General features: G+C 38.2%; 1 protein-coding gene and 1 long non-coding RNA gene across 4 annotated transcripts; one reads left to right on the forward strand and one right to left on the reverse strand.

The window, feature by feature from the left end:
• Nucleotides 1-11,472: 11,472 nt before the first annotated feature.
• LOC149785718 (uncharacterized) lies at nucleotides 11,473-34,352 on the reverse strand. 3 transcript variants are annotated; one of them, XM_089979588.1, is made up of 3 exons: nucleotides 32,927-34,352; nucleotides 20,334-20,597; nucleotides 11,473-16,238 (listed from the first exon to the last, which is right to left on the reverse strand). In XM_089979588.1, the coding sequence occupies exons 1-3, from the start codon at nucleotides 33,701-33,703 to the stop codon at nucleotides 16,221-16,223; spliced, it is 1,059 nt and encodes a 352-aa protein (XP_089835714.1). In that variant the 5' UTR covers nucleotides 33,704-34,352; the 3' UTR covers nucleotides 11,473-16,220. The 3 variants fall into 3 exon arrangements, with proteins under 3 accessions (XP_089835714.1, XP_089835713.1, XP_089835715.1); XM_089979587.1 differs by lacking the exon at nucleotides 11,473-16,238 and having other exon boundaries at nucleotides 16,984-20,597; nucleotides 32,927-34,348; XM_089979589.1 differs by lacking the exons at nucleotides 11,473-16,238; nucleotides 32,927-34,352 and adding an exon at nucleotides 25,815-27,039 and having other exon boundaries at nucleotides 16,984-20,597.
• LOC149785719 (uncharacterized) lies at nucleotides 20,606-52,149 on the forward strand. Its single transcript, XR_016425443.1, has 3 exons — nucleotides 20,606-23,599; nucleotides 34,400-34,515; nucleotides 47,132-52,149. It is a non-coding gene; the product is annotated as an uncharacterized LOC149785719 (long non-coding RNA).
• Nucleotides 52,150-72,089: the final 19,940 nt, after the last annotated feature.

Genomic DNA, 72,089 nt, shown 5'->3' on the forward strand with positions numbered 1-72,089 from the left:
GTGTCAACCAAACATAGACTGGCCAAGAATTACAGTTGTTAGCTGTAATGAATTCTAACTTTTCCACCATGCGTAATTCTAATATGCAGGTTCATACAGTGCCCAGAACGATTAAACTAAAACCGAGTGCATAAATGGAGGTCGACAAGGATCAAATGATGTTCGCAACAAACGATGTCAATGCTCTCATTTCGGGGCCGTGAATAGTTCTTGAGCTATCCTTTCAGAAGTAATATCTTTCAATATCTGAAGGCACACGTGTACCCGTTTACACTCCAAAGTAGACAAGCCTAGTCTTTTTATTTTCGCTATTTTATCAGAGTGAACTGATAACCTATTACACAACAGTATCGTTCATGACTGACATTCTGTTTAAATTGGGTTTGATTGTGCCTGTAGTGCTTTGTTCAAATACGAGGCAGCGGGATTTATTGCAACAACAAAAATAATGTAGTTCTCGTTTTATAACGCGGAGATTCTCATTGTCTCTTATTCAGCTTTTTGAAGATTATCTACCTAAAATTCTCATAATTCGGTCACATTTTCACAAGAAAAGCTCTAATATGCTCGTTTTCAGTTTCTGTCTTTAGTTATGAAAAATCGCCTCCCTTATCGTGAATGCTAGGTGGCGCGCGCAAGGCACGACTTTTATCGGTGATTTATGTTCGGTCATAATATAGTATTGCTTGTCCTGTCTGCTTTCATTTGAGATTCCGATTCTGTGAATTTCAAAAACCAGACGAAATACCACTGTTAGATATATTTAGCTTGCATTATTGTTGACTTTTCTTAATGTTTGTGCGTTATAAACATTTGTATTAAGTGCCGGACCTTGTTCAAAATCAAGTTTACTGTGTACCTGACTAGGGACATTTATTTTTTAAACACATAATACATATCTAATATTTCTCAGTGAGAGTGGATTAAATATTCGGATCATTAATAATATAAACATGTTTACCTGAATTTGAGTTAAAAGATACAGTCTTGATTCTGACCTCAGAATCTTCTAGAATGTAAAATTCCATTAAGTGACAAACTATTTTTAGAAAAAGGAATTTGCGACCTAGTTCAAGTAGACGGTTATATTACCATGTTTATCACTACTCATTCTTGCATTAACATCTGAAGCACAGTTATTCTTATTGTTATGTTCAGTTTTTCATTTGGGTGGCTATATTTATTCAAAATATTATTCACTGGAAATACAAAGTGCTCATCAATAATATTCTTGGACTGGAACATTAATTTGGAATTATAGTGAATTCAGATAAGAACATTTTGGATTATGTTATTACGCTACATCAAAAGACTCTAAGCACATCACCACAATCCAGGCCACTGGCACGTTAGCATGTTTGAGACTACAGGCTCATCAACACTTTTAATATCGGAACTTATTTGGAATACCACTGCAATTCAGTTGGAACTTTATATATTTGGACATTTAGAACTATTTGGGATTTAATGAACAATAATGTAAGTACTTAAATTTTCACCTTCTATTATAGGGAAATAAACTATTTGTCGCACATTTTTCTCTTTTCTGTTACTTGGTGAAAGATCATAGAGTCGTAACAGCAAGGAAAGAAACTGGCTTTGTAATATATGTACAGATCATACAAGATGTGTAGCAATCGTTTCAACTGGAACTACTTCAAAATAACTGTTGAATAGGTACGAAACAAGTTTTTTTTACATAAGCGTTTTGATAGAATAGAATTTGACCACAGTTAGGTGGTTCGTATATTGTCCAGTTTTAATAAATATGGTTTTTGTTTTATTAGAGGTCAGCCTAAACAGTAACTAAACGAAATGTACTTTAATGCATTTTATAATTCCTGGGGATCCTTTTCTTCAGATTCATTCTGACAAATGATATACTATGGAGCAGACGTTAAGGTTCAGATGAAGAGACGTTGATAGCCTTTCATTTGATCAGTTAACATAATAATAATATACGTTTTAGTCGATGTTGTTACCCTTGAGAGCCTTTGTTTTGATGTGTCGTCAAAACGATATGCAACTGAGTAGACGTTGTTACCGTTTACATGGAGAAACGTTGATGACCGTTCATCTGACGTGCCGTCATAATGATGTACTACTCAGTAGACGTTGTTATGTTTGAGATGAAGAGTCGGGGTGATATTAACGCCGCGGTGTTTGTTGTTATTATACTCCGATACGAGCCCAGGTAATACGTCTATGTATCTCGTTGTTTCACTCGATCTACAATGTGTCCACATTTTAGTATTTAAAGTTCAGCTGAATCTCTTTACAAACTCAAATTTACCCTGATTATGTGTCGAGTATTTATGTAATCAGCGAGAGGATAACCAGTCCTCGAATGTTTATTGTAAAATTCTCCACCGTTATCCACCCATAATTAAATGTTTAATCCCTACTGACTCAGACGAGTCTCTGAGGGCCACCTCGGTTCTATTCTTGAGAGGAATGCTCAACACGAACTTGCTGTCCACGTCTATAATGTTTAGCAGATATTTATATCCGTCCTCGTCCTTTGAAAACTTACTAATGACCACAAGATCAGCAGCGTGAATATCATTCACCGGTAAATGATCCTTGGAAAATACGCCATCCATTCCTGGCATGTCCGACAACGCTTTATCGATACCAAAATTAATTAGAGGAGCACCATCACAGGAAGAAATAATATTCTGCCTCTTCCCCTGTCCCTGCTTTGTTTCCTCCCCGGGAGCCCCGGCAAAAACCTTATCCTAGTAACCCTGGTAGCATCGTTCCAGCCGTACCAGAAAACAAAAGCAAAAAAACAAATACCCTGTGTTTTTCTTCTGATTCACCGCCATTTTCAACGTGACGACAGTACCAGACGCACATTGTTTCATAATTGTATTATTCTGCTGTGAAGACATCATGACGGTGTAATTTCCATCTAACTGCGTTTTGGCTAATTGTATCGTGATTGGGCAGCAGCAGCCACGTTGAAGCATTGAGGTTTGCTCAGAGCAAGTTAAATCTGCTGATATGACATTCTCGCTATATAACAACAGGTTACTTACAACTGTCCGCTCTGATGCGTTTGCAAGAGAGTTTACTCCTGTTAAACATTTTTCTCATGCCTCGTAAAATCCTGTCCTCTCTACTACCGTATCCTCTGGTTGAAGTGATAATGGTTCTGTGTATTCTACCGAGGCCGTGGCTCCCGCTGTCGCACGATGAGCCGGTCCTGATATTGTCCCGGCGGCTGCGGCTAGTCCTAACCAACCAAGTATGGGTATTATTTTCAGAGCCAACGAGGCACGTAGTGGTCCAATGGCGCCAAGAAACCCTCCTTGTTTGATACTTGAGACTGAGACATTTTATTGATTAACCCCGTGCGTGCCGCCCATGCCGTCAATAACGTCTTATGTTGTTTCCCTGTGAACATGATTTTGTGAGGTCCTTCTACCGCTCTTAACACGCAGATAACACCAAGGTGACTATAGTGCCTCGTTGAACCGGAGCGCTATCGCTCGCTGTTGAGACTCTGTCAAAATTAAATTTGCTGGTGAGTACGACGAGCTTTATGATATTAGTTCATGTTAAAAATTACCAAGGGTGTTAGCACACCGAGTTGCCGTTTACTAGGTCACCACCGTCATCTTACCCGATATTGCGTCGAGCATGAAAACTTATCAGAGCTCAGCAACCCGTAAACGTGATATTACCTATCAGCCGCTATCACGTTACCAGGTTTAACCGGATTGTCGCCACTCGCCACGGGAGCCACTGTCAATTTTACCTCGATGTCCGACATCTAGAGCTCCTTCATCTGCGGTTCGTGTTTGGAAACGTCAAATGATAAATCGGGAAAAAAAATTCTGAACTCTTTCAGGAACAATTGCGTACCTGTATCAGTGTCCTGATACGTTTCCATCGCATGTGTATAATTTCAATTTTGATTGGCGTAATAACACTCGAAATCCCGCTTTGGATACTGTCTGCTATAAATTCTAACGAGGAGTCTTGATAAGTTTAAATGATTGGAAATCATATTATTCAACTGTTCATTTATTACCCCGCATAGTGTTTTGAAAGACTATAAACAAATGACGTGGTCGCTCCGTCCCTGCTTTTGCCGTTATCATTATCCACGTGATACTGGACTGATCAAATGCGCAAGGGACGCCGCTAAGTTCTTGTTGTTGTTGTTCAAAATACACCCGCTTGATAGTGCTCGACAGAAGATTCTCAAACTTGTTCTCAAGCGCCAACTACGATTTGATTTTCGTTATCCAGAATGAAAATCCTGTTATCACAAACTGTCCAGCAAGCACACCATGCGCCGAATGGAGATAATTTGCGTGGTCGTTACGTTAAGCTAGATAGTGTATTTGACTCCGCGAAATACAGTACGAACTCAATAGAAGAAACATAAATATGATGTCCACCAGTGGTTAAATTTTCTCGTGTGACAAATATGTGGTTGTAATCATCGTTTCTGTACCGGGTAATCGCGGATCTGATTGCATCTCGAACAAGTATGCGTAAACCGGTAATTCTCGCGTTGGAGTTCACGATAATATCAGCACCATTAGCTCCGGAAACATAATCCACGGGAAACATTGGATCAGCATCTGGTAATATGGTCTCTGATGCATTTATTTCGCTGATATATCGGCGTCAGTGGCTTGGTCTTGGAACCACCATATGTTGATAATGGTGTTACGACTAAAATCATCGCTGGCATCACCATAAAGTGACCTCGGGGAATTCGTTGATTTCCTCTATGACTTGGATTTTGAGCTTGTAAGTGGCTGATTCGAATAAACTCGAACCGTTATTGCTATGTCAGTGTTCTTGGGTGGAATAAAATTCGTTGGTGGCACCGCTAGCGCTTGAAGGTTTACCCCTGATCTCAATAAAATCCCTTACGCGGCAGCAAAGACACATCTTCGTCAAAAACTCGCAGACTCTGTCTATTTATTTCATGGGAATCTTGGTCGTGGTACTCGATAAACTCATATTCCATCGTGGACTCATTGATGAGATCCTCATGGAAAAGCCTGAAATAATCCGGAATGTACTGGGGTAACGTTATTATACAACACGGTTACGTGAAAAGACTCGGGTGTAAACATACTAACGCATAAACAGTTGACATACACGTGCTAATCCTGCCACCGTCATCAATGACGTCATTCTGAGTCTGGTCGGCGCGGTGGCTTTACTATTGAGCTCGAGATCAAGCATGATTTACTGCCCACGTCGAGACAATATTCGGTTTGCAGTAGTGGTCATTACATTGTGAGTTGACCGATCCGGTGGCCTTGTGGTCAGAGAGTCCGCCTCGGAAGCAGGAGATCGTGGGTTCGATCCCCGGCCTAGTCATACCAAACACTTACAAAAATGGTAATAATAGCTGTCTCGCTTGGCGCTCAGCATTAAGAGGTTAGTGTTATGACTGGTCGGCTTGGTGTCAGGATAATGTGACTGGGTGGGACATCATGCTACATGCCTGCAGCATGATGCCCCAGTGCTAGACATCACTATAAACTGTCACACTGCAGACATTGTAGCGATATGACTGAAAAATTGTTAAAGCTACGTTAAAAATTCAAACTACACACACAAAGAGTTTGTATAGAATAGATCATCAAATGTATCCATATCATTAAATAGTAATTTAGAGTGCAAATTTTTTAAAAGATTACAAAACGAAAGTAACATTTCATATAATCATTGTTAATACTACGAGGTATCTTACAGCTGGGACAGATGCCATTATTATTTTAATCTAAATACGTTTATTAGAAACTTAAAACTGTATCAACAAAATCTCGCGACGCGAAATATTGAACTTTAACTGTTTGCGCGCGTTTAGAAACTACAAATTTTTGTCAATTGGTAATTTTGACACACGCACACACACACACACATACATACATACATACATTCATACATACATACATACATACATACATACATACATACATACATACATACATACATACATACATACATACATACAGAAAGTTGTTTTTGTTGTTGTAGGGTTTAACGCCATTTTTCAGCATACGATAGGCTATACATGGCGGACAGTATTAATGGCGGGGGAAGAACCCAGGAAAACCCCGGAAAGGACCACCAACCCACGAGAAGCTACTGGCAAGCTTTCTCAAATACCCACATTAGCCGAATTCGAGACTCGAACCCACGCAGACAGAGATAAGATGGCAGTGATCCGTAACGGAGAGCGCTTGAGACCACTTGGCCACTCGGGGGCCCCTGAGAGAGAGAGAGAGAGAGAGAAGGCTATACATGTTCTGCTCCTTTCATCCTCAAGAAATTCTGAAATAGATAAATAGACCCTTTTCACTTTTGTCACCTTAAACCTACCCCCACTCCACAACTTTTCACTTTCAATATCTTTCAACAGTAATGGATTTTGGTCTCCATCTTGAGGTGAAGAATTTACATGGATTGTATGCATATCAATTCATTGATTGACAGTATAATCTTGTTTTGAGAAGATGGTGTTTCGAATGCGTGTAACACGAGGTTCAGATCTTTTGCAATAAATATGTTGTCTCACATCGTTTGTAGGTATCATATTGCCATGTACATACGTGGGAATTCTATAACTTTTCCGTTTTCGCAGGATTTATATCTACTTCAGATACGCCAGTGTAATCATATCATTTCGGAGTATGGCTTGACGGAACCATCTTGAAAATCAACCATGTTACTTTATTTGCATTGTGTATGCATCTAATGCTGTACTAGGATCAACTCACAAATGAATATATTGTTATCTGCTTCAAAGATATTCTAACCGGGCTTCATAAATCAATGAAAACTGGGGGTGGGCGTCTAAATGACGTTCTCCAGTATGACCGCCCATTATGTCCGCAAATATATAATATTAATAAAATCTATATGATGTTCTTCAGCATGACCGTCCATGATGTCTGCAAAGGTTTCCCTCTAATTGAGACAAAAAATGGCATTATCTACACGCAGCACGTATCTAGGTCTCATTTGATTATATATATATATATATATATATATATATATATATATATATATATATATATATATATATATATATATATATATATATATATATATATATATATATAAATATATATATTGTTTCGTGTCTAGGCTCGAATAAACAGTAACACAGAAACAGTGAAACATCAAGCTTTTTAAAATTTAACCGGTGTTGGAAATCCAAAATAAATTTGCAAGCAAAGTCTTTCCAAAATTTCTGTGTGAGCACTCCTCGAAATATTTCCAGAGAAAAAAGAATTAATCCTTTTGAAATCAACTGATCTGAAGAAAAGTAGAACTCAAAATCTGGATTCAACAAAATAACTTGACACCGGTATAAAAAGCCCCAAAACTGAGAAATCTCTCTCAAAGCATCTCTCTTAAAACTAACGAATGCGCGTAATGGAAAAACCGGAGATTGCGAAATCGAGGGAGGGGGTATCACGTGGTCGTGTTTATGTCACTTGCACCAAAAAAATGACCTGATGACAACCAATCATTTTACTCCAAGAAATAAAAAAATTAAAAAAAAGTTTACATCTTAAATCATGTAGGCCCATCATGACCTTGGAAACAACCAATCATTTTAAACTAAAAAAGAACTTGTTTACAAAGGTAGCCACAAGTTCTGAAACAAGGTCAGAATTTAGACCAACATCTGGTGTTTATAAACTAACAAAGTCAAACAATTTTCTGAAAAAGTATTATCTCTAGTGAATAAATTTACATTATAATATCATATTATAGAATAAAAAATTTAAAACTGACAAACAATTAAATTAAATATGAATTAAGTCAGATATACGTGTGTGTGTGTGTGTATAAATATATATATGGGTACGTTAAAAATCCAAATCACACACACACACTCAACATGTAAGACTGGTTAGACGGATATATAGGACATATAAGTAGTCTTGGAAAATGCTGGTTGAAATCTGTCTATTTATCTAATTAAATAATTGCTGTTGTTCAATGGATAGTATGTCAGACACTCGACCAGAAAGAGGCTTGTTATAATCCTGTCATTGGGTAAGTCCAGGTCGGCTTCCCTGGGCAAAACACTTTACTTTCCTCCTCTCTCTCTCTCTCTCTCTCTCTCACACACACACACACACACACGCGCACACGCATGCACACACACACAAACACACACTCACAACAAAAACAACAACAACAAAAGACCAATTCCTCTATGGATTCGCTTTGACTTGATTGCATGTACCTTCACATAGCAACTTTTCCTCATCCCAGAGTTCTATTAATTTTTATCTAATTACTTTTGATCGAGGAGTGCAGTTGATTTGCATTTGTTATTCAGTGGCCGCTACAGACAACGAGGTGGTTCTCAAGACATGTTCTTCTCTAACAAAATCCAAGCTAGATATCTTTATTTAGATCAGTGATTTAGCACGATCCGTTAAGACCAAGCTGGCACAGTTACGAACAGAGTACAAGTAATTTGTAAAAGCTGTACATTATACCGGCATTCAGATATCACGATAATAAACTGCCGTATTGATTTTATATTGTGCCTTCTGCATAATTACATAACATAATCGTTCTCTTAAATCAGTCAGACTTTATGAATTTCAACCCCACAATTGTAACATCTTTTACATCTCCCAATTAGTTAAGTAGAAGATCTACACCATTTGCCTCACTCTCCTAAATTTACTAAGTGCTGTATATTTTGACCTAGGCGATACAAGCATTAACACATAATACAAAATATAGGTGGTGTCTGCAATTAATTTTTTTTTTACGCATTTCAATTTAAACTGACTAACAAGTGCGTGTTAATTAGTGCAGGCCAAATCGCGAATATAGAGTTTTGTAAAATAATAAACTTTACTTCTGCAGTGCATACTGATTTAAAGAAAATGATAGCATCGCCTCGTATAACTGCGCTAGAACAGTTGACAAAGAATTGGAATTTCAGTAAAATTAAATGTTTCACTATGGTCTAATTTTATTTTTAAATTTTAAATTGTAATTATTATTTGTCCCACACATAAATATATGAGTGGTATAGCAATTTTTTTATTATCTTCTAAACACCTGCAAGTCTTTCCGTGAGTGCGTTAAAAAGATAAATCCATTTATTTGATTGCAAGCACATTTTGCCGAAAGCATAGTGGGTCGGTTGTGTTATACGAGGTTTTCCCGGGTTTCTCCTCCACCATTTATACTGGCCGACGTGTATAGCCTATCTTGTGCTGAAAAATGGCGTTAAACTCCATAATAACAACCACAACAACAACAACAACATAAGGCATACGTGAGGATATTGTATGTGCACATAGATCTGATCATACATTGCTGTTGATGCTCCCCAGTAAGGTCGCTAGCAGACGATATTCTACTCATTTTACCTGGATGATGTGCAACCTGGCAGTTTCTCTTATAAGCGACCACCAAAACTGACCATTTTGAACAAAGCACACTGAAGCAAAATCAACTAATAAATTACAAATATAGATGCTAATAGAAAGCATGATTTGTGTTCTGTTTATGTATGTATGTTTTGTAACAGTATCTTGAGATTCAATGATTTTATTTCAACTTTCAATTACCATATACACTCACCGGTAAATCTGCATGCAAAAAAAACAAGTATGGCTGCTCCTGACGTAATTCGGGAACTATCTATACAACATTGACAACTCCATGTGCTTGTTAACAGGGGACCAAGCCTAATCATCTATGTTAACACTAAATGGACTGATCCTCAAAAAGGGTAGATTGCTTTTCTGCATGCGTAGCAAATGCCAAATGTTCTGTGCAAAATGCACCCACGTATCTAAGAGTCGCTCACATTTGTAACAAGAATTCCTTCATGTAACATTACAAACTCGGTTGTCCCGTAACTACACCATAACTAAGTAACGTGTAGAATAGCATACACATTGGAATAATAGTGTCTTGTCACTCAAAAATGTGCACGACTCTGAGATACGTTTCTGCATTTGCACGGGACATTTGGCATTCGCTACGTGAGAAGAAAAGCAATCCACCCTTATTAATGATTATTCCATGTAGTGTTGACATACATAATTATATAGCCGTTTTGTTTTTTGCTGAACCCGTGCGTTTCTTCAGATCTGTGTAGTCGTATACATGTAAGACATCTTTGAAATAGCACATATTATTGTGCAGAACATTACCAGAAGACATTTTCAGACAATTTTCAGTTTTAAATTTTTTGTTTTGCAGGCGGACTTTGTAATTATATGCATCTCCCCTAAGTATTTGAAGGACATACAAGCACCGGTAAAAGGCAGTCCTGAGACAGACTCCAATGCCGATATCACAAGGTACATCTACGACCGGCTCAGAGCCGAGTATTACATCAACAGATGTCATCATCAGAAAGTTATTCCTGTGCGCTTCCGTGAATCATATGTACCCAACAAAAAAATCCCGTCATTTATGAAAACAATTATTGTGTACTCGTATCACAATGATCTCAATTATCTTATAAGTTTTTTTTTAATATGAGCCACAATAGACGGTGATCATTAATGTAATGATACTTGCTTATCTGCAACTGTTCTGTTTAGGAAACAAATAGCAACATTTACAAAGCAAAATGCAGGGAAATGTTTAAGCAAACAATGGTTTATTTGCACATAAAAAAGAAATGAAATATATATATATATAAACTTGAGAAATCGCTTTAGGCTTTTGAAAGTGTATTATTTGTGCTAAGGTAATTTTGTACATGAATTTCATCTTGACCAAATTCCTGCATGTGATGCAGTTTGCTGGTAGAGATAGTGTAGGGATAAATTAGTTTTTCTTGTAACACAAGGCTACAAATAGGTACTCTTTTACTGTGAATTTTATCATACCATTACAGGTTAACCCCGTTTTATTTCTATCAGAAAAGTAGTTGCTGTACAATTCATTCAATAACAGAGCAAGTAGTTGTGTCTTCTTTTATTTTTTTTAAATTATAAAAAGTCTTTCTTTAGATTCAAATAAATATTTTCATATCAAGTTTGAATTTTTTCATGGGGATTTATGTATTGTCAAATAACGTGAATGAATTTTATCATAAAAAACGTACGGATATGCAAATTAGCCTACTGGTTTAGCAATGGTCAATACAGACTGGACACATGTCTATTAGCCCAGTAATTCAGCAATAATCAAACAAGACTGAAAATACGCCATTAAACCCAGTGGTTCAACGTTGGTAAACCGGGATTGCAATTTAATACGTTTCTGTTTTAATACATTAGTTATGTGGTAAAGATGGCCGAACATTGGTTTCGAGAGTATTTGTTCTCGTGGAACACATATACAGCTTTCTGCACGATTACACTTCAAGCGACCTACATCACTCAGTGAAGGCATACTTTTCTAAGCTTTATTTATTTAAGTCAATTGTGTTACGACTCATGGTCTTAAACTATGTAGCGGAAACAAAGTGAAGCCAAACCTTTTAAGTAAATTCAACAAACAATTTATTTTCTACAATACAAAAATACAAATTTACAAAAGACTTACAGTTTTGTGAATTAAATTCCAAATAATCCTAAATTTCCTATCACAAGTCCTAAAAATAGAATGTTCTGAAATTATAGTATGTTCCGAATGAATTCCAGGAGTGTTGAATGTCCTGATGTAACACAATGATGCAGTCGAGAATGGCTTTAAATGAGTTCACAATAAAGTAGTGTATATAAATCCAAACGTTAATGATAGAAATTCCAGTGAATATTTGAAATAAAATAATATTCCTCTCGAATTATATATGACAGACTGATGTAAAATTCGAATTAATTATTTATCAAATCCCTACATTTGCACATTTTCACTTGACCTATAAGGTAATAAAATGTGGATTTCCAACGGAAGAACCTTGTCTAACTGTAAGCAAGACTGACATAAAACTCTTGCTACAACTTACAACTATGCAGAAACATTAGCAATGTAAACATTTGTCTATAGCTTACAATCATGGGCAAACGTAAGCAATGTAAACATATTGTCTATAGCTTACAATCATGGGCTAACGTTAGCAATGTAAACATATTGTCTATAGCTTACAATCATGGGCAAACGTTAACTATGTAAACATTTGTCTATAGCTTACAATCATGGGCAAACGTTAGCAATGTAAACATATTGTCTATAGCTTACAATCATGGGCAAACGTTAACTATGTAAACATTTGTCTATAGCTTACAATCATGGGCAAACTTTAACTATGTAAACATTTGTCTATAGCTTACAATCATGGGCAAACGTTAACTATGTAAACATATTATCTATAGCTTACAATCGTGGGCAAACGTTAACTATGTAAACATTTGTCTATAGCTTACAATCATGGGCAAACGTTAACTATGTAAACATTTGTCTATAGCTTACAATCATTTTTAAGTTTTCCAACACTGAGCATATCCTATCAAACAGTCTTACCAAGTTAGAAATTTGGTCAGCTGTTTTAGAGAAGAAATAGGTTTTTGGTATGGTCGATATGGAAGCCATATCTTTGCTAGGAGAGCCACCCTAAACACAATTTTGAGAGAACATGTCATACATTGAAAATCAGTTATCCATATGGATGCTAAAGAAGCCACACCATTGTTAGCGGATACACCCTGGACACAAAAAAATAAAATAAAAAATGCTCTAATAAATATTTATACCGAGTATGTGTATATAGTTTAATGGCTTGTCAGCACAGTCATGACTATATAGTATCGGTGACAAGTTTCAAACTCATTCTGAGATTAATAGAAACTGGCTCAGCCGTTTTGGAAAACGCTATTTAATGTTTGCTTACTCTTCCTATGGTATCCAACGTGAGCCACTACGGACATAATTTTAATAGCGCATGTAATATGAAACTTGACCACCAAGTTGTATAGAAGCTGGCCTAGCCGCTCTGGAGAAGGAGCCGAAAATAGGTTTTCGACATGGTGATTTTTGGTTGATATGGAATCCACATAATTTACTAAGAAACACTTCTATCATCTTTTGTCGAAATTGGCTTAGGCGTTTTTAGGTCTGTTTGGTAAGGAAGCCATCCCGCTACAAGCACCCGGCACAATTTTGATAGCATGTTTAACAGAAAATGTCAAAGCTTTCTGGAGTCAAAGTTAAACATAGTTTTTCCTATGCTGTCTGCAGAGGCCACAGCGTTGTTGGGTGGGTCACCACAGACACAGTTTTGATGAAGCGCTATGAAACATTCTTTCTGCGTTTTATTAAAATTGTCTTAACCGTTCTAAAGATGAAGTTAAAGCAGAATTGTTGATGGACAACAATTATTGGAAGTGGACCTGTCACGGAATTCTGTGCAATTGTATTGCATTTTAATGTAAAAATAGTACGGGTCACAGTTGCTGAGTACAGCATTATCCATGGTGTATGTTTTGGTTATGTCGGACGATCATGACATGTTTAGTTCACTCACTTTGTCGACCTATTTACTATGGCACGTGCAGATTATTACCAGTAGGAACTCGTATGCCTCTTGGTTCTGCGTTCGTGATTCCCGCCTAATACTGTTATATGGCGTTCCAATGTTTCGATATAATTGCAATGATGCCCTGTCAAGACGCTGTCTTCTTTACTACAGCGTTCTGTCAGAGGTCTGTGATAGTATTATACGTTCTTATTTTCTTTCTATCGTTTATGTTTAGTAGTAGATAGAGTAGTTCGTGACGTTAGACTATTCAGAATTTTACCCAACTTTCCATTAGGCAACACAAACTTCACGTAACTCATTGCTACAATTGAATAGGGTATGCTGAGGTTACAGTTGCAATTTTATCTCAATTTACACCTTCGGTTGAATAATCTTGCATATAGTAAACGACGTTGACTAGGTATAAACGTTTATAACACCGTGTTTTATTCTTGCGGAAGACAGATCCATGCATTAACTTGGTTATAATGCAGTTGCATGTACATGCAGTGGTTCTTATGGAAGACGGTTTTATTCTTGCGGAAGACAGATCCATGCATTAACTTGGTTATAATGCAGTTGCATGTACATGCAGTGATTCTTATGGAAGACGGTTTTATTATCTACCCCAGTCTTTTCTTCATATGTATAGTGGTTTTTAAGGCACAACACGCTAGAAGTTTCTGTCTCGTGTATTATCCTGTTCATTTGTTTATTTCCATTTGATTTCCGGTAAATACTGGTTGAAAAAGAGGTGTTCACTTGGAGTCTGTGTGTCCAAGGTACCGTGCTACTGACAATGTCTTTACGAATTGATCTTTCAGGCGGGTTCTTAGATTATATGCTCATTACATGAATGACGTGGTAATATAGCTTCATGCTCCTTATATGGATGACATAGCATCATAATTTCATGTTCATTATTTAAACGACGTGGTATCATAGCTTCATTTCCGTTTTGGACAGGTTTAATTTCATACATTCATACATCTTTTTGCGAAATGTACATTAACATACTTTCATGTCTTATACGTGAAGAACATAACTTCATAATTTCATGACGTTAGGATAGACTCACAAATTTCTCTCCATTAAAAGGACAGAAAAGTTCCATATATGTCAAATTGGATACAATGGTTGCATATATCGGCTTAGGTGACCGATGTATATGCCCAGAAAATATCAAATCCATGACGCCCAAATAACAGATAAGATGAATATAATAAAAGCAAATTGCAATTATTTTCGTTTTAGATCATGTATTTTGTTTTACAGCTGCTGCTTTGCACCGATCCCAACTCCAACTTCGGGCCATGCCCCCACCCACTACCTATTCTCAGCTATGCATAAACTGGAAGCGTAAGGGAACAAGACATCTTCTATATAAAACGATTCTTGCCGTGTACACTTCTTTCATTACATCGTGAGTGCCGGCTGCATCGTTCTGCGGTATTTATTTAACTTTATCTTGACTAAAGGTGGGAAAGACAGGTCAATAATGTCATGCATACTTTTCTATTTACAAATTTTACATCGTGCGCGACGGGTTCACAGTCTATTATTGTGATAAATCATTCTTGTATGAAGCTGCGATAGATGATGCAAGAAGGATGTACTCTCCTGCTTCAGGAAATGAAAACAACTCCCAAATACCCGTATGTAACAAACCAAATATAATAAGTGGTATGTTCTTGCGTCCTCGAAGAACTGTTGGTTTTGTTTTGTTATTTATTTAAGTCACAATAACTAGTATACTCTGTATTCATGATTTGTAAAGGCAGAAGACCATAAAAGTCGGATCATATGAAGAAAAATATTGCGCTGACATGTCAAAAGCTTGTTCGAAAAAGGATGACGATTCTGGGTAGTAGAGGTTTCCGAAACATAACCAAACAGTGCCAAGAACAAGGAACAAGCTGACACAAAAAATTGGCTATGAAGAAAAACTGTCGAAGAAATAAGGGCACAGAAAATAATGAATAAAAGACATTGTTGGAGTTGTGGTCATATATACCCATCCCCGGAAATCGCTATTTTCAAACAATATTATTCATTTCTACAATATATTTAACTCAGTGTCTATGGACAATTATCAATAAATTATCAAACTTTCGCTGTTTATTGCTGGGATACTTTTGGGACTGTTAAATACGACACTCCAAATGAGAGGGCTTTGCTTAATACAAATGCTACCTTTTCCAAACGGAACTTAAATTGTCATTTATTCATTGTCCAATTATCGAACAGCCAACTAATAATGTTATACAGAAGTTTTTCACGTCTTTCTGTGAAGATAATAATTCATAAATACATACAATGTCATTTTTTGTGACGATTCTTACAAGATTTTGACACGCAAGTCAGTGCTAAACATAAACATAAGTAAAATTTTCGAGTGAAAATAAAAATAAATATTAGAGGTAGTCAACTGTATTTAATGGAAACATACACTTCATTTAAACAATGTCGCAAAGAAAAATCAAGTTTTTTTGTACTGTCGTTGACTCTCACTGCCGTAAGCCATGTTGCTAGTCAACTATGGTTAATCTTGCAACGTCATACGCTTGTACGTGCGTATCAGACTGTTTACAAAGAGTGGCTCAGCTGTTTCATCTGTGATGGTACTTTAGATTCAAATATAATTTTATTAGGACTTGGACACACTGGAAGGTTCAGTACTGACAAATAGACGTAAGTACATGTGGGGCAAATAAACGTGACGTGCTTATCTCAGTCCGGTAATAATGTCTCTTCGGGTCAGCATTCTTTCAGGTCGTCAGTTGTAAACAGAAGACTATAACGTAAAATAATAATAATAATAATAATAATAATAATAATAATAAACCCCGTACATTGGTAAATGTGGTGTTGGGTACCACCCCACGGACTACCTTACAGAGAATTTGGCACAATCACATGTTTAGTTAATACATTAAATATCCATTTGGGTTATTAATATAACTTTCTAGTCGTTTCTAAGAAGAAAAAAAAAACAACAGTATAATAGTACAGGAAGAAGTAAATAGTAAATTCATGAGAGAGAGAGAGAGCATTCATGTTAAACAGTCAATATGACCATTGGTGTCTTCTGTCATTCCCTTATTCTCGTCAGTCATGTGAGTCCTTGAAAGATATCAGCCAAAATTGAATAGATTCCTTCACACATCTTATATGATCAGGGCCGAGGACAGGGTTTATGGGCGGACAGGGTTTATGGGCCCCAGGAAAAATTTTCCAGTAGGCTCCTATGAATGAACAAACAAAAATTTTTCTCTTCGGCGGCGGGCCCCCTGGTCATTATGGGACCCCGGAATTGTGTCCTAGTTGTCAAACCCTGTCCGAGGCTGTATTTGATAACACATGCAAAATGTTATGCACACTATAGTTTGCAAGTGATTCCTAAGAAAAATTATGCATTATGCATCGGTTATACTTTCATAAGCTTCCCATCTCTGACGGAACTTCTCCTAATCAGATTTTGTTGGCTGTATATTTTTCTCATTTGTAAAGATATGATTCAAATCAATTGTAAAACTTCATCGTTTTGTTTATTTATTCCTAATATTGAATATACTGCCGTGAAATTAAAATGTACAGTCATCGTTTTGTTTATTTATTCCTAATATTGAATATACTGCCGTGAAATTAAAATGTACAAAGTATATGCGATTATCATTAGTCACCTGAACAATTATATAAAAATAAATGTAACTGTGGAGAAATCATAGAACAAATGAAAACGTGATTCTTCTATTTCTCTACAAATAGAACTTCTCTAATTCTCATTTTATGCAAAAGAATATTTGAAGGTTGAATTCTATGGAAACGTTTTTGTTGAAACTATTTAAGATAAGTATCCTCTGTACACTTGTATGTCAATAAATACTTGTTTTCCAAGTCAGGACACTTATCTTAGTTAAAATCAATTATCCATTTATCTTCTTCCTTTCGATATAAATTATTTTTTAACAAAAATGTATACACACTTCGATAAACTTTTGTGGAGAGAGTTAGAGTAGCAGAAATGGCAAGCTGGTCAATACAAGATATTTCTGAAGCTCTGCTTTTTGTAGTATGTACATTCTTTGATAGCACGTATAATACATACCCTCGTGTTGTAATAGGATTATTCCACATGGATAAATTATTCATAAAAGAATGCAAACCAATAAATTGATTGTTGCATATGAGATCCCCGATTATATTTACTCCATAACTGAAAAGATATTTACAGGAAATTTTGTTACATACTTTCAGATGTGGGCACTCATTCGACCTTACATTTTACTCCTGTTGTCATTTTTTAACGACACACCGTCTGGAAACAACCGTTTAACTTGTTACTTACGAGAGACAGAGAGAGAGAGATCAACAGCTTTTGGAATTACATATAAAGTTGTTTTTTCTTGCCACTTTACTATCAATAAACTAATTCTAGCTAGATCAACTCCACACTCAGTAAGACTCTTTAATATTTTTTAATCACAGTGTGTTGAAAAAAGAACAGTTTCCCAGTAGGGATGGAGGTGGCAGTGTGTAAGGTCTTGAGCGCTTCTGTCCCCTCCCCCACGCGTCCTACAATTGACAGCAAGATCCCGACCAGGGTGAGGGCGTTGGCTATGCACCGTCTAATGTAAACACTAAACTCTTAATCAAAATTATCATTCATCGTCCATGTCATTTGCACGTAACTGCTTTACTTAATCATTTTACTATAGTTAAAATGTTCAGATGGGAAGTAACGCTTTATGAATAAAAGCGAAATAAATGTTCTATTCGATCTAATAATATAACACTATTGTAATGTGCAATTGTTTATCCTCTTGTGTTTTTCATTTGTTGGTGCATTTATATATTTCATAATTACCCTTTTTCCATGTACGTTTATTTTTTCGTTCCAATAATTACTCTCCTACTTCCATCCCACGTCAGTTTGTTCATCGAAAAAAAAACACAAATACATTAGCGTGCATGGAAAAAATTTCACGCACAAATTTAAGTTGCATACACATGCCTAATATAAAAATTCATATAAACAAATATACGAGTGATGTCAAAAAGGTCCATATGTCCAGTCAGTGGAACGTCATAAAATAAAACGTTAAAATTCATGAAATAAAAAGTTAATGTACCCCATCCCAAATTTATGCATGCATTTTTAATGTCCGAAGGCCATTTTTGAGAAAACGTGTTACAATTTCTTAAATTTTAAGTATGAAGTGTGGTTCTTACTCAGTTTTTCAACTGAATAAATCTTGACAACTGAGCAAACTAGAACAATCCATCAGTATGAAAACGAAACGACCTGCATTAATTACGTACCACTGATATATAATTTCGTAATAGTTTTCCACCATAGGAGCTTTTTGTGTAGAAAAGCTAATATGGTCTACTGCATGAACAGTCTTGTTTAAGCATACTTTCACTTGACTTCAAGAGATATAAGCTAACCGTGAGTTTGACCAAGCACAATTATTTGTTGCTTATTGTTTTTCTTGTCCGAAAGAAATGACACTGCGCCCGCCATTAAAATGTTCCTTTTTACGCATAGAAGGGCTCCAAATGTTAGAGGTTATTCGGAGTAAAGCGGTCTTCGTCTAGAAAGAATTTTAACAATTATATGCCAAAATAAGGAAAAGTTCTTATGGAAACGTTTATCCTTCCTGTAAATTAAGACCAAATTCTTGCATTTTTGCGCTTTAGCAATTTTACGACGACTCTCAATGAACATCTCAGCGAGCACAGCGTACTATTTATTTAACGTCAACTGACCTCTGACCTTATCCAAAAGGGATGTCACTCGCACATTTGTAGAAATGTCGATTAGTCTACATAAACAATCAATACTGTGAAGTCCATCATTCGTAATATTTGCACCTAAAGGTAAGCCTATTTATTATGTACCCGACATATGTTAGAATGTATTGGAATCAAGATGGGCAATTTGTGTCCCATTTTTGCTCTCGGCGTGAAAGTGACATTTTGTAATTTGACAAGAAACAATAAATAAAATAGATTTTGTACCATAACTGTTATCGTGTAAGATTGTGTTGGTGTTTATATTTCCCCTTTTAACAATTTTTTTTTAATATAGAACTTTTGCATTCTTTGCATCCGTATATTACCTTAATATCAATTTGAAAGTTAATACAATGACTTAATTTCCCTTATATTAGACCTGTCGAGTGTAATCGTCTGCAATAAATGATTTTGCCTCTCTACAAAGGCACAATATTTTGCAACTTAGGTGTTGCTAAAACTTGACAGTCCCGAAAATATATACACAGAATATATCTTCATACAGTATTATTACACCCTCATCAGGACAGTAAAATATATGGGAACAGCAAAAGCTTTAAAACTTCACTGCAAAATGCGGGAAAGTATAATTACCATAAATATTTACAAATAGTTCACGGTTGGACACTTTCCATTGAACAGTAAAATATGAATTAATCTGTCTACAACATTTTGCGGGTATGTTACAAGTCAACCAGTCGACACATAATTTCTTGGCAAAATGATGATTTCTTACATGTCTCTGTTTAAACATCTTAAGTGAACTGGCTTGTTTTGACACAAGTTCCCTTAAATCAAAGTACCTGCCTGCTTAAAGTCAGCTTTTGTGAATTTCTTGTAACTGAGATATCAAAACAACAATAAAACGCCAGTTTGCAATGTACCTTAACACAGTCAGATTAACCATCAGAACCCTACATCAAATTCTTAAACGTTTAAGATGTTTTTGTTAAGTAAGCCAGTGTTTACTTTCACATTTCCCGACAATATGCTTTGTACATGTTAATATAGAACAGTTGCAGATAAGCAATTATCATCACATTACTGGTTGCAGTCGACTTCGATTATTGTTCATATTCAAAAAACTTACAAGATCATCGAGATCGTTGGGATACGTATACACAATAGTTGTTTTCATAAATGACGGCACTTTTGTGTTAGGCACATATGGATCATGGAAGCGCACTGGAATAACTTTCTGATGACGACATCTGTTGATGTAATACTCGGCTCTGAGCTGGTCGTAGATGTACCTCGTGAAAAGAGCACTAGCGTCTGCCTCAGGAACGTCATCGGCAGGTGCTTTTATGTCCACCAAATACTTCGGAGAGATACATACAATAACAAAGTCAGCCTGTAAAGTAACAAATAATAAAATTACAAATTGTATGAAAATTAATATTCTGCACAATAATACTTACAGAAACATGTGCTGAATTTTTTACATGACAATGTTAAAAAAGCAGCCATTTCCAACCAATAATGATTCAGCAGGGCGAGAGTAACCCTGTCCGACCAGACAAAAACAGCAATGTTTTGACATTTTCTGGCTCTTATCTTTTTATGGCTGTTACACACAAACTGTGGAATAGCTTCTTGACTAGGACATTTATTTCTTCAAATAAAATGACAGATTATTGAAACGTGTCACTGTAAACGCAAATACGATTAAGAAATCGAGAATTGTGTGTAATATTGCATTTTCTCACGTACCTTACATTAAATGTTATAAATGTATCAAATGGATTATGCATTAGAAGGCTCTGAAACCCCGGTGTCTCTACATCTAATGTTTTAAAGATTTTTTTAGCAATTTAAATATTATGATTGCGTTCAGTATCTGTGTCTGTAAGGAATGCTACAGTTATACCCCGTTTCTCTTTAAATTTCAAGTGTGTGTGTGTGTGTGTGTTGTTGTTGTTGTGTTTAACTCCATTTTTCAGCACACGATAGGCTATACATGGCGACCAGTATTAATGGTGGAGGAAGAACCCGGGAAAACCCCAGAAAGAACCACCGACCCACGAGAAGCTACTGGCAAGCTTTCTCACATACCGACATTGGCTGGCTGAATGTGTGTGTGTGTGTGTGTGTGTGTGTGTGTGTGGGACAAAACCTCATTAAAGTCATATCCATATTCGCCAAGGTTCCTATATGTCAGCCCAATCTACACATTGGGAGTTGACCAAATATTTCAGTAATTTTGTCGTAGCCACGTCTATTGACTGACATGAGTTGTCTCCCTTAATATGTAATCTAAACAATAGCGTGTAGCAGGAATACTACATTTATACTCTCTTTCTCTCTTATGGGTTGGTAAATGTTCTGTGGTGAGCTTGCAAACAAATCTATATACGTTAACAATTCATAAGCTAGAATTGCGGTGGGCTATTGCGTAATGCCATTAGAAACCACAGAGTTTGACAAATATAGTATTGTAATAGAATTCACATCTGCCCTCATGCAGGAATTAAATTACTATACCCGTGTCGTGTTTCTTACCTGACAAAAAATGTAATTGCTGTTTATCTCAAATGCGTTAGATGGATTTGTTAAAGAGGTCCCACAACGCCACAAAAGTTTTCAAATACGTTTTCGGAATATCTCGATAAATTAATCGGATTAGGAATTCAGTTTGTGCGAGCACGACGAAAACTTTGCTAAGTATATAATAAAAGGAGAGTATAATCAATGTATAATTTGTACAAGGAAACTTTAAATCGTTGACATTAACCGAGTCGCAGATTCGAGTGAGTTTAATCACTTACGACCTTGAAGATAGTGATCTATTTAAGGAAGGCAGTAATTCTAGTGTGATGTACCATGGTCTTTCACGGATTGATTCACAGTCGGCATAACTTATTGTAAAGAAAAAGTATCGCTTGAAACATAATTGCCTTTTTCTTTGACATATATTCAGATGAAGTTGAGTAAACCCATCTGCTTCGGCGCGTCCTTGTTGGCTTTATCAAAGCTGTTGATACACGAGTTTTATTACGATGATATCAAACTGGGGTACGGTGATAACATCAATATACTGTACACACATACTGACTCGATGATGCATGTCGTCTACCAGTGACGCAGAAATTGGCAAGACACAGCATGTAAACGAGTTTGATACCAGCGAGTATCTAAATGACCATCGACTGTCTAGCAACGCCAACAAGAAAATCGTGTGGAAATTCAAGGAAGAATGCGTAGGCAAACCTTTCGAGGAATATGTGGGACCGAGACCTAAACTATACTCGATCATGGCTAGAACTGGTAAAAACATCAAGAAAGCCAAAAGAGTCCAAGCATGGCTGTGCAAAAGGATCACAAGTATACCATGTATGTAGATTGTCTTCGCCAGTACGTGAATTTGCAAAAGCGACAAATCTTATTCGACCAAAGAAACATCGCATGGGTGCATATTGTTGCACGAAAGAAAGTTTGTTCCCGCTGAATACCAAGCGTTTGTTGATTTTACATTGTCGCTAGAAAGCTACGCTTGAAATATATTCGAAACACCTTTTGACATATATGGATGAACAAACGCAGCGACCAGCAACCGAGTTGTTGTTGACGTCGACCAAAACGAGCTTGTGATTTTTCATGATCTTTACTAGAAAACTCCACACATCCAACGGGGATATCTACGATATTATTTTGAAGCGACGAGGCGCAATCGTGCCGAAATCGGGCATACTTTAATGGTAACGAGGGAATCAGAGACGCCAACGTGTCGTGAAATTCATTATAAAATGCGTTGACGATACTTATACTGTGACCAAGTAATATGTAGACACAAGGGCAGCCTATGTGATATCAGCCCAAGCCCCACCAATACGCCTAGTAACTTCATGCAACGTAAGTAGAGAAATATTAACCAGCGAAATAGCGATAAAAATCTAGGGCTTAGCAATTGGCCTACTAATATGTATTGGTGCGGTGGATGGCGTTGAGAGCATAACCCTCACACCTTTGAAGTGCGCGAGTCCGGATCAATACTCTTTCATCTTGACCAGAAATAAACGTGGGTGGGGTACACTTAGTTCAATAAATCAACCCCACAAATCTGTGTTGATAGTGATGGACGCTGTTGTGGGTCTGATGTCACCTGTTCATTAAAATATGCAATTTTGTTGCAGGAAAATCATTCTGGAACAAACCCGCGTACACTTTAGACACATACCGGTAATTGGTAACAGCCATATCAAGCGCGAAATTCAAAATGGCTACAGGATAGATGGTTGTGCTATTCCAGGTGGATTTACAAGTCACCAAACATATGATTTGCTCAGGAAATATAATCTACCTGTCACCAAAAGGACCCTTCAGCCGACGGTAGCTGCACAACCACGAGAAATACCGGTAAGTGTATAAAACATACATCTATGTGTGCAGCCAAATGTGACGCAGATACTTGCAGCTTTTAAAGAATAGGCGATTTCAGCCCCTCACCCAATAATCAATATCATCACGGGTGAAAGGTTGATTTATCGGCCTAGGGTACAACAACACAATTGTGAAATTATGACTTGGCTTATAGTATTCCAATATTACGATTTTGTTCCGTTTGTCAACCAATATCTACATCAAACGGTGTTATCAGACACTCGTCAGAATAAGAATGCTCTACTCAGTAATTTAGGCCACTGGCTCATATTGCAAAATACAAGTACATATCAATACAGTGTGTGGGTGTGGTCTTACAGTGTGTGGGTGTGGTCTAAAGAAAGTGGTGCACAACATGCGTATGCATTCACAGGTTTCTATAAAGAATCAATATAAGATAGTTCGTAATACCTACTACTTCTTTCAATCCTACCATGCCTACACGTCTCCACTTTCATCACGTGTGCTGGGCACCTTAATTTGGCATGTTAACTTCAGAAATAAATAATGATAATCCACACATTCAATGCGTCGTTTTTTGGAAAACCAGACCGTTTTTGCTAATGATATTCCCCATTTCTGAAAACAATGATTTTAGTTTTAACGAGATTCACAATCATGCCAGTTTTATCACAGAAACTTTAAATTACATTTGTTTGCTGTTGCGAGAGCCCTAGTGTATCAGCACAGTTAGCAACATCATCAGCGTAAAGTAATGCAAACATATCAAGAGTATCTTCCGAGATAAATACCAACCCTCTTAAAGTTCAAATAGAATTTTGTCAATGGCCAAAAAGAAATCGACCGTTGAACTTGATGGACAGTATCAACTCAAAGTCAGACTGCAATCATTGTATTAGCACCCGAAAACGTCCGGTTACATTTTATACTGCTGGCGTGAAAACACCCAGATAATGTTTCTACAATTGCGAATTGGAATTCACCGACAAATGCACTTCGATAAAAGTCTTCGTTGATTATATGAACCAATACTAACTCAACTAAAGAGTTAAAGATCTCGATTATTATTGAACAACGATGCATTATTATTGAACAACGACGCATTATTATTGAACAACGACGCATTATTATTGAACAACGATGCATTATTATTGAACAACGACGCATTATTATTGAACAACGACGCATTATTATTGAACAAGGACGCATTATTATTGAACAACGATGCATTATTATTGAACAACGACGCATTATTATTGAACAACGACGCATTATTATTGAACAACGACGCACTTATACGTATAGCAGTTCTTGAAGGAAAACGGGAACGACGTTAAAGACACCAAGCAAGAGCGCAATCTTTGTGTTGTTATATTTATTTAATTTGCATTGTTTGTTAGCAATTTTTTAAAATACATTTTTACCCCATTATATGATGTGGGTAATGAAACACTGTATCTAATGGTTGACCTTATCCAAAATCAGTGACAGTTTTGGTAACAAACATTTTATTCCTTCTTGAACAATGAACTTCTGATCCTCATACGGGGTATTGTTTTTCGTCTAAGTTTGTCATATGACAATATTAATCGAAGAACTGTGATGGACCCTCAAAGCTACCGAAGCGATAAAATAGTCGAAACGAAACAACAGTTGCGATATGAAGTTACCAAGATTCGCAAGAAATCACGAAATACAAACACGTGTGATGTTGTGGATGCTATTTTTGTTGACTCAACGTGGTAACAACTGATGGCTTTGTGTGGTGGGAATTGCGATTACGGCAAGTATAATAGGAACGCCAACCGGAGTTGTTGTCAGAGCCATATCCATCGTAACTGGTGTGGAAGGAGGCACCGGAAAAATAATTTCATTATGGTTACATTCGCAAATACGCGTCTATTCAGAACTTCTCTACGGCTGCCCAATTGTCAAGCTGTACTTGGTGGCTATCGATGATAAAACAAATAGCATGGTGGAGTTTGAGACTGGGCTGATGGAGATGGAAAGTTTGCCAAGACTATTCGCAGAAATACGGAACCAATAACAGGTTACTGATTTGCATATATTAAACATCGCGTAACCGATTCCCAGCGTATATAAATGCACATGTGTGGAAGCATTTCTAGTGGGGAAAAAGTTATGGGGAGACAAACGGGCATTCCACGAGAGAGAGAGAGAGGGAGACGGGGGGGGGGGGCAGAGGTATGCAATTTTACATACTACTTACACGTGCTATATTTCCGTCTAGCCAGTCCTGAATGTTGGCTGCTATGCTCATATCTCGTACATTTGGATTATTTCTATAACGATCGCTCCGGACCTCAAACCCATTGTTCTTCAGCGTTTTCAACATTTCCACCACCTGCCTCAGATAACAGCTCGAGTCCAAACTGCACGTACAAAATAGACAAAGACGACGATAGCTTCCCTCCTCACTGGACATGGATTCTGGGTTTCTGAGTATGTTTGACCTTGTTTTTCGAGGCAGGTTATCTTGACTCGATGAATATACATGATATAGAGCGCTCTCTGATATACTCCTGTCCATTACTGACACACTCCTGTTCATTACTGATACACTCCTGTCCATTACTGATACACCCCTGTTCATTACTGATACACTCCTGTCCATTACTGATACACTCCCTGCAGCTTCATCCTCGTCTGCAGAGGACGAATATGGTCGCTTGAGCAGCGTTTCCTCATTATCAGATTGTCCATCAAGCTGGCAACAACTCCGACACATACAACTATTTTCCACCACTGAACGTAAATATTCTTCGTAACCAAGCGCACACGTGCAAACACATCTGCATCCATTTCCTTGGCGCTGCGACATGTTGGGGGGCAGACATAGGTTTTATCCCCGTGATTACTTGGATAAAATAGATAGAATTAAAATAAAAAAAGACCGCATGTGTATGCTCGACAGTGCTCGCTTGGTTAGTTTATGGCATAAAAATAAGAGTTTTGGAGTAACTGCGTTTTTCCAATGGTTGTTCATCAAACCTTACCACACTTGCATAAAATGTATAACAGGTTGAAAAAGTACGATGCAATATTGCCTCCTATAATCGACTTTAATTTGTGCAGTGTCACATTAGAAATTTGTAATTTGTAGAAAAGGACGGCACAATCGTGAATTCTCATTCCAAATATGTAATAGATAAACATGGTGTTGCAAAATACTTCCATTACGCATCACTACAGCACCATTATATGATGGATTTTTCCATACATCTATTGTGTTATTATTGTACATCAAACAAAATCAACCCAGTCATACGATTACAGGATTGAACAAAAATGGCCTAGGTGTAACTTTAAATGTATGGCAACAATATCCAGGACTTCAAACTCTAAGCGTTGTCCCTGCGGGAAAGCGGTAAAACAATATCAAACGGTATATCTTCTGAATATATCTACCGAGAAGAAACATTGGACATGATCATTTTTACCTCTGCTCCATAGTACCTGTGTAGATACCTGCCACCACTGCAAGCTCACCCGGGAGCTTTGTATACCGAATATCTATTTTGGGGACATGACACATTATACCTGGAATTTCCAAAATGCCAACAAAAGTCCAGTTCACTGCCCTTTTGTAAACAGTGTGTTCCTAAGTGACAAAAATACACAAAGAGTCTAAAATGAAGTATTGATTCCCTCGTAATACTTATATAAAACAAATTAGAGGAAACAGCTATCTAAATAAATAGTTCACTTAATGATGGCATGAAGTGTACGAACAACTCGAACACACGAGACGTACATATAGAATGTGAATAGACACTATAAGGGGTTCGTATCTAATTGTCGTGACTGATCTCTGCCCAAAAAAAGACGAGCTGTGCAACATATAAAAAAATTTATTGGCGTGTTGCCAATAAGAAGAAATACTGAATTACTCAATACACAGCTATTTTAAATGATATTATTATTATTTTTAATTTCGCCCGAAAAGACAAGTTAACGCTGTGGACTAGATACAAAATTCGTTTCTGCACGTTTGACTTTTTTTAGTGCAAAACAGTGTGCGAAACTACAGATATATGAGCAAGAAGCAGTTCTTACCGTATATACCATTAAATGACATCCTCCCAATTTACAACACAGTAAAACAAAGTTCTTAGTCCTTGAAATTCAGTTGCGTTATGTTTTAGCAGAAATTGTTTTGCGTTGTTCTCATTTCAGTGAGAATACGGTAAAACAAAAATCATTTGATTTAAACTGTACTACCCAATAGCAAACTGTGTCTACGTTGTTCGCACTTGAAATCACGGTAAAACAAAGATCATAGACTCTGAACTTTCATCTTATTATAATATAGCAGTACTGGGTCTACGCTGATAGCACGGTCCAAAAAAGAGCATAGACCCTGAAGTTTAATTTTATTATACTATAGCAGAACTGTGTCTACGTTGGTCGGACTTGACAACACAGTAAAACAAAGATCATGTGTTTGTGTGTGTGTGTGTGTGTTTGATTTGAATTTTTAACGTAGTTCTAACAATTTTTCAGTCATATCGCTACGATGTCTGCAGTGTGGCAGTTTATAGTGATGTCAAGCACTGGGGCATCATGCCGCAGACATATAGCATGATGTTCCACCCAGTCACATTATCCTGACACCGGTCCTAACACTAACCTCTTAATGCTGAGCGCCAAGCGAAGCAACTGTTAGTACCATTTTTTAAAAGTCTTTGGTATGACTCAGCCGGAGAACGAACCCACGACCTCTCGCATCCGAGGCGAACGCTCTAACCACTAAGCCACCGGAGCGGTAACAAAGATCATAGACCCTGGTCTTAGATGCATTATACTATAGTGGAAATGGGTCGACGTTGTTCGCACTTGGTAACACCGTAAAACAAAGATAATAAATCCTGAACTTCAGCTAAATTATATGATAAGCAGAACTTGCTTTACGTTTTTTGCAATTGAAAATACGGTAAAACAAATTAAAGACCCTGAGTTTCCACTGCGTTATGATATAGCAGAACTGGGTAAGCGTTTTAACTGTTTGCATCTTAGGTGTAGCTAAAACTTGACACTGCCAAAAATATATAGGCACAATGTATCTTCATACAATCTTATCACACCCTTGTCAGGACAGTAACTAGTAGGAAACGACAAAAACTTTCAAACTTCACTGCAAAATGCGGGAAAGTATCTTTACCACTAATTTCTACAAATAGTTCACGGTTGGACACCTTCCAGGGAGAAACAAGATTATGAAATTAACTGTCAACAATATTTGCAGAGTAGATTACAAATAAAACAGGTGATGTTTAATTTTTGACAAAATTATTTCTTACTTGCCTTTATTTAAACTTTGTATGTGAACTGGCTCGTTTTGGTACAAGTTCCGTTAATTCAACTTACCTGATTATTCAAAGGTCAGCTTTTGTGAATTTCTTAAAAGTGGGATGTCAAAATTATTAATAACGTACACGAATACAGTGTACGTAACACACTCTCATTAAATCCTCAAAAGCCTGAAACAATTTCTCAAAAGTTTAAGATGATTTTTGTTAAGTAAGCCAGTGTTTGCTTTTGGACAGTACGCTTTATAAATGTTTGTATTTGTTCCCTAAATAGAACGGATGCAGATAAGTAATTACCATTGTATTAATGGTCACAGTCAACTTTTGCACATATTCAAAAAGCTTATAAGATCCTTATGATCATTGGGATACGTGTACACAATAGTTGTTTTCATAAATGACGGAATTTTTGTGTTCGGTACGTATGATTCACGGAAGCGTACGGAATAACTTTCTGATGACGACATCTATTGATGTCATACTCGGCTCTGAGCTGGTCGTAGATGTACCTCGTAAAAAGAGCACTAGCGTCTGCCTCTGGAACGCCATCTGCCGGTGTTTGTATGTCCACCAGATACTTGGGTGAAATACATACAATAACAAAGTCCGCCTGTAAAGCCCACAAAATTTTTTTTTATAAATAAGGCAAATACTGATGACGAAGGGAGACCAAAAGAAAAACAGCAGTGATATGACACATTCTGGCTCTTAGCCTGGTATGGTTGTTACGCATGAACTGTGGAGTAATTTGTTGACAAAGAACATTTCTTCACATAAAAATGACACTGAGATTATTGAAAAGTGTCACTGAAAACGCGAATACCATTAAGAAAAAGATGACATGGTGTAAAACTGCTGATTCTCACGGACCTTACATTATCTGCTACAAATGTATCAAAGTGGATTATGCATTAGAAGTATCTAAAACCTGGTGTCTCTACATCTAATGTTTTAAAGATTTTTTCTGTCAGTTTAAATATTAAGAATACTTTTAGTATCTGTGTCTTTAAGGAAATACATCTTCGCTGGCCAAGGTTCCTATATGCTAACCCTATCTCCACCTTTGGAATCGATCAGATATTTCGATGCTTTGTCCTAGCGACATCTATTGGATGTTGTGAGTTATCTCCCTTAATATGTAATGCCATCTAACCAATAGCGTGTAACAGCGGTGCATTGTACATTGGGCCGAAATTGGCGGAGGCAATTGCCTTCATAAGAACACTTTGTAAGTTTAACATCTAAAGTATGACAATGTACAAGTGAACTATCGCAGATGTATTTGAGACAAACACAGTTGTGTGCTCCCCTTGTCTCGATCATGTAGGAGCACTATTCTAATTTGAAAAACTTGATTTTTATTGGATGCGGTGGCATTCTGCCGCGTCAATTGAATTTCACAGACCTAATCACTGAAATATTTTATCGATCCGCCAAGGTGTAGAACGTGTTAACACATCGGAGCCTTGGCTAGTGAAGATGGTTAATATCTTCCGGACGCAAGGTAGAGTAAAGTGCCTTGCACATAACAGCCTACACGGGTACATCTGAGGGCAGCTTTCGAACTACCATTATTCTTGTAGCAAGCATGACAGGCTAACCTGGGCCACAAACACCCACGCACACAGGTATATATATATATATATATATATATATATATATATATATATATATATATATATATATATATATATATATATATATATATATATATATATATATATATATATATATATATATATATATATATATATATAACCAAAGCCCCTTATAGATTCACCATAACGTTTCCCCGCTGTTAGGTTTTGCACATGCGTGCGTCTAAGCCCGCATTTTGGGTTGGGAGATTCTCTGCTGTTAGCTTGTAGACAGATCGATATACGTTGGCAATACATAAGCTAAAATTGCGGTGGGCTATTGCACAATGCCATTAGAAACCACGCAGTTTGATATATATGGTATTTTAAAAGAATTCACATCTGCGGCTAACGCAGGAATTAAATGACTAGAACCATGGCGTGTTTGTTACCTGACAAAAAGATGCAATTGCTGTTTAGCTAAAACGACTCAGACAGATTTCCTACAGAGGCGCCACAACGCAACACAATTTTTCAAATGCGTATTCGGAATCTCTTGATAAACTAACTGGACCAAGGATTGAGTTGGAGCATGCCAAACGAAACATTCGCTAATTACATAATAAAAGGAGAGGATAATCAATCTCTTATATTGTACAAGATAACTTTAAATCGCTGACGTTAACCGAGTCGCAAATGCAAGTGAGTTCAACCACTGACGACCTTGAAAATTGTGAAACATCAAGTGAAGGCAGTGAAATATTCAACGAAGTCAGTGAAGACAAGTATATCTGCTTTTCAGATACATCTTGATATCCTTATTCCACGGTCTCGTGGATTGCCTATGTTGATTGACTGTCGGCATACCTTACTGAATAAAAATGTATTGTCTAATTGCTTATTTACCAATATTTTGTTTGGTTCTACACATCAGTCCTTTTAAACCTTGACAGCATAATTGGTTTTTTCCTTGACATATAATCAGATGAAGCTGAGTTAACCCATCTGCTTCGGCGCGTCATTGCTGGATATATCAAACCTGCTCATGCACGCGTTTTATTACAATAATATCGAACCGTGGTACGGTGATATCAAGATACTATACCCGCATGCTGACTCCCGGGTGCATATCACTACCAGTGACGCTGAAATGGGCAAAAAATAGCATGTAAACGAGTTTGATACCAGTGAGTACCCGAAGGACCATCGACTGTTTAGCAACACCAAAAAGAAAGTCGTGGAGAAATTCAAGGTCGAGGGTGTGGGCACACTCATCGAGAAATACGTGGGACCGAGACCTAAACATTCGCAATGTGTATCAAATATTGGAACTCATGACATGTAATTAGGGTTTGCAGAACTAACTATGATAGTACATTTTGAGGAAATTCAAAGATGCAAAAATGTAAATATATTTATTTCCAATCTTATTACCAGCTAAAGAGACATATGATTTTTCCCTGTCACGTGCATACTCTTTGGTGGAGGGACCCCAGCTATGTATATGACAATGTATCAAAAGAGTTAATCGGGGAAAATTGCACAGCAGTGTCGTATGACAATCTATTTAACCAGCAGAAATAAGACTTCTTCGGCGAGTTGGCTTATAGGCTCTGAGGCTCTTAGTTTTCTACCCAGACCTTCAGTTGCATTTCTTTCTCGAATTTAGTGTCTTGACTGACTTGTGAAATGTTACATCTGATAGATATGCGAAGGCCGTTTTCCTCAATATGCATTTGTATGCTATTTTTATATACCCTACATAGCTGAACTATTCTATTTGCGAAAAGTTACGAACGTTACACCTAAAAAACCGTTTAAATGATCAAAAGGGTTTCAACACTGCGACTCTCACGTTTGTTGTGGACATTGCGACTATCGCGTTCATTTGTTTGCTTGTTTGAAAGTTTCACTTGTGACTCAGTAAACTCGTCCACATTGTTCACTTTATCATTTCTACTTTCAAATATACGAAACAGCTTTTTAAGTTCATCCACAAACAAATCTAATAAACTAAAACCTAATTCGTCTGCTACATCAGCGTCCATGGTTTGTTTACAAAAGTAGTTCCTAATACACGATATTATTTTTAAACACGTGCCGTGCATTATGCAGCCGATCAGTATGGAAATATACTGCACCGCTAGGACATTGTAAAGTCAATGCAAGAAATAAAAAGAGCATACAATAACAATTTGTCTGCGACTTACAGCTCACAAACCGCGATGTGGGCTTCCATATGGACTGCAATCACAGATGCCCAAGTGGGCAAATATTTCCAGTGGGGTTGGGGGACAAGTTATTGGAAGAGTAAATAGGCTTTCAGGCCTGAAACCGGGAATTGACCAATCGGTCTCAAATGAGAGAGAGAGAGAGAGAGAGAGAGAGAGAGAGAGAGAGAGAGAGAGAGAATGCAATTTTGGCAGAATACTTGCACGTGCTATATTTCCGTCTAACCACTCCTGAATGTTGGCTGCTATACTCATGTCTCGAACATTGGGATTATTTCTATAACGATCTGTCCGGACTTCAAATCCACTGTTCTTCAGAGTTTTCAACATCTTCACCACCTGCCTCAGATAATAGGTCGAGTCCAAACTGCACGTACAGAATAGGCGTAGTCGACGAAAGCCAACATCCTCACCACTGGACACGGATCCTGGGTTTGTTAATATATTTGACCTTGTTCTTCGTGGCCTGTTATCTTGACTAGATGAATCTATACTCAACGTACTGTCTGATGAACTTCTGCTCATTACTGATACATTTCCTCTCGCTTCATGCTCGTCAGCAGACGATACATTTGGTTGCTTAATCAGCGTTTCCTCATTATCAGATTGCCCATCAAGTTGGCAGCAACTCCGAAACATACAACTGTTTTCCACCTCTGAACATCGACAGAGTTCATATCCATGCTTTGGTCTTGACCTCCGTGGCCTGTTATCTTGATTCGACGGATGTATATACAGAGTGCTTTCTGATAAACTTCTATCTGTTAATGATACGTTTTCTCCCGCTTCACGCTCGTCTGCGGACGATGAGTACGGTTGCTTGGGCAGCGTTTCCTCGTCAGATTGTCCATCAAGTTGGTAGCAACTCCGACACTTACAACTGTTTTCCTCGACTGAACGTTGATATTCTTCATATTTAAGCGCACACGCGCAAGCACATCTGCATCCATTTCCTTGACGCTGCGACATGTTTTTAGTCATACGTTTTCTCCCATTTATTTGGAAAAAGAGATGGCATTTTTTATTTTTAAAAACGCCGGTATCTATATACCCCACACTGTTCGCTTGGTTAGTTTGTTGCGTAGAAACAAAAAAATAAAGGAGTTTTGGAGTAACTGCGTTGTTTTATAAGTCTTTCATCAAACCTTAACACAAATGCATCCAATGTATAACAGGTTGAATAAGTACGATTCAAGATTTCTTTCTATAATCGACGTTAATTCGTGCAATTTCACATCAGAAATATAATTCCATTACGCATCACTGAGCACAATATAATAGCATAGCACAATTATAAGATGTATTTTTCCATACATCTATTGTGTTAGTCAGTGGCGTCACTAGGTTTGGTGTCACCCAGTGCGGTAACTCATGGTGTCACACCCAATGGACCTCCTTCCTGCACAAAAATTCAACCCAACCCCGCCTTGTGACTCCACTGGTTATTGTACATCAGTCAAAATCGATCCAGTCATACAGTGACAGAACTGAATAAAAATGGTAAATGTGTAATTTTAAAAGTATGGCAAATAAGCAATAATATCCAAGACTTCAGACTCTACGTGTTGGCCCTATGCGAGAACGCTAAAAACTATGTCAACGAGGTATATCTTTTGAGTATTTTAACTGTGAACCGGAGAAGATACATGTGTGTAATCATTTTTACCTGTATTGCAGAGAACCTGTGCAGATACCGACCGCCACTGCATGCTCACCTGGGACCATTCAATAGAGAATACCTATTTTTGGGACATAACACAATAATACCTGGAATTTCCAACACACAAAACAAGGTACAATTCACTGCCCATTTGTAAACAGCGTGTTCCTAACATACACAATATAGAGTAGGCAAATTGAGTATTGGATCCTTCAAAACACTTATATAAAACAAACTACAGGAAGACAGATATCGAAATAGTTCACATAATGATGGCATAAGTGATCGAACAACTTGAACACACAGAACATACCAATGGTTTGTGAATATACACTATATGGTGTGTTGTCAATATGTAGAAATCTGGAATTATTCTTCACACAACTGCTTTAGATGACTGATATTATTTAGTTTATTAATTTTATTAATTGCGGCCAAAAAGACAAGCTAGCGCTGTGGACTGGAGACAAAATTCGTTTCCCGCTCTACCTTTATTGAACAAAATTTGATTGCATGCGAAAGTAAGAAGCAGTCCTTTCTTACCGTATATGCCATTAGATGAATCCACCCAATTTAGAACACGGTAAAGCAAAGATCGAAGTCCATTAAATTCAACTGCCTTATCTTATAGCAGAACTTGTTCTACGTTGTTCCCACTAGAGTGAGAATACAGTAAAACGAGGATCATTGATATCTGATTTCAACTGCATACATATAGCTAACTTTGTCTACGATGTTTTCCCTTGACATCACGGGAAAAAAAGATCATAGAACTTGAACTTTAATTGTATTATAATACATCAGAACCGGTCCACGTTGGTCGCATTTGACAGCACGGTAAGAAAAAGAAAAAAATACCATGGACTCTGAACTTCAATTGTATTATGATATAGCAGAACTCGGTCTACGTTGGTCGCACTTGTCGACACGGTAAACAAAGATCATAACCTATGAGCTTAAACTGCACAACGCTATAGCAGAACTGGGTCTACATTGTTTGGACTTGAGAAAACGCTAAAACAAAGATCATAGATCCTGAAATTCATCTGCATTATGTTTAAGTAGAACTGGGTCTACGTTGTTCGCACTTGAAAAGACGCTTAAAAAAGATCATAGGCCTGAACTTCAACTGCATTATGCTATAGCAGAACCGGGTCTAATTGTTTGCTATAGTAGAACTCTGTGTGTGTGTGTGTGTGTGTGTGTGTGATATTTGGAGACAACTCGAGCTTAGCTCTTCTTTTCACTTTTTACACAAGCTGGTTAGTCGAATCTGCCAAGATAAACAGCAAAGTAGATACAGACATAATGCTAGAAATTATTTGATATTTGTCACTGAAGCAGTATCTTCGAACACCATTGCTATTGTAGAACTCTGAAGCAGTATCTTCGAACACCATTGCTATTGTAGAACTCTGAAGCAGTATCTTCGAACACCATTGCTATTGTAGAACTCTGAAGCAGTATCTTCGAACACCATTGCTATTGTAGAACTCTGAAGCAGTATCTTCGAACACCATTGCTATTGTAGAACTCTGAAGCAGTATCTTCGAACACCATTGCTATTGTAGAACTCTGAAGCAGTATCTTCGAACACCATTGCTATTGTAGAAGTCTGAAGCAGTATCTTCGAACACCATTGCTATTGTAGAACTCTGAAGCAGTATCTTCGAACACCATTGCTATTGTAGAACTCTGAAGCAGTATCTTCGAACACCATTGCTATTGTAGAACTCTGAAGCAGTATCTTCGAACACCATTGCTATTGTAGAACTCTGAAGCAGTATCTTCGAACACCATTGCTATTGTAGAACTCTGAAGCAGTATCTTCGAACACCATTGCTATTGTAGAACTCTGAAGCAGTATCTTCGAACACCATTGCTATAGTAGAACTCTGAAGCAGCGTCTTCGAACACCATGGCGGTCAAAATTTATAATTTAAAAAATAATCTTGAATTTGTTTTGGCGCTCTTATCAAGCATGGGGCTCGTATCGTTGCTTACAATTCAACTGTTAGTCATACATGTACAATATAATTCAGTTGTAAGCAACGATACGAGCGTCTGTGTCATCAAAGAGGTCGGTACCGACAGAGAAAAACCGAGAGAGAAAAAGGTTTAGTTAAGGTTTATGTACCCATTTTTGTAATTGCACCATGTATTTTAGGCCGATAAATCAGTCCTTCACCCGTAATGATAATGATTTTTGGGTGAGGGGCTGATATCACCTATTCATTAAAAGCTGCAATTATCTGCATATAAATTTGGCTGCACACATCGATGTATATTTTATACACTTACCGGTATTTCTCGTGAATGTGCAGCTACCGTTCACTAAAGGGTTATTTTGGTGACATGTAGATTATATTCCCTAAGCAAATCATATGTTTGCTGACTTGTAAATCCACCTGGAATAGCACAACCATCTGTCCTGTCGCCATTTTGAATTTCGCGCTTGATATGGAATCGGTTCACAATTAATACTTCCAGTTCAGTACCCATGAATGTAGTTCTAGTCTATTTTTAGAACATTTTTTTCCTCTCTCATTTTGGTGGTGATAGAAGAGTTTTATTTATGCATTTTTGGTAGGGATTTAAAGGTAACTGTTTATTCTTGATAATATGAGCTCAGGGTGTTGTTGTATGTGTGTATTTCGGCGACAGTGCACAGTGAGTAATAAGGCCTTGGTGATGCTCCGGAAGTGAAATCTGTGTTCTGTTTACATGGTGATGTGTTGACAGTTCAGCATCTAAAAAAAGAGCAGGTCAACCTTTGACGAGAACTTCACCGTGAAGTCATCTTTGAAGGTATTTTAGATTAGCATATGATTTGTATTGATTGTCACACAGTGGAAAGGTCAGTACTGAGAAACCAATGTAGATAACATATAGTAAAATTAATTGTGTCCTATGTCCATATGGCTGTTACCAATTATTGGTATGTGTCTAAAGTGTGCGCGGGTTTGTTCCGAATGATTTTCATGCAGCAAAATTGCATATTTTAATGAACAGGTGACGTCATACCCACAATATCATCCATCAGTATCAACATAGATTTGTGGGGTTGATTTATCGGATTACGTGCATTTTTGTCATGTTATATTTAAATGTACATGAGCGCATATGCACCGCTGACTTCATACAACATTGCTCATGTATTCAATTAAGAGTTTAACCTTTTTTTCTGAGTTTATCGTGGTATAAACTGTCAGTTGCCGACTCACACAGCTTACATAACGCCCGAAAGGCAACTGTCAGTTGCCGACTCACACAAGTAACGCCCGAAAGGCGTTATGTAAGATATGTGAGTCGGCAACTGACAGTTTATACCACGATAAACTCAGAAAAAAACTACAACATTAAACTCTTAAAAAATTGCAATGCCAGTAGCTGGTAAAGGAAAGTAACATTTCAATTGGTCAGAATTGCGTTTATTTCTATATGATCTGTAAGGAGAACTACTTTTCAAAGAATACACACTTCTATGAATAGTCACGTGTACAGCATAAGATAAACACTGCCAGTGAATGCAGACACGAAGTAAGCATTAAAGGAAAAGAACATTCTAACAATTTAAAAAAAAAAATTGAATATATTTGGCTTCCATTGGCTGAAGGACTGGTATTATGATGACCTTATTACGACCAAGCAGAACAATCCCAAGTGCTATAAATAGCTACGTAACAGAAAACCCCAAAAATGTATTACTACACTCAATTAATATTTCTGTTTTTTAATGATGCAAACAAAATAACATAAATAATTGAAATTTCAATTATAAGAGTTTAACGTTGTTTTTTATGAGTTTATCGTGGTATAAACTGTCAGCTGCCGACTCACACAGCTTACATAACGCCTTTCGGGCGTTATGTAAGCTGTGTGAGTCGGCAACTGACAGTTTATACCACGATAAACTCAGAAGAAAAAAACAACGTTAAACTCTTAAGTGAACACGGATCTTATAGGACACACGGTACTAATTGTATGACAATATGGCAACCAGCCTGGAAATGGGTGATAATAAAATATAGTATATATGAGTTTGGGTGGCCAGGATTGGTTGAAAATGAAAGTAATTTTTTAAAGAAAAAGAATCTTTTGAGAGCTTATCCTAGTTGTAACTTTAAAAATAGAGACATTGTTTTCTTGATGGAACTTCAGTCTTTTAACAGTATTGAGTTTGGAACACTCATTACTGAAATTAGCACCTGACTCGTTATTGCTGAATTGAAAGCACATGTTTCAAACACATGCAGGTCCAGAAAATGCTTCGGCTCATGTCCTTTCCTCTACAACCGCTCCTGTGGCCTAGTGGTTAAAGCGTCCGCCTCTGATGCGGGAGATCATGGATTCGATCCCCGGCCGAATCATACCAAAGACTTACAAAAATGGTACGAACAGCTGCCTCGCTAGGCTCTCAGCATTAAGAGGTTAGTGTTAGGACTGGTCGGCCTGGTGTCAAGATAATGTGACTGGGTGGGACATCATGCTACATGTCTGCGGCATGATGCCCCAGTGCTAGACATCACTATAAACTGTCACACTGCAGACATTGTAGCGATATGACTGAAAAATTGTTAAAGCTACATTAAAAATACACACACACACACACACACACCTTTCCTCTGCACAAAAGCTGTCATCCGGTTTTTTTTTTTATATACTGATAAATATAGGTTTGATCATGAGCACTCAGAAATTTAAAGTTACTGAATTTTTTTAAATCATGGTGTTTGCATAGGTTTACTATGGGAACCGAATTAGTACCGTGAGTCCTACAGTTGAGTTACCTCAAGTTTGCGTTCAAGGAGTCAATAGGGCAAGTTACGCACTAGGCGGATGTGACGCCACGCGTAATGACCACGGGCCTAAAAATAGCCCCACGTGGGTCGTGTCTTTAAACCCTACCGACAAACTTTGTAAGATGATTGCTAAGTTTCAGAAGAGTTAAATGAAGATGATTTTCTCGGGGCGAAATTACCTTAAATCCTTATAGCAAGTGTCAAATTCAGCATAAACATCTAATGTACTAGTCCGAGTTTCCTCTGACCCTTGCCACTCAATTTTTGATATTTGGACATTTATGTTGGTGTGTACACGCCAACATAAATGTCCAAATATCAAAAATGGGTACACCCCAATATAAATGTCCAAATATCAAAACTGGGGTGGCAAGGGTCAGAGAAAACTACACCCCAACATAAATGTCCAAATATCAACAATGGGGTGGCAAGGGTCTTAGGAAGCTTGGACTACTAATGTACACTCTAGTTTTGTTTTGTTTATGTCAGCAATATGGCAGAGCAAGTCATGTCTAATGGGTAAATTCTATTTAAAGCAATATTTCCACTGGAGCATGATGTCGCAGACGTGTAGCATTATGTCCCACCCAGTCAAATTATCCTGACGCTAGGTCAGCCAGTCCTAACACTAACTGCTAAATGCTGAGTGCCTTGCGAGGCAGCTGCTAGTACCATTTTTATAAATCTTTGATATGACGCGGCCAGGGCTCGAACCAGCACCCGAGGCGGACGCTCTAACCGATTAGTCAACCGGAGCGGTCAGTTAATATTTGGCCGTGTTCTAGAAACTTTAAAAAGCGAATAATATCATGGGCGCCCGCACAGCGGATTTCACCTCTAAAGGTTAATAGCTGACCACTACATATTTGACCCCTCCCCCAAGTAATTCTGCAGGTGCCACTGAATAATATAACAACTCCTATCTAGGACTTGATTAAAAGGTATAGTTTCTGATGTACTTATTTGAATTCAAGGGTCCAAAATGCATGGCATAGTTACAAAAATGGGTACATAAACCTTAACGTTCGGAAATTTACACAGTATAAACAAAGATGGCGATATATTGTCCGCCATTTTGCTTCAGTACATAAATTATTTAGATAGAAAGAAGAATGAATAAATATAAATAATAATGAGGACTTTGTATAGCGCCTAATCTTTAGAAGCTCTAAGCGCTTTACAACGTTAGACAACACCTATAACATAAAAAACATATATAATGAAATGATTACAAAAACAACCACCATAAAATTAGAAAACATAAAAAACATGCTGAGAATATTTAAGGTAGGAAACATTATAAGGTCTTTAAGTTTGTTCTTGCAGTCGGAATAAGTGAGTTTTGAAAGCACTCTTGAATGGCATCACTGTGTCTTTGTGTCTAAGTTCAGTGGGCAATTCATTCCACGTTGCTGGGCCCTGGTATGCAAAAGAACGCTGTCCATATGACTTTGTTTTCATAGTGGGAATAATGAGTACACGATTGTCGGAAGAGGAGCGTAAGTATCTTTCTGGTGTGGACACATGGGTGAGGTCGGATATGTATGTTGGACTAGAGTCCGTCAGTGAAACGTAGCACAGAGAACAAATTTTGTGTTTGATTCTGGATCGAATGAGTAGCCAAGGAGGGTATAAGCAGTTGGGAGGTGTGCTCTGATCGTGGTACTCTAAGTATGATCCGAGCATCTGTGTTTTGAACTTTTTGAAGCTTCTGGAGCAGATATTGAGATGAACCAGACAGAATTGAGTTGCAATAGTCCAGTCTTGAAAGTACTAATGAACACACAAGTGTTTTAGTGGCATCAACTGAAAGATTTTTGCGAATGGAGCTGATGCGTCTCAGCTCAAGATATGCAGCCTTGCATATGTTCATGACATGTTGGTGTAATGTGAGAGTACTGTCCAGAGTAACACCTAGGTTTCGTACTGATTGTGTGAATTTAATGTTGGTGTTGCTGATATTTATTGTTTGAGGTCAAGGATGTGAATGAGAAAGTCTTTGTGTTGTGATCAGAATGGCCTCAGTTTTATCATCATTCATCTGCAGCTTGTTACATGTCATCCATGATTTCACATCAGAAATGCACCTCTCTACACCTTGGATGGTAGCATCAACTTCAGTTGGGTGGCTAGATTTGTATATTTGGGTGTCATCAGCGTACAATGGGTGAGACACTGGATGATGATCTATGACACTTGAGAGCGACTGAGTGTATAGAATAAAGAGAACAGGTCGAAGAACAGACCCCTGTGGAACACCACAACATAGATCAACTGGGCTGGAGTGTATTCCATTTGCAGACACAATTTGTGTCCTGTTGACCAAGTAGGACTTGAACCACAGTAAGGCTGTATCATGAATGCCAAATACATGCTGGAGGCGGTGAAGTAATATATCATGGTCTATCGTGTCAAATGCTGCAGACAAATCAAGGAGGGTGAAGACTGCAATCTGTCCGCTATCAAAAGCAGAGAGAATGTCATTAACTACTTTCAGAAGAGTAGTTTCAGTACTGTAGCAAGGGCGATATGCAGATTGTACATTGCTAAAAAGACTGTTTGAATACTGTTTGAATGAGATACAAGCGGGGATAGAACAACCTTTTCTAAGATTTTTTTTATATGAATGGGAGATTAGAAACTGGGCGGTAGTTCTTTAAATCGTTATGGTCTAGTGTTGGTTTCTTCAGCTGAGGCTTTACAATGGCAGTTTTTAAAAATGATGGGAATTCCCCTGATGAGAGAGGTATTAATAACATCATTTAGTGAAGGCAATGCTGGATCTAAGCACTCAAGCAGCAGTGATGTTGGAATTGGATCAAGTTCACATGACTTTGGTGCACTCTTCATCAGGATTGTACGTACAAAATCCATAGAGACAGGTTCAAATGCTGCTAATGGTTGCCGCTCAAATTCTGTATCCCAACTGTATGGTGACGATGAGTCAATTGAAATTGTGGTGTCAAGCTTATCTCTAATGGTTTGTACTTTGTCACGGAAGAAATTTGTAAACATGTCCGGAAGGTCGACTGGAGAGAAAGTAGTTGGAAGTGGTGTAGATTTGTTCCTTGACATTAGCTTGTTAGTAATCTCGAAGAGCTCTTTGCAGCTGGAACTTTCCATGATCTTAGTAGTGTAGTGGGCTGATTTCGCTGCATGGACTATATTTGTGGCATTCTTCTTAGCGGCTTCATAGATTTGCTTATGAATAGTGAGTCTGGTGGAAAGCCAAAGCCTCTCAGCTTTACGGTCAATATATATATATATATATATATATATATATATATATATATATATATATATATATATATATATATATATATATATATATATATATATATATATATATATATATATATATATATATATATATATATATATATATATATATATATATATATATAATTTGCGTAGTAATGACTCGTAAAAAGAAAACTGTCATAAATCCTTCTAATAGGAATCCCGTCTATCAGTCACGGCTGGAATCAACTCTCCTACCTGCCATCGTGCTTCATTTCATATTCTATAGCGTAACATTCGTTTACAGGTTTGTATGGTGCAGACAAAACGGAAAACCGATGACCAAAGTGAAACTTGTCCCTTGTCAGAGCACCGCCAAAACTTGGTTCTAGTCAGAGCAACGCCAAACTTTGATCCAAGTCAGAACACACTGGTCAACAGTGAAATCATTACTGACTTGAAAAGGCCCTAATCTGTAGTATTTTGGTGTGCCGAACACGAATATAACCGTGAAAAATTTGTATTGGCTCTCGTTTTGAAGATATTCATATACCTCATTTTCTATGTTTCACTGTGTAAATTTCTCCAGTAGGACTGCAGCAACATCCGGAATAATGATGTAACATTGCATAATACCATCATGCTCACATCATCCACAGTTGATTGCATCATTTTCTGATGCAATGCAATACTAATGCCATGCGGCTGCTGAAGTAAGTTGACGTCAGCAGTGTACTATACATGTGTAGGCCTATTATACTAATGCCAGGCGGCTGCTGAAGCTGACGTAAGCAGTGTACTATATAAAGCCCAATCAGATAGGTTCAGCATTTAAAATATTTTAGACGTTGTGCGAGACAGTTCAAGCTACTGTTACATAAAACTTATTATTTTATCCATTTACGTACAATAAAGAACAGTAATGCCTCGAAAGTGTGTTAATACCGCGGACAATTTTTGCTATATTTGTGGGGAAGTGACATTTGCCAACCAGAAGAAAAGTATCAATTCTCAAGTGAAGAAGGCATATCATCTTTACTTCGGATGCAAGGTTGGTGACCAAGACAAGCCTTGGGCTCCGCATATATGCTGTGCTACATGTACAACACAGCTTTCACAGTGGTTGAATTGCAAAAGGTCATCAATGCCGTTTGCAGTCCCAATGGTGTGGAGAGAGCCAAGCAACCACCTAAATGACTGTTACTTCTGCTTGGTTCCTCCTCTTTCCGGCGGAATAACGAAGCGAAAGAAGTCGAGAATAGTCTACCCAAACATTCCGTCTGCATTGAGACCAGTTCCACATGGTGAGGGACTTCCTATTCCAGAACCTCCAGCAGAATATTCTCTTGATTCATCTGACGAAGACAAAGGTGAGTCGACCTGTTCTTCTCCTGGTCCATCAGCATGCAGTGATCCAGATTTTCACTGTGGTGCATCATCAACCCCACACAGAATAACACAGGAAGAACTAAATGACCTGATTCGTGATTTGGACTTATCAAAGAACAAGGCAGAATTGCTAGGATCAAGACTCCAACAATGGAATCTTCTAGAAGAAGATGTCACAATTACTGCATATCGAAAGCGCCACCAGCAATTGGAGCCTTTCTTCAGAAAGGAAAGTAATCTGATATTCTGTTCCGATATTGAGGGCCTCATGAATGCTTTAAAAATCACTCATGACCCACAAGAATGGAGACTATTTGTGGACTCTTCGAAACTGAGTCTCAAGGCTGTGCTTTTGCACAATGGAAACATTCTTCCATCTATTCCAGTAGCGTATGCTGTCCACATGAAAGAGACATACGATAACTTAAGGCAGCTACTGAATTCCATTGAGTATAACAAGTACAGCTGGCACCTCTGTGGTGATTTGAAGGTAGTTGCCCTTTTAATGGGACTGCAGCAAGGATATACAAAATACATGTGTTTCTTATGCGAGTGGGATAGCCGAGCAAGGGAAATGCACTACATGAGGAAGGAATGGACTCACAGGCAGAATGTAGCCATTGGAGAGAAGAATATCCAACACCCAGCTCTGGTTGAGGCTCAGAAAATCTTGCTACCACCCCTTCACATCAAACTAGGTTTGATGAAGAACTTCGTGAAAGCCATTGACCGGACTTTGCCAGCATTCCGATACCTGCATGAAAAATTCCCTCGACTCAGCGAAGCAAAGATTAAAGAGGGAGTTTTTGTGGGTCCTCAGATTCGAGAGCTTTTCAAAGATGACCGGTTCAACAACTTGCTGGAAGGTGACGCGAAACAAGCATGGAATGCTTTTCGCCTAGTTTCTACAAACTTCCTCGGAAATGTTAGGGCAGAAAACTATAAGGAACTAGTAGAAGACATGTTGATGAAGTATAAGAAACTTGGCTGCAATATGTCTCTCAAGATTCACTTCCTTCATTCCCATTTGGATTTCTTTCCTAGCAACTGTGGTATTGTTAGTGATGAACACGGCGAACGTTTTCATCAAGATATCGCAACAATGGAACAAAGATACCAGGGAAAATGGTCCACTACAATGCTGGCTGACTACTGCTGGACACTCCTCAGAGATGCTCCCGAACAGCTGTACAAGAGACAGGCGAAGAAATCTAAGATGTAGTCAATGACTTGATTTTTTATAGGTAGGCTATTACAGTTGACCTTTTACTATTGGAATGCATTTCGTTATGTAAACATTAATTTCTTGCAGATTACAAAAAAACTAGAGCCAATTTTGCAATTTGACTGTCATATTCGTGTTCAGCACATAAAAATTGATAAGAATTGACTAATTTTATTTCAGTAACATGACTTTTGTAAAAATTTGTTGTCCAGTGACACCCCCAAAACTTGATCCTGGTCAGAGCACCCACCGAATTTGGTACTGGTCCGAACACCACCAAAACTTTATCCTGATCAGAACACCACAAAAACTTGGTCTTGGTCACAGCCCAATCTGATTAAAAGCAGATCTCCACTGTCCTACATCTAATGAGATTGGGTCACAACGCCGCCAAATGTTGGCCCAAACGATCATAGACTCTCATTCAAATGTACACTACGAGGCCACATGAGCGAAAATAAACCATTTTGCTTCCAAAAAGGCGAAGATGTTCCAAAACAATATATATTAAGAGGGAACGCGCTTACTGTAAAATTAAAGCTGCGCTCTTTCATTGATGTGCGTGATTAAACTATGTCAGTACATAATTTCATTATTGATTACTCATTCTAACAATCTGGCACTTAACAATAGAGTTAACATATTAATAATGCTATCTCTATTTTCCTTGCGAATGTGCACAAAACACAACAGAAAAAAGCGTTAAGCCGCTGACATTATCGCGCGTATGACTGTTAGAAATCTGCAGCTTCATTCTGTTAAACATATTGCTTGCCAATACGTTTGAGCATCTTATATAAAGAACGTTTGCTTGTTCCGAGTGAATAAAGGATATACGTCATCTCGTCTATGAAAAACTCAAATAGCCTCGCTATGTTTGTTTTTATTATTTTGTTTATAAATGATGTACTCATTAGTAGAGCATATTAAGACATGTTCATCCTGAGAGATATGATGATGATGAAGTATAATAAACAAAAAAAACATATATTTCCGAAATGGAAAAGAAAGCAGTTTCATTGATGATATCATTTTATTAGCCACTGTGGCAATATCCGTTTTTCTCACGCTGATGCAGTTCAAGATCGAGCATTGCAGTAAACAGTAAAATATTCAAAGTCATGAAAGTACTGGAAATAACAGAAAATTAAACCGAAAAGATCTACGTTGCAAAGTATATCGTCCTAGACTGATTTTACGTGTTATAAAACAGATTTCATAGCATATCGGAAAACTCGTCGTCCTAAACGGAGCCAAATGGCCCGGGCCTCAACCCCTAAGGGGCCTCGAAAAGCTTTTTTCAAAATAAACAAGTCCGAAAATAATAAATCTTATTTATTGTGCACATAGTTTTCTGTTGTTATATATTAAATTATATGGGCTTACTTTGGCATTCGGAATTTCAATATAACCAGAGCCTAGGGGCCACAAAATCTCGAAGTGGCCCAGGGCTCTCCCTACCTCTGAAGGGACTTGAATACAGACAGATTCATATACGAACCTGGTTTATATAATAATAATCGTGTACTTGTCAAAATACTTTAGGTACCAAATCATAAACCTTCAAGATATTTAACAACGTCATAATCATCACTTTGTTCTACTGACAGCGAAGCATAGACTTCACGAGCTTTGCCAAGAAGAATATTTTGCAATAATAGAGTCCAGTGCCGTCTTGGCCATTTCAAATTTTCAGCATTTATTTTTAAAAATAAGTTAAACATTTTTTCTACTTTTTCTTAAAAGGGGGCACTAACCTAATATTTCTAGTAACATCAAAACCGGAGCTTGTGTGTAATGGGGGGGGGGGGGCGGTCTTTCCAACTGCCAGCTCTGATTTTTGTAACCTAAATTGAAATTCCCTTTCGTCCTTTTCTCTTTGCATCTGTATATCTCTCTCCTTTTTCTCGTTGCATTTGCGTTTGCCTATTTTCTCATCTCTTTCTCTCTTTTCCCTCTTCATGAAGCTGCATTTATCTTCTTTCTGCAACAGCATTTGTCTATCTTCTTTCTCTCTCTCTCTCTAAAGCTGAAGCTTAATTAAGTATATTTTCATTTAGTATTTTAATTTCAATTCTATTACTTTATTTCAGAGCCAGAAAGACAGTTACTAATCCACCCAAAATCAATTTTATAAAAAGTTTTCATGTAAACTACATTATATATAAGCTAGGATACAATAATAGAACCAGGATATATGTCAGTTACCTTCCTCAAACATTCGAAGTTGTCAACAAGTTTAGGAATTTCCAAATGAAAAGTAACATCGTAAAATCATATAGAAGTAAACATGTTTACTTCAGTTGATAATGATCTGATTATCTGAACACGTTCAAAGAGAAATATTAGCTACATATTATGTTGTTTACAAAATAAATTTCACATGTCATGTTCACCATTAACTTGACCATGCGTCTGGGAGTTGAATGTTTGATTTTGGAGGTCTGGATTTCGTGGGAGGTGTGACTATGGGTCTAGATCTGGAGGGAGATGTGACTATGGGTCTAGATTTGGAGGGAGGTGTGACTATGGGTTTGGATTTGGCGGGAGGTGTGACTATGGGTCTAGATGTGGAGGTATGATTTTGGCTGTAGAGCTAATAGCTTGGATGCTGAACCGTAGGGAGCATTTGGCAAACTGAGCGGGACGGATCATGCGTGGTGACTCCTCGATCATCCAACAGAGCGGTGGGACTGAAGATACTTTGTATGAGGCGCCGTAGTGGACAAAAGCTGGTTCAATGAGAGAGTTGCAGTTGAAATTTCAATGTCGTATGTCGAGAAATCCAATATCACGTGTTGGATTAAATTGCATGTCCTTAAAGTTCCATTTTCTAGATCGAGATTTTAGATGCTGAATTACATAGTGGTAGTTTAAAGTTCTTTTCCCTATGTAGACGTTTTACAGTCTATTTTTTGAAGTACACGGCGAATTATACAGCGGTGGTTGAAATTTCAATATCATATGTTGAAAATCCCTAATTCACATGTTGTATGTAACTGTTTGTGATGAAAGTGGCGAATTCTAGCAGTATTGTTTCCTGCTAGCAGAAATCCAAATCGAGCTTCTAACTACAAACAACATGAATCAAAACTAAATTTAACCGGGATAACATTTCCAACACCAATATCACCAATATAGACATCATAGAAAAAAATAATCTTGATCTATTACCAGGTGAAATTAATGTATTTGGTGTTGATGATGATGATAGAATCTTTCCAAGGCGAGTCTCAAAGACAGCTAATAGTAAAACAATCAACCTGTTGCTGTATATATATATATATATATATATATATATATATATATATATATATATATATATATATAAGTATGCATTATTAAAATTTTTAATGGATTAGCAGGCAAACAATTAACAAAAATAAAATATTCTTGCTATCGTTGTTTACAAAAGAAGAACTTCTCCTGAAATATAATAAATATTGTATTCATCAACAACGCACAACAATGCCAAAAGAAGAAGACAAAAATCCGAAATTCAACAACTATAAGAAAAAGTTCGTGATACCATTCACGATCATGTACGATTTTGAGTCCATTCAAGAGTTAATTCCTGAGGAAACTAATTCTGCTGGATCGCGAATAACCACGCACACACATAAACAAATTCCAGTCAATGTTGCTTACAAAGTCACATGGGTGGTTAATCCTGCGCTACCTGAGCCTCTTAAAATTTATCGGCGAAAAAATAAAGACGATGAAGAACCAGCTGTTTTGTTATTAAAAAATCTTTTCAATGAAGCATCAAAAATATTTCAACGTCTCTCAATTCCAGGTCCTATGAACCATTTAACCCCAGAACAGCAAAATGAGTCTGAAACAGCTGCATGTTGTCATATTTGTGAAAAACCGTTTTTAACTCCATTAGCAGCTGATAATGCATATGATATTTTAAAAATGTCCATGATCACTGTCATCTTACTGGTGATTATAGAGGAGCAGCACATAACCGTTGTAACATAAAATGTCATGCATCGATGTTCGTTCCTTGTGTTGCACACAATTTTAAAAGCTACGATGGCCATTTCATCATATCAGCGTTGGGTCACCCTGATATTATTAAATTAAGTATGGCCGTAAAATAGATGGTATCGCAAGCAACGCTGAATAATTTATGTTGCTAACAGTTGGACCACTTCGTTTTATTGATAGTCTGCAATTTATGAACTCATCGTTGGACTGACTAGTAAAAAAATTGCAAGGACTTTCCATCGCTGGTGGGACATTTTGGTGAACGAGCAGAATTAATGAAGCAGAAATGCATCTTCCCATATGAGTATTTAGATAGCTTTGAACGATATAATAAAACATTCTTGCCAGATCATGATAAATTGTATTCATCACTATCAGTGGAAAATATAACTGATGATGATAATAAGCATGCACATCGAGTCTGGCAAGAATTCAGTTGTGAGACTCTTGGTGATTATTTAGATCTGTATTTGATGCAATATGTTTTGTTACTCGATGATATATTTCAGAGTTTTCGTCGAACAAGTATTTACAAATATAAATTAGATCCTTGTTGTATTTCTCATCACCAGGGTTATCGTGGGATGCATTATTCAAACTTACCAAAGCGGAAGTAGAGTTAATAACAGACCCTGATAAGTACTATTTAATTGAAAAAGGAATTCGTGGCGGAATCAGCGTTGTGATAAAATAATATGCTTGTGCTAATAATAAATATTTATCTGATTATGATCCTACTAAGCCAACTAAATATATTTTGTGTTTTAGTATAAATAACCTATATGGTTAGGCAATGTCAGAACGAATGCCTTATGGTTGCATTAGTGGAGAAACTATATACAATTTTCTTGCAGAAACAAAAAATATCACTGTAGATCTTTCGGATTCTGATTTTACTTATTTCGTTGAAGCTGATGTTGATTATCCTGAATCATTGCATGATTATTATAATGAGTATCCTCATATTGCAGAAAAATGATAGTACCAGATTTTCTATTGTCAAATGAACATTTATCACACCGGCGAGGAAAGCCGTGTTCAGCTGAAAAACTTGTCCCACATTTATTGAGTAAGCACAGTGATGTCCATCATTACAGAATGCTTAAACAGTTGCATGATAATAGACTTATTCTCAAATAATTTCATCGAGTACGAAAACTAAAACACTCGAGATGGATGGCAGATTATATCAAATTCAATCTGATATGCGAACAATAGCAAAAACAGATTTTGATTAAGATTTTTTCAAACTAATGGCAGAAATGACCACAATAAGACCATACTGCCATGAAATGAAAACGGAAAAAATAGCTAAACAAGGATTAACTAATTTTGATGACAAGCGATACTGTATTGATGGTATAAACACACTCGCATTAGGGTATTATAAAACACACTTGTAAAGAAGTATTCCGCTTATTCAAGAGTAGGTGTGTAAGGGGGTTTATTGAACTATATTTTGAATGAAGCAAGCAACAGAATTGATTTTAGACTCAGTAAAAAAGAATGTCGTTGTAGTAGGTGTCATTATATTAATCTCGTTCTATTTTTTTTAAAAACAATATTGGATTACTATACGAGGGTTATTAAACATCGACGTAGAAGGGTTAAAAAGGTCAAAACAAGTTTGGTTGATGGAAACAGATGGAACTGTGCTCATATCCCCTTTACCGCCTACTACTCACATAATTACTGACACAGGGCATTGTACCAGACCCCTTGTCCTCCCTCCAGTACCAGTAATTAAAGAGGAGCTTCTCAAACATCTAGACTGGATTAAGTGAGGGCAGGACACATTAACAGATATTTGCAAACGGCAGTAACACGTTTGACGAAAACAGAGGGAAAGAACAGAATCGCACAGGAAAGGGACACCCGAAAGGTTGTTAGAGCAAGAAAACAGACGATTGCAAGATACACTAGTCCAAAAATGCTTGGACTGTTCCAAGTTGGATGTATATATCCCCAGAGATGAGGCAGAAGAAGTCGAAGAAAGACCAGATGGGGCCCTCCGTGCCATCAAACGTTTGAAGACAGGGACACTACCGTTCTCTAGGAACCCACCCAGGTAGAATGCGGAACAATACACCGTTGTCCAGGAGGAATAAACAAACCAGCGACATCAAAACCGGAAACAAATCAATCGGAATGTTGTGAAGATTCTCCTGTCGATGAATATGTTGATTTATTATTATTATTATTATTACTGAAAAATGGACTTTAAAAATTTGTACCTAAATACTAACTATTTTAGCTTCTATGACTATCCTAAAGTTATTCATTATCTTTGAAAATTGTGCTGTAATTTTCTTAGTTTTATTTTACGAAAGTCGTATCATCTTGAAGTTAGTAATGATGGAATGTTTTGATGTTAGCACCAAAAAAAAACGTAATTGTTTTGACAAAATCTTTTTATTAAATATATATGCATGTCATTCTTTGTTAAAGTATTCCAGCTATAATAGGTCAAGCATATATAAGGGTAACGTGCATATATCCATCCCTTTTTAATATTATAAATCGGAATCTTATCAAAGCTTTAACTTCTCATGCGTGTTTTTAATGTGAACGAAGTAACAATTTGTACCTTGAAATAGTAAAATGACTCCCTTGGACACAATGTGCGGAGAACACATTTGTGTTTAATGGGGTGGGGTGTGGGAATATGATAGTCGATGGAAATTTAATGTGTAATCTTCTTGAAGTATTTCTGTAATACGCGTTCCGGTTTATTTAGTTCCTCTTCACAATGAAATTCAAAATTGTCCCTCCCCCTTTCTATATACAAAGTGTTTACTTAGGCCCTGTATATGTCGGACCATTATTACCAGTCAGCGTACGCGTTCACTCTCTGCGCATGTCGGATAATCTGGTCTTTGCGCTTGTATACATTTCATTTATATATACTTTTCAACCGGTACATTGTCGTGTCAGACGATAGTATTGTGTGTTTGGTGTCCAAGATGTTAAGAACCTCAGCTCAGCCCCATTAATTACGTCACTTCTCAAATTATTTTATACGTTTCTAATTTCCCTTCTAAGTTTTGTCTCCATCCATCAGAAACGGGCCCTTCATTTTAACTGTTTTTTTATATATAAAAACAATTAACTATTTACTTAAATATACCTTATTATTTCCTTGGAATTTAATCCTTGCCTCTTATTTTCAGCAAGTAATAATTACATTTTAAGTAAATGAGCTATCTTTAGTTTTCTTCTCTCTGTCGTTCTACGTTGAGACCTTTCTGTCTTTCCTCATATTCCTCCAATATCTAAATTATATAACCGGATCCCTTTTTAATAGAAACGATCCTGGGTCGGAGTAACTTAAATACTTGGGGATTATTGGAAGATTTCACTCCGTCTCTTCATCCACCAATTTCACTAATGTGCATGTCAGATGCTTAATGAGGTTTAAAAATCGGAGAAAGCCCTAATTAAGTTTTGTAAAGAATTGTATGTTATGTTTATCTATGTTGTGTGATTGACCTTGGTCAGTAATTGAGTTTAGGGCCTACCTGACTACAAACTTTCTTTGGGGGTGGTGGTGGGGTCAACAATATAGAGCATGTATAATACTTGTTTATGATTTTATATTTTAAATTCATTTTTTCATGGAGGTAAACATGATTACAGATGTTGAGTTCAAGGTTTAGCTTTATTTAGAAATTAATAATGTTCTCGAAGAAACTTGTTTACAAATTTGATGGAAAAATGATCCTCATCCTGGCCCTGTTATTGTGTTTTAGTCATTTATATAAACGCTGTTTAATTCAGAATTACTCGTTACTACTTAACATCCGAAGTGGAATCACTCTTACTGTTGTATTCAGTTTTTATTTGAGAGGATTTATTTAAATTATTCACTGCAATTACAAACTGCTCATTAATACTTATTGGACTATAACACTATTTTGGGATTACTGTGAATTAATTCAAGTACAGTTTGGATTATATCATTGTGATACATAAAGAATGTTAATACATCACCACATTCCAGGCTATTGGTACATCAGCACATTCAAAATTGTAATTCATTCTGATCATCACTAGAATTCATATGGGACTCTATATTTTTGGACTTGTGATATAATTTTTAGGTCTATTTAGGATTTAATTTACACTAAGGTAAGTTCTTTTTAATTTTTCACTTTGTATTCAAGGGAAATAATTAATTGTAAAATTTTACAAAACCTTTTGATTTTTGTTGTTTTCTGATGCTTAGTGTCAGCACATATGTCGTAACAGTCTGTTGATAAGTACAAACGCATTAGTACAAGTCATACAGGTAATATAGGCGTTCAGTGCCGACAATTTCAGAAATGGATGTATTTTTTTTAGAATTTGATTATACGTACATTTTAATGGCGATTTTTTTTAAAAAAAATTTTTGGTTCCTTATAAATCCATACTCTGTTGGAAGTTCGTTTTATAAATGCCTCGAGAAATACATAAGGCAAAATTCAATGTTAAACTACGTGGATAGCTTTGACGAGCTCAGCCAATATGTGCCAGCCTTTACACATCGTATTGGGGGCCCCGAGTGGCCGAGTGGTCTAAAGCGCTCTCCGTTACGGATCACTGCCATCTCGCCTCTGTCTGCGTGGGTTCGAGTCTCAGATTCGGCCAATGTGGGTATGTGAGAAAGCTTGCCAGCAGCTTCTCGTGGGTCGGTGGTTCTTTCCGGGGGTATTCCCGGGTTCTTCCTCCACCATTAATACTGGCCGCCATGCATAGCCCATCGTGTGCTGAAAAATGGCGTTAAACCCTAAAACAACAACAACAACAACAGCAACAACAACACATCGTATTGAATATGATCTTATATTAAAATCTGCGCATGTTCAAAAATGTGCGCTTCCTGTTATGCGTTATGATAGACCGGACATTCTCTTTTCTTGACCCAGTTCAGTACCTGGCCACCACTGTAAAATAATATAGACGAATAATTTTCATCTGGAATTTTTTTTCTCTGACATTTAAGCTGTAGGAATTCAAGTCAAAATCGAATAGACTTTGGTTAAATTATATCGGCATTAAAGTTTAGAACAATAGTGAATATTTAATTTAATTTGAGTAAATGCGCCTGCATCACTACATCAACTAGTTCATGGGCGAAAATCTACAAAGGGGTACCCCAGGGATCAATTCTTGGATTCATATTTTTTAATAACTTTATTAATTACATTTTTGTCATAAATGTGTGTGTTTGTGTTTAGGATTTTTAACGTAGCTTTAACAAAGTTTCAGTCATATCGCTATGATGTCTGCAGTGTGGCAGTTTAAAGTGATGTCTAGCACTCGGGCACCATGCCGCAGACATGTAGCATGATGTCCCACCCAGTCACATTATCCTGACACCAGGCCGACCAGTCCTAACACTAACCTCTTAATGCTCAGCGCTTAGTGAGGCAGCTGTTAGTGTCATTTTTGTAAATCTTTGGTATGACTCGGCCGTGGTTCGAACCCATGGAACGGTCTTTTCATAATGATTCTGATTTACAAATTTATACAGATTACACACTTGCCGAAGCTCGCCATGACATTAATAATATTATTAAATGTACCTTGGAAACCGAGTGCAATACCCTGATTAGGTGGTTTACCAACAATGGATTGAAAGCAATTCCTGATAAATTCCAAGCTTCTGTACAAGGAAAGAAAACCAACAAATAGCTGGAGACTTTCTCCTCCGGCGAGGCTAATATATTTTGCGAAGATTCGGTAAAACTTTTTCGATTCTCTTTGGACTTTATGCTAAACTTTAATCAGCAAGATACTGAAATTTGTCCAAAAGCATCTAAACAATTAAATATGCTCAAACGAATTGTAAAATACCTTACAACTGAAGGAAGATTGGCTGTGTACCAATCGTTCATCATGGCAAACTTCAACTTCTGTCCCCCTAACCCACATAATAATATTATGAAATTATGAACCGACATTTAAGCAGTCTCTCTGATATGAACAAACTTTAAAATAAATCCACGAATGAACTCTGGATTTTAAGTATGCAACAGCAAAACTCTGGAATGTTCTCATCAATAAATTACGTACATACTCAGATTTTAATGATTTTTAATTCCTATTAAAGACTTGGTCTGGATGCTTACTGTGTAAATGCTTCACTTGTAAACACAAGTAAACAAGTTGCTGCTGCTACCTTAATCGGCTGCGTGCCTAGCATTTTAGATTCTACTTTTTCACATATGTTTGTAGCTCTATGTATGGACAAAAGCACTGAATATAAAAAAGTTTACACATCATTTAAGTACAAAAGCACAGCATATAAAGAAGTTTGCACATCATATAAGTACAAAAGCACAGCATCTAAAGAATTTTGCACATCATATAAGTACAAATGCACATCATATAATAAAAATTCTCATATTAAGACAGCTCTGGCGTTCCATATCTATGTCTGCGCTATTTGTTGTATATATGCTTGCAGCTTTCGATTGTCTTAATATTGGCTTGTGTTGGATGGATTTTCCTCCGTTTTAGAAGATACCTTTATTAATTATACGCTTCTGGTGCATTAACACTTTTCGTATTTGGCGTTATTTTCGGTATGTTTTGCAGTCTGTCTAGTCCTTTTATATTTAAAATCTGTATGCATGTAAATATCTTAAAGATATGTACCGGCCAGCCATTATTTTAATCAGAATATGTTAACACTACATGTAAGCACAGAGTATATTATATTCGTGTAAACTGATTTCTCTGCATCAACCTTTAATCAGATATTTTAAACTGGGAAAAAAAGAATATCTGAAGTGTGTATTGGCCATGCATTATGCATGTGTATTTTAACACTACGTTTGAGAGAGAGAGAGAGAGAGAGAGAGAGAGAGAGAATATTTTCATGACAATGCACCCAAAAGTACAAAACAACAAATTATGCTTGTAGGTACTATATGTCTAATTGTCCTTTTAAATTGTATATTATTGTTTACATTAGGTAGAATAGCAGCAGAGGGGGCGAATCGGACATTTTGTCCAATCGTTATTTGGCTTAATTATTACTTTCTGCACTCAACGATCTAGTGTCGTCAGCGCCTGGTAAAAAAAAAACGACGACGTCGTTGGGGGATCGTCGCGTCGTCATTTGGTTTAATTAACACCTTCTGCGCGCCGATCCCCAGTGTCGTCAGCGTCCGGTAAGCACATCGACGACCGCGTCGATGTCATCGCCCCCTCTGCTGCTAAGTGGTTATTTACAATGATCTTACAAACAGAGTGATCACTAACTCCTCCTCCTGTAGATCAATTAGGTTATTTGACTGATCGGTGAGTTTAAAATTAATTCTCGTTAAAAACCGATCATGGCATCGCATATAGACCGGATTAATCGGATTCTCAACGATTAAAAATCCCGGAGGGGCTGTTGGTGAAAATGAATAAAGGATATATCCCTGTTGAGCTTGATTTGATTGATTGGTATCTACCTGGTAACTCCCTTCGATAACATCACACACTAGATTGATTGCTATCACCGATGCGATATTTACGTTGTATGGAGCAATATGCATACCATCATCCCCGTTATCGTGTCTGAGGATATAAGTTGATGGACTGAGAAAATCATTAAGAGACTTTCTTAGTTCTGGCGCGTTGTATCCTGGAAACTTGAAATCGGGTAAATCGGCTTCTGTGATATTATACCCGGTTAGGAATTTTTGTTTATTATCATCGCTGCTATCGGATATTGTCTTAACGATTCGCTCATTAATATATTCCATGTCTGATATAAGTTGATTTAACACCTCAACGTGTTTTCGTGCTTTTGTTTTCCGTAGCTGTTCTAGTTGTGATTGGTAATTACGATTAATCTCGGCAAACGCACCAGTGATATCATCTAAACGAACTGTGACCTTGGCTGACAATTCAGGAGTTTTCTTATACGGAAAAAACCATTGCATGGTATTCCTGTCTTGAAATATAAACTCGCTGGGTAATAACGTGTTTCTTATAATAGACAAATCATTCAGATAACTGGGATTAATCTCATGATACGATTGCACATTTGTGTGCAAATCCGCGGGTGGATTCTTAGGCCATCCTAGTATGGTTCTTATTGAACTGTTATAAATATCAACCATATACCCCGGTGTGCTTATTTCAATCGTCGATGATAACGTCGGTTCATGAACCGTAATAGCGATTTTTGATTCCTTTCCTGTGATCGATTTTATTCTGCGTTGAAATTCTTTATTGATTTGCTCTATTTGGTATGACCCAGTTGGTATTGTAACCTCCTCCCAGTCTGGGGTCCCATCGGGTTTATTTTTCCGTGCAAAAACCAGCGAGTTATTAGGTTGTTGTCTGTTAAATGCGTCCGCTCGAATATTAGGCCAACTGTGATATACTCGCAATTTTGCCAGCGCTATTTCCTTCACTGGAACCGGCGACGGGAAGTTCACACTGAATTCGGGTTTCGTTGACGTTATTGATATCATATTTGTTTGTACCGGAGTGGTGTTCTCCGCGATCCGCTGAAGTAATTGAAACCCTTCGGGGTTCAGCGACATTATTATTATTTGTTGTCTTTAGTGTCTAATTTCAACAACCAGGTGGTTCCGGCTTCCAGTTGAAAATCCTCGATTTTTGACATCGCGGAGCTATACAACTGGACCATCGTGGAGAATTCAACATCGGATACGAACAAATTATCAATTGACAACGAGATCAACCCGGATAATTTCGAGTACGCGTCGGATACTATTTGATGTTTTACTGTATACTCGTTGAGTTTTTTCTGAAAACACGATGATATCTTCCTAGTGATTGCGTTGGCGACTCCAGCAACTGTTGTCATCGCGGAGACAGCGATTGGAACAGCGATCGGGGCTATCGTGGTCACCGTGGATAAAATAACACCGGTACCGGCCACTATACCCGACACCGAGCACACGACCGCGTCGATGGCGGTTATTTTTCGGCGGTATTTTTTTATTTTTGCACGGTATTGTTCGGAAAGCGTTTTCAAGTTCGCGGAGAATTCTTTTGCGGTATCGAATCGATATTGATGTGACGTCGGTGATACCTCTGATTCAATTTCCTTGGTGGTCATTTTTATTTTAAAAGAACTAGTGTTTTTAATTACTTAGATTCGCTACAAATTCCACATACCATGTAATGTTTGCCCCGGCTAGATTTCTATCAACGGCATAAATTGTAAACTTTTCAGTTGCGTTCTTGTCTATAATTGTTGATATTGTATTGTTAAACCCGGATGAACTCGACGATAATATATTAAACTGCATCATTGAAATCAGTGTCAATCGATAAATGCCCTTAACAGTTGCGGTGATATTTACTGTATTCTGTGTAGGAGTCCAATCGAATGATCCATGCCGAATTGTGTATACTGTGTTGATGCTGTTCTCATGAGGGATTTTTATTTTTTCAAATTGCTCTGCTACTCTCGGTAGCCCGTCTTTAATCGCTTCAACATCAGTTCTGATTATTCCTACTTCCTGCCAATGCGCGTCTATATTATTCTTGTTCGCTGCAACATTAGTTTTGATTGTTTCTATTTCCCGTGTATTCTCGGTCATACTTTTTTTGTTTGCTGCAACATCAAGTTTGATTGTTCCTATTTCATATGTATGCACGTCTATACCTTTTTTGTTCGCTGCAACATCAGTTTTGATTAATCCTATTCCCCGCCAATACGCGTCTACATTTTTTTTGTTCGCTTCGACATCAGTTTTGATTGTTCCTATTTCCTGTGTATGCGCGTCCACACCCTTTTTGTTCGCTTCAATATCAGTTTTGATTGTTCCTATTTCCTGTGTATGCGCGTCCATATTATTTATGATCGTTGTAACATCAGTTTTGATTGTTTCTATTTTCCGTCCATGCGAGTCTACATTATTTATGATCGTTGCAACATTAGCGCCGATTATTTCTATTTCCCGTTCATGCGCGTCTACACTCCTTTTGTTTGTTGCAACATCAGTTTTGATTGTTTTTATTTCCTGTCCATACGCAGTGATATCATTTATAGTTATTGTAATCTCATCCGGCTTGGTATTTTTTTTACCAAAGAATTTATCAAAGTTGTCATCGATCCTGTTAACATTTTTTCGCAACGGGGGTAAATTGGCCGACATCTCCATAAGATCCGAAATAGCATTTTTTATTATTACAAGATTTGGTTCGTCTGCCGTCGGGGGTCCCCGAAAAAAACTATTGACAATGTCTCGCATTTCGCTGACGTGCGTTATCATCGACCTGAACTGTTCTCCATGAAAGTTAAATTCACCACGTAAACCCTTTAACGAATTTGACATGGTTATATAATTGTCGCCAAGTGTACTTATTTTTCCATTTATTGTCAAGATGGATTCACCCGGTTTGAGTCGTCCGTCGCCGGTATACAACGCGATAGTGCCCTCGGCGGGATCACGCTGTCGTATTAAAACGTCATTCAGCGACACATTACTGGATTTCAATTTACCCTGGCGGTCTTGAAATACAACTATTTCATCTGGGTCAACACTGGTTAAGTTCAACGTATCAGCGATTTCATCCTCAATTAGTTTCTTTATGTCATCGGTGGCGGGCGTTTCCGTGGGCTTTTTCAGCGCCGAAACCGGTCGTCCCCAGATATCAATCATCGTTATTGTAAAAAAAACCAGCGTTTCTAATTAACCCGCCGGGCCTCTACGACCCCACTAGTATATTCGTTTACAACCATATGAGGTGGTTTTCGCGATGATGAAATCGCCGCGAGTACGTTCAATACCTCACGGCCACATATCGGCGGGTCACTCAATTGCTGTGTTGGCAGCGTGGAATAAAAAACCCGGGCTGAACACGCCCGGGCTGAACACGCCCGGATATACCGCATAAACTCTTTCGGCGGAGCTAACCCGTATGAATCAAAATAGACGATCGCACGCGGATCAATCGCGTATGCAACCCAATGAGTTCCCGCTCCGGAGGACCCATCGAGGTTAATTATACCGGTTTCAATATTCCTTGGTTTTGTCGGTAATTGATCCCTCATAAAAACACCTCTGAAGTTTTTTATCGCTAACGCGTTTGCGGCGTCTATTAAATCAAAATTAGACATTGGAGTTAATAAACGGTTCCCGGTAGTCTTAGACCCTTTCCGGCCACGGGTCGTTTTTTTTTGTAGCCTTTCCCGGTTGCCTTCTTCAATGCCATCCCCGCCGCGGTACCAACGGCCCCTAACGCCGCCGCCTTAGCCACTGCTGGTGCGGCCGCGGCAATCAATGCCGGAATCGCAGCTAACAGCGGAAATATCCCACCGGTCTTTTCCATGTTTTTAATTGCTGCGGCTGAAAAATCTATTTGAACACCCTTTTTATTCTTCATCGCATCATTGAAATGTTTTATTTGACGCGCCGTCAACGATATCTTATGATTACCACCCGCCATCTGTGACGGCTTCAGCGTTATTGTGATCCCGCATTGTTTAGCCGACTTTGATCGTAATTTCTTGACTTGACCATCAGTCAACTCTACATTGACGACACTATACGACATTTTATTGTAAACGCGTTTTGTGCTTTCAATTACATGTTTTCCACTGGCGCATCAACGATTCTCATTCGTCCACCAACACCTTCTAGCAGCATTGATTTATCGCTGAGAATGACAGCGACCGCTCTGTAATTAACACCAGCTGGGGCTATACGAGCTCGGAAGTGTATATCAACGACGGATTGTCTCGTTAAATCAAGATGTTCCAACGAAAAGTAATAAATCGGATACAGGTTTTTAAAATCAAGTTGTGATATTTGCAAACCAGTGTCGACGTTTTGATCACGACCCATATATGACAGCAATCGATGATACACACGTGCGACATGGTTGTCACCGTAATTAAGCTGTATATCCTCGGATGGTTCCTGTTGTCCGTTTATTCTCAGCGAAACCTCCATGACTCCTAATCGATCAAATATCATATGGCTGCGTTCTTGATTACCCAATCGTTCCCTATTCTGTAGCGCTATGAATATATGACGCGGGGCTGAAACACCCTGTTTTGATGCTAGGTGCCATGTAAACGTATCGGCGACGTTATCCTCTTTAGCATCAGTTGTTACCGCTAGCCAACTCAACAACGATTTCCCTCCCTGTTCCATAAATGCTAACAATCGTGCTTCCGTGGTAACTGATGGAGTCAGCACCGGCATCCACAATGCCATTTTAGTTAAAATGACTTTACCGGCAGCGACGCCAGCAGCATGCCATATTGCATTGTTATCATCGCCCCTTCGCGTCAGCGCGATTGTATGCTTAGCCCCATAGACAACTTTTCTAACATTTCTGCAGAATCCAAATATGTGATGGAGTGGAATCGCGCATGAAAACTTTCGGCGTGGTCCTTGCAACATTCCTATTCGTGTTGCAAACCCTAGATTAAAATTATCGTTAGTACTTTTTATGATATTGAACTCAGCACCCGGTCTTGTTCTGCGGTCTGGGTTGGCTGCTTCAGCTTGATTAGGAACTGAAGTATCTCTTTCCACCAGCACGTTAATGTACTGAATATGATCAGCGTTATCGGTGGAGTCCTTTGCGAACATTATAGATGGGCCCGCCGATCTTGTATAATCATCCGAGTATCTCGCCAACCCAATTATCGTCGTTGCAACATCAACCTCGCGTTCTATTGATTCAATTTCTCGCCCGTCAATAAGATATCTGGCGCTCTCAAATAACGCCATGATACCGTTGTTGACGAAGCCAACTCGAACACGATGGTCATCTGCGTATGGTGCATTATCGGCGGCATTTGTCACGAGTTCTCCCTCGATTTCGATAAACGCTTCACACGGCAAAAAATATTTACTGGTATCTTGGACTTGAAGTTCAATTCGCGATCGTAGGTCAGGTTGCGCTGCATAATAAGAATAATATTGATAATCACGGACAGAATCATCCCTGCGTACTGGGGCGTCCATATCAAACGCGGGATCAGCGGTACGCGCAAACATTCTATTATTTATCATGTTGATGTTTTCAATTGCGATTTTTTCGTCGTAAATTCTTTGAATTTAAACCACTCCCCGCTATCGCGTTCATGAGCGCGTTGGTTGCCGCATCGGCGGATGGCGAAGTCGTCGCCAACGACTCTAATTTTTCTTCCACGGCGTTATTTATTACTTTACTGACATTTGCAGGCATCACTGTCGTTGATGGCATTACCGGTGGTTTCTGTTTTTTTCTCCTGAATTTCACCAATGACATTAGTTTGTCCCGCGCGGCTGAAAACGCCCTTCCGGCAACATCTCCAATGGCACTAATACCCTTATCACGAATAACATCAATAGCCTTCATTCCTAATTGTTTGGCTAACGGCGCTACTTTTGGAGCCATTCTTGTAAATAACCCCGCAATGGTGCTACCGAGACCATCTCCATAGTACGCGCGGTAAACAGGCAATCGCGAGTTTACCACGTAGACGAGTACTGGTTTATCATGGTTGTAGTGTATGATCATCCTTATTAAAAACACCAGTTTTCCAATTAATCATCCACGAGTTCGTCTATGAGCGTTCGATATGCATTAATGTCCATAATACCGCCTGCAAATAACCGCTTGCAAATATCAGCGGCCTCATTGATTATTTCCGTAGAGTTATTTCCGGCTCGTTTTCCTCCAATTAGTACTTCCAGCCGTGATATATCACTGAGAACACTATTAGGGCAGGTAACGCCGTAGGATTCTTTACCAACAGGGTATCCTTTTCCTTTTTTTGGTGTTCTACTCTTAACTTTCTCGAGGAATTTATCGTAATCGGGATCACCACGATGTGGTAATGCTTCTCTATGTTTACTCGCTAAATACACTATTCTTGCCCAGTTCTCCGTCGAGGTTATTTTTTTCTTGTAACCTTCATTGATATACTCATCTCGAATGCTCTTAGTTGATGTTGTAGCAACAAAATTAACTAATTCTTCATCGTCGTCGATGTCTCTAATTTGATCTATTGCGGACTTTTTAAGAACATTACGGGGTATATTTCCCTCTTTCTTTTTTTCTTTCGATGTTTCTTCGGGTGTTTCTTCGGGTATTTCTTCTTCTGGTTCTTTCGCAGTAGCACCTAATTCTTCCTCGTCGGCCATTGTAACATAAGGTTCTTGTGGTTCGGTTATAGCGAGTGGTGGTGGCCTCCGTGTTGTAGCAGCCGCTATTTTTGCAGGGAGTGTTTCTAAAGACCTTTTTGTTTGTTTTGTCTCTGCCGCTATCTTTTCAAGCGCACCAAGAACGGGTACAGTTGCCGCTGTAACATCCTTAGTCGCTTTAGTTACCGGGGCAAAGAGTTGTTCGCTTCCAACAGTAAAATCGGTTTGCATTTGTTGTCGCGTTTGAAGTTTCTCTCTCACCCTGTCTCGTAACGGTATAAACTTTTTAAGCGCTGCTAGCCGCTCTCTGGCTAGCCGAGTAGTAAGTGATTCACCTACCATTATTGTAAATTGATCCGCAATTTTCTAATTTTCCGCCGAGTGTACCATCGGGGGCTCCACGGAGTTTTCGTCTATAATCCTTCTAATGTTTTTGATCTTACTAGAAATCTCCCGGCGTCGTTCATAAACACGTCCGAGTTTTTTTCGTATTATTTCAACGGCAGTGAATAGTCCAATGAATGCATTTGCGTCATTGTGGTACAAGTTTTCATTGATCGTATGTTGTAATCGTTTTATAAAAAAATACTCGCGGGCCAGGGTAAAACGCCCCCGTTTCGACTGTTCGTTAATAATCTCATAATCGGATAATATTTTTTCACTGTCGAGACCATCAGATAATTCAATTCCTTGATTTTTTAATTTTGAAATCTCAGTTAATATATTATTGATGTCTTCGATATTCATTATTCTTATAAAACATCTTATTTCTAATATCAAAAATTTTAATAAAATTATTGGGGCCATTTTTGACCCCGTTTTTTGTATGGACAGTACAATGCCGTAGATCTCCACTCGAGTGTTGTGGCAGATTGCAGGCATACATGGACAGTACAATGCCGTAGATCTCCACTCGAGTGTTGTGGCAGATTACAGGCATATACATATACTTAATTAAGGACATTCACATCTTGGAACCCCAAAGCATACATCTCCGGGAGGGAGGCCTAGGGTGACAAACGTCATCGTAGACCGCCCAGAAGATATGCTTGGGGGACATCACTACATGTACTTAATTAAGGATGAATATATTTACAATGAAATGATTGATGGATGATGGGACGGCACAAGACAGCACAAACATAAAACGGCGGGGCGGAACTCTACGGCCAATTCAACCAATCAAAAGCAACCCAATTAAATTAACCCGGTTGCATGATTGTGAACAAAAGACAACCACACGCCCGGGTCAAGAGCGTGGGTTAGTTTTGATTAGTTGAATTGGCTTTCGAAAGCCCCAGGCTTATAACGAGTCATCTTATATATAAAGTGACTAATACAGCGGCGTCAGTCACAAGGTGTGTGTTAATTTGAATTCCCTTGAATCGTTTGAATCCTTAAATACTTATTAATGGTGTTTCACGGCATTTAAATGAAACCAAATACTCAAATAAAACATTAAAAAAAAGAATACAGCTGTTAGATAATAGCGTGTATTTCATTAGTTTTCATCGTAAAATGATTAATTAATCGCAACATTAATTGGACTTCAAGGGACGCAACATTAATTAGACTTCAAGGGACGTAACTCTTGTCATGCGACGCTATCACAAAACGAGTTATCTCCCTTTGATGTTATATATGAAAATCGAATTCTATGACCCGTCTTTTTTGAGATCGCTGTTTGATATATTCGTTCTGCAACAAATTGTATTGAGGCGATACAAATGTCAAAATATTTTCCTGCCTCATTCATCGACTGAAATATTTTTTCCTCGTGAGTTGTTGTATCAAATGACTTTACGGGTTTTGCTTTCTTTGAGTATTTACCAGTTTGGCCTTTTTTACTCTTTTCACTCTGAGAGATGGCTTGCAGATTACACAGTCTATTATTTTGATAATTAGAATCAATGTGATCAATAACGAGACTATCTTTGATCAATCCGTGGAAACATTCATAGATGATTCTGTGACAGAGATATTTTTTCCCTCCAGCAGTAAACATTAAATACCCGTGATTGTTTTTCCATCCAACCGGCTTCTTCAGTCTACGATTTCTAACAATACCGTCGCGAGATGCCTCGTAATTGACGAGCAGGGGATGCGGCTGAAATTCTTGGTCCATTTGTATAATAATACTACTTGTCTAATTTATTATTTGGTTTAATTATGAATCTTTCAACGTAGTCTTGGGGGGTTTTGATGACGAAGTCGGCGGTGGGGTTGATGACGGCGTTTTTAATTCGCTTGTCATAATAGCGTTTTAGTTCCCTGTATCGCTTTCCGCCACAATTGATACACAACTGTGATTTTCCTCTTACACCGACGTGGCAAACCAAGCACGGGAGGGGGCCAAGAGAACCATTACGAACGCTTTGTAAATGATACCCGCAGAATTCACCTCTACATGATTTATTGCACGGGGTTGTCGACCCAATCATCAACCATTTGCAGTGATTCATTATACTATATTCTTTCATTTAAATACTTGTTTTAATTATATGGATGAGTTCGAGAGATTGGCAGCAATTAAGCCCCGGAAAAATATTAGGTTTAATCTCGATAGAGTCCTCAAGGACACACCAAAAGCGTTAATAAACGATAAAACCCTGTTGAGTAAAATACGCGATTGTATCAATGAATTCAAGCGTGATGGCGCATCTCACAGTTGGTCAACATTTCGAATTGATGGCATTGTTGATGCTACCATGAACGACAACCGCGCAGCAATGATAATATCACAACTTGACGGTAAAAGGTATTTCTTCAGAGTAAAATTCATTGTCCGGGTGGAATCAGGCGATTGGATCATGCGTGATAAATTTGAACCAGTTCTCAGCGACAAGAAAACAGTCACTGTCAGCCGCGACTCCAAGCCGGGGTTGTTAACCGGAATTGACAAACCATACTATGAACGAGCGTATCCTGAAACAGCAGTTGTTTATGGAATATACCCGTTAAATAAGAAACCTGATATCGGAAAACTGAAACCGATGAAACAGTCAACTGGGATAAATTGTGTAGCAGAACGAATAATAGAGCATTTTACAAATGCATGTCGAGGAAACAAATTGACTGATTTACGACGTAGCAAAATCAACCAGTGGGAACTAACCGTAAAAGAGCGTGGAGCAACCATCAGCGACATAGCGAGATTAGAAACATCGCTGAGATTTCCAATAACCGTTACAACGATAACCGGTGAAGTATTATACGAATCGAAGTATAAATCGAAGGGAGCCCCAATCAAAATTATTGATCATAACGAACACGCATGGACGCCCGTGATCACAATATTTCCACGGGATAGAACAGTAAAGTATATACCCGAAGAATTCCTGGGAGAACAATTCTCCAAGGACGGTTTTCTCGCGGAGAGGAAACTATTTGATGCTATTGCCTACTTGTGTAAAAACGACCCTGTATCAATGTGGTTACTTCGCAGCGCTGAAAACGATGCGGATACCTTTGATCAGTTTGTAAGACCAAACGGTGAATTATATCGCACTGAAGCATTTCACAACAGGATGAAAAAAACCGCCATAGAATTTGAGGAGCATGATGAACAACTGCTAACAAATTGTTTTACGATTCCATCGGTTGTAGCTCATGTTGCAGCAAGGAAAAATGCGTGGAGACCAACGCGCAGGGAATTTCTACCGGATGTACAATCCAGTTGTTTGGAATACTATCACGGTGGACTATGGAACACTGAATACAACCGCGACGCTATGATCTCGGTTGATATGGTTGCCTGTTATCCAGCGAGTTTTCTCGGGTATGGATCCGCCGCTGAGTACTTTAGACGATTTGGACACCCCAGTCATGAAATGACTCGTGTTGCTATTAATGGACCACTGCCTGATTTTGATTTAACCGGATTCGCTCGCATAGTATCATTTGAATTCGCGGCAGGACTCCATCGCTGTTGCTATATTTGGATCGGTAGACACATGGCTGAAAAGAGATGGCTGCCAATAGCGCTGCTACGGTATATGATTGATTGTAGCATGCTAGTTTCGTTGATTGTCAGTGACGCGATTATATCATACCGGGCACAGACTGAAGTCTGGTTACCAGAACCGGAGCGTCTAGATAGCATAATTGACGAGTCCAGAAAAAACATTGATGCCGACGAGGAATATATCATCGAATGGTCCAGGAGGATATTTAACCAACGAAACCGCGAGGCAAAAGATCTCGGTAGAAGAATAATTGGTAAGTTCACACAAGGTGGAAAAAACCACGACTACAAACGATATTGCTCACGGCTGATTATAGATGACGCAGAATATGATTTCGTAATCAAGGACACAGTGGCAAAAAATAGATACGTGAACTGCAAAACAGCTTTCTTGTCCAATGGAACGAGGTTGGGTACAGTTGTTACCTACAGCGATGGAGACAGCCCGGCGTATCCACATTTGAGGGCGTCTATGCTGGGATATGCCGCTATCAATTTATTCTCGATGATAAATAGATTCCCCGATACCGCGGTTAGAGTAGCCGTTGATTCGTTTTATGTTGACGTAGCGTATAAGGGAAACGTAGCCGAGTTTACTAGTCCGGACGAGAGTTGGGGTACATGGAGAATTAAAAATGAAATACGACGCGATTATTCCCCGTCAGCAGATGTCACCGTTGAGAACAACTACTTACGCGGTGATAAATTGTCAGAATGGTCTAATGCACCATCGTGTTCTGATCCAATTTGTAGACACAAGACGGTTTATTTAAGCGGCTGTGGCGGGTCAGGAAAGACGACTCGGGCAATTGAATTATTTCGAACGCGGGCAAGTATAATCGTGCTTACACCGACTCATAGACTAGCGCGAGAGATAAAACAACGAAATGTTGACGCCGTTACTTATCACAGCTTCTTTCGATACAGCGGCGGTGAGTGGACTCCTGATCGAATGGGTGAAAAATTTATTCCCGACATTATCATCTGGGATGAGATATGTACTGTTTCGTTAGATACTTTACAAATGTTTCTTGAGTGGTTGCTGCGCGCGAATACAGCGGTAATCATGTGTGGGGACCATGGCCAACCACCACCATTTGTCGGCGAGGGTCCACATGATTGGTTAAGGGGTTTTGTGGACTATTATGAAGAAACCGATACTGATTACCGAGCACTTGATGAACAACTGCGCGAGGTTAAGAAATTAATCAGATTACAGCCGGATAGAATTCAATGTGAAATAATTCGCGAGGTGATTCCGGAAACGCCGTTAAATGAATTCTGGGAAACATGGAGACCAAACGATTTGATTGTAGCGAGTAGAAAGATAGTCAGAGACACACTTCAGCGGAAGTTGTTTACGTTGCATAAGGAAAAGTTTCCAACGCGTCCAGTGCCGTTATGTTATAGACCCGCGGACACACGGCGGCAGAACATTGAAGTTGAAATTCCAGGCCGGACAGAAAAACAAATTCTCGTGCTGAATGATATCGTGCTCGTTGATATCAGCGTCGTCGAGGACGCGCTACGTGCTGATAAATCCCCGTGGACGCTAGGATACGCAACAACAATACATTCCTCGCAGGGACTAACCATCACGGACACAATTGTTTGGATAGTTGATAATCGCATCGAATGGTCGAATCTAGTCTATCTTGCAGTGTCCAGAGTACGAAGGATAAATCAGCTTCGAAGAATTGTTATTGACGAAGCCACCGACGAAGCCGGCGACAAAGTCACCATCGATGCAAGCGTCATTGATAGAAAACTCTCGGGTTACCGCCAACAGGATAAAAAAAAACAGCGGCGTTTTGATATTGATGCCGAATTAATAATCTCGCTACGACAACAACAGAATAATCACTGCGCGAGTTGCAATTGTATAATGAGTTGGCGTTATTCGGATAAAGACACTCGCCAATTTACCGTGGATAGGATCGATAACAGTCTCGGTCATGTCAAAAACAATGTGAGGTTGACCTGTCTTGAGTGTAATAGACGCAACGGCGCTAGTTAAGACCACGCGGGGGTAATTGAGTATCGTTAGGTATCACTTGTAGTTGCTCGCGTGTAAATCCGCGCTGAGGAGCAGTTGAATCCAGTCTATAGATCGGTGGTCTACCAGTTGATCGTGTTATCGTTGATATGTTATGTGTGGTAACACTCCAAATAGGATCGGTAGCCCTTTTTTTACCGCCTTCAAGCTCTCCTGGTTCATATAGATATCTAACAGTGACATCGCCAAGAATCGGCTTAGAAACGCTATTTATTTTTAATTTTCCGGGTATATACTCGTATTTAATCGCGTCGCTGGGCTTCATGTTGATTACTCGGGTAATCTCGTTATTTAACGCTGCAATTACACCTGGCAACCTTTTAACCCATTCACGAGATCGTTTTTCTTGGATGAATTCCTTCGCGTATTGATATCCAAATAACCGTTCAGCGAGAGTCCGATTGAATCGTTCAACAATTGCCTGATCACGATGTAGCGCAGTATGACCTCGTCGTATCGCGACGCTATGATGTTTCAGCGTTGATAAAACAGCGCCGCGAAATTCACTACCAGGATCAACTTGTAATAGATTTGGCCAGCGCAGAGGACCTCTTCGATAAATCCGCTCAAACGCATCGGCTACTTCAGTTGCTGACTTTGTTTTCAATGGTTCCGCTTGTTTGTATCGACTCGCAACATCAACTACGGTTAGCGCGTATTTGTAACCGTTGTCATGCGGCAGAAATAGTATATCAGCCTGATGAACTTCATTAGGTACGCTGACATCAAAGCGCGAGAAGTTGATTTGTTTAGGCGGTGGTAGATAGATTTGCCATATAGCCTGTTTGGATAACCAATTAGCCGCAGTGGTCTTGTTACCTTTGCAGCGCTTGCAAGCTTACCAATTGCGGCCTTCCCCTTCCAGTATCCTCTCGGAGAATAATAGATGGAATCCATCGTTTTTCTTGGATGATTGTTATTAATTACCAGCGCCAATCATTAATTTACCTTTCATAGCCGATTTTACCAACCATGAGGCCAATTTTTCTTTGACGGATTTATCAGGAATAGCATTTAGCGCGTGAATTAATTTTACATCCGCGATATGACGCTGTTGCAGATCGCTACTTTTGTAAGCAACATCATGAGCATGACACGCCTTATCGATAGCGTTTATTGGATACTCACCGGGTTTGGGCTGATTTTGATCATCGAGTCTAATATCTAATCGTGTTCCGGGGCCACAGTAGTTATATCCTGGGAGGTGTTTTTCTCCTGGATACTTTGCCCACGGTGTTCCGGGGAGTTTTGCCAATTTGGCTGCGATGTCACCTCCTCGCTTTTTTTTAAAACATCTCCGGGTCTAATAGAAATAAATCTAAATTTCTTTGTACCGCATTGTACACACTTACCAGTAAGCGCCGATCTGTTATTTCTTGTCGTAACGGTTGTCATATCATTTGTGCCAGTACGCACTCTACACTTCACACAATATAGATCCATAATTTATGTATAGAGATATGAATATAATTGATTTTTCGGCGACTAAAACAAGAGAACCAGTTAAGCATGTTGCAGCGTTACCAAACTCGATCCGGATGATTATCATCGGACCATCTGGATCCGGCAAGACGCAATTGTTACTCAATTTAATAATGAGATGGATGAAGTGGGATAAGTTGTATTTGGTTGCTCCTAGCGTAGATGATCAACGATGCTACGAGGTGTTGAAAGATTTCAACGAGAATGCATCAGCGATCGCTAAAAAGAATGTTATTGAGTTTATTACGGATATCAATGATGCACCGGGTATTGATGATATTGATGGCGACGTTAACAATCTAGTCGTGTACGATGATGTTATGTTAGACAATCAAAAGAACCCAGCTAGGATATTTTCCAGAGGCAGGCATAAAAACACTGACGTGATATATGTCACTCAACGATACACTCAGATTCCAAAAGTAATCAGAGATAACTGCAATATTCTTGCTGTATTCAACGGCGTTGATACACACACGCTACGAAATATTTGGCAGACATGGTGCGGCGGTGACATGGACTTTAATGTTTTTCGAAACTTTTTTAGTCATGCTCAGTCGACCCCACATGGATTCATAACGATAAATTTACATGATCCTCGGACACGATATCGTATCGGACTTGACCAAATATTCGGTTAGTTGTAAATAATTTTCATTGTAAATAACCACTTAGCAGCAGAGGGGGCGATGACATCGACGCGGTCGTCGATGTGCTTACCGGACGCTGACGACACTGGGGATCGGCGCGCAGAAGGTGTTAATTAAACCAAATGACGACGCGACGATCCCCCAACGACGTCGTCGTTTTTTTTTACCAGGCGCTGACGACACTAGATCGTTGAGTGCAGAAAGTAATAATTAAGCCAAATAACGATTGGACAAAATGTCCGATTCGCCCCCTCTGCTGCTAGAATAGCTCCAGCGAGTTAATATTTCTATTATGAAACGCAATTCCGACTTACAAATACAATTTGGTTAAGTATGTGTCTGAAACAACGGACATTTGTATTTCTGTCCTGAAAAGTTTAGTCCATGCTTGTTACATGAACCAAGAGTTGGAAGTAAGAGTTGGAAATTTAGATGGTTTTATCGACTGGAATTTCCAAGGTGAAGGTTATGTACTATATATAACAAACGGCAGAGCCAATCCTACATTCCTCAAACATGCAAACATTATCATATTTTGACCTGCATGCTATAAATAAACCAATAGTCATACTGTACCTTAGTGGATCGGTTTCTCGTGAGAATGCACCTGTGCAAACTTATGATTTGGTTTGTTTTTTGTGTTTTACGGCGTAGTAACACAAGTTGACGAGCTAGTGTGCGGGCAATACTGGAATAAAATTAATTACCCCAAGGCGCACCACATCATGGTAGACGACCTGGATTGTCTGTTGGATCGATTGGAACAAGCACTCTTTTAAAGACACACCACACGAAGCT

This window comes from Sinohyriopsis cumingii, chromosome 13 (assembly GCF_028554795.1).
Source record: "Sinohyriopsis cumingii isolate HCF-2022 chromosome 13, ASM2855479v2, whole genome shotgun sequence".
NCBI classification, from domain to species: Eukaryota; Metazoa; Mollusca; class Bivalvia; order Unionida; family Unionidae; genus Sinohyriopsis; species Sinohyriopsis cumingii.

What these genes read in the sequence shown, in the direction of transcription:
- LOC149785718 (XM_089979587.1), bottom strand. Translation starts at nt 33,703, where the DNA reads ATGACTAAAAACATGTCGCAGCGTCAAGGAAATGGATGCAGATGTGCT. An exon ending in TAGACGGAAATATAGCACGT is followed by an intron (nt 20,598 to 32,926) that starts GCAAGTATTCTG and finishes GTTACTTTACAG; the next exon opens with GCTGACTTTGTTATTGTATG.